The sequence below is a fragment of the Conger conger genome, chromosome 17 (genome assembly GCF_963514075.1).
Source record: "Conger conger chromosome 17, fConCon1.1, whole genome shotgun sequence".
NCBI lineage: Eukaryota > Metazoa > Chordata > Actinopteri > Anguilliformes > Congridae > Conger > Conger conger.
In genome coordinates, this window is record NC_083776.1 from 25,040,724 (window position 1) to 25,112,812 (window position 72,089).

Here is a 72,089-nt window from a genome sequence, read left to right on the forward strand (position 1 = left end):
CCTATTGCCGTTAAAATGAGCATAGTAGGCCAAACTTGCTTCTTGAATGATTTAGATTTTGGATAACTGTGATAGTGTGAACTTCGGTTTTCTACCTCTTCACACTTGCCACACATAGAATGGTGAAGATAGCACTGGTGGATGTCGCTGGTGGTTGCACTGCTGTTTTATAGATAGTTCTTTTAAGTTAATTTGCCAAATTCCATACATTACAGCTAGTTTTGCGATTATACTGATAATAGATATACTACAGCCCAATAGCTACAGAACATTTACAGTGTATCTTTCTGGCATCTGAAATTAGCTTATATCCCGCACATTCCTCGTTTATTTTTTTATTCATTATTGTCATGACTTAAAAATCTTAGATGCTTGTCTTTAATGACCGTAGAATGATACAGTTCACTTAATGAGTCAAATTAATTAAAAAGAAGAGCAATAAAAACTCACCGGGTGTAGAGAGAGAAGAAGCAAGGTCGTGAAAAGGTTTTTCATCTTTCTTTCTTTTTCCTTTCTTTCTTTCTTTCTTTCTTAAATCACTAATTTAGTTGAATATAACTTATAGATAGATCCAGGTTTTCAGGTTTGTAGGATCGCGCAAGGAGGTGCACCATTGCTGTAATTAACTGTGCGGAGAAGAGAAGACAGGATCATTCAAAAGCTGAATCTCAAAAACACGTGAGAGAAAATAGCCCCACACAAAACACATGACTTGATGCAGTGTATGCCCACAAAACTCGATCTTGAACTTCCACTAAGATATATACTTCATTTACTATTCTATAAGAATAGACGTCCACAGACGATTAGACCCGAGACTACTTTTACAAATGAGGGGTTCACTTCTTGATATGCTCAGCTCTCGGATACCATAGGTTACATCAGATATGATAGTAAGCCTACTGATATCTGATATTCGTGTCTATATGATTTCACCTCACCCTTTCATCCAAGCGACGATATCTAGCCTCTTCAAATCGGTGGAAGAATATTTTCTTATATATTTAAACAATGGGCACTTGAAAGACTTGAATGATTCCGACAGATATGTTCCTTTGTAAATGTCTAAGCACGCGCAGAGACCCCGAAGAGTTGTGATCTTAATGTGACTTTTAAAATGTACGTGATCCAAACGCAAGCATCACTGAACGCATCTCTCCAGCCTAAAAACAACGATCATATTTAATCTCCTTCGTAGCTCGCAGGTTCAAGTCCATCTTCAAATCCTCTCAGCCATTTGCATCGGCTTACTTGCTCTTTTACTTTTCCTCCGCGATATGACAATCTGATCACAACTATGTAGCCTACCGTAGTTGTCAAAATGAAATATTGTATAGTGCAATACAATATTTACTATTGTATATACTATTTTTTATTATTTTTTTGATGAATAGAAATGGCAAAAGTGTTACTGAGAACATATGCGCATTTTCTTTGCTGTGCCTACAGTGTCTCCGCGTGTTGATATACGTAATAGAATTGCGTTATTTAGTTGTGGCTTCCCTGGAACGAGTGCGCCTATGAAATGCTGGACACCGTGTCTTCAAGTTTTGTTTAACAACACGTCAACTGAATTTTAACCCATGGCGAGCCGATTTATTTTATATATATATTTGTGAGAACCATAACCAATTCCTTTGCCTGTATAGGCTATTTGGTGTCAGGGTATTTAGGTCTACTGCGTTGCAGTATTTAACGCAGTTAAATATTAACATTGGACGTGTTGACGTGCTTCGTGTGCAGTGTGGCCTGCCCCGTTAGTTGAGCTCACACATTGTCGCTTTGGTCACGATAGTTGAAATTGCGTTAATGTGTTTTAGACGATATGTTTTTGGACTTACCGAGTCCTGAAAAAAAATGCATGAAAAAAAATTTGCTATGTCCCATAATTGCACCACGTATTATATAAAACTATATTTTAAGACTTAAAGTGAGTATCAATGTAGCTTACGTACAATACATTACAGGTAAAAAGTCACAAATGAGGTTTGTGGTCATCAGCTCCACCATGTGGTAAAACTGTAGCATCGATTTATTTCGTGTTATTCTATCCACTGATTGCAAATATTGTGACATGCATTCAAAAATCCAATAGTGATACAAACATTTTGCTTTGTGATATTAGCCTTTGCAGTCTTCATTTAAATGTATGCAAATGCACCTCACTTGGCTATAACCATTTCACTCATGAATTGCTTGGATTTTTGTTGTTGATTTGATTTGTTTTTTTTGTGATTTATGTGGCCTGCAATTGAACTTTCACGTTATTATCATCTAAAGCTAGGGTGGGAAGATACACTTGTAAAACACACTTTTATTTATCTATCTTTATTTCTGTCTATTTTCTGTGATTGCAACTTCAAGGATGAGTGTTGAAATGTACCTGCACAAAAATATTTTTTTTTTGGGGGGACAGTCTATGGCCCACTTTTTGTTGACAAACAGTGTGCATCAAATGTATTTTTGTCTGTCGTTATCTATCTGTTTCATGTAAGTGTAATACAACTGATTATTTGTTATTTGCCTTTAAAAAATCTTACAAGTGATCATTTTTAATGTAAAATACATATTTAATCATTATATATAATGTCAAGGGTTTACTCTATGTGATACACTATGGCTTGTCCATTCAATGAAAGAGTTTTTTTTTTTTTTTAATGCTGTAGGTTATCATTGACAAACATGACTCCAGTCATCTTAGTCCTGAAAGCTTTGTTTTTGAATCCTAGAAAGGAGGCATCTGCTTTTCCTGTGAGCGCATTTCGACTTTCACCTTTATTGCCAAATGGAAAAACTGTTTGTACAAAATATATTTCCCTCCATTGGAATTACATGGTACTGCATGTGGTGAAATTTATGTAGGAATAGATCCCATGCATTTTGAAATATAGCAGGTGGTCTTTTTTATTTTTATATAACAAATTCTACAGGTCCGGGAGCACCTGTTAAGATAGATAGACGTGATCATGAACACCAGTACATACCAAAATATTTAAATAGCATTGTTTTGTTAACAATGTTATCTAAATATCTTGGTACGCACTGGTGTGCATGATCACGTCTATCCCTCCAATGGGCTTACAAAATATTGGCATCCATTATTTCTGAATAATTTCTGTAAAGTATTAAGTCTTTGCAGAATTATGTGATCTTAATATTTCTTCAATTTGTTTATAGGCATTTATGAAATTGCATTAATGCTATCATGTGTGAATATTTTCATGAAAGACTTGGGAATTCCTGAACGCCAGCAGCTTCTTTTACTTCAGTGAATGTTCCAGATTTGGGCAGGGGCCGGGTTTAACTCGTAGTTAGCGTAGTTATCTGGCTAACAGGCCCAATGAGCTCTCCTTGACAAATAAATAGAACATGGATGCTTTTAATTACATTTATTTTCCATGGACAAAACCACAGAGACTATTCCGTGGTCTTCCAGTAGGTGGTGCTAGTGGTGAGGGGAGCTACAGTTCAGGTAAGTTGAGAGGTATCTTCACTTTCTTCATGTTGTCCAGCACTGCAGAAGCAGAAAGCAAAGACACACACAAGTTCAGGCACATGTACACCAACCTTGTGTTCAAATCCTGTTAGAGAACTGTACAGAAAAACAGCAGAGAATGTCAGACAGGTGTGAGACACAACCAATAGTGTGGGACAATTGTGCATTCCATCCAACTGGTCTGTCCACTCCACCTCACCTCACCACACACTGGCGGGTGTGCCACACCTGACACATCCCTCCAGAGCCTGAGCAAAGTTTTTCTTTAATAATCAACTTTATTTATCAAAGGATTATTATTTTCAAAATGCCATGGGCAAGATCAAACCATTGTTGGAGTGAAAATGGATAGGAAAACTATAGGCGGTAGAGTGTGATCAATTCCTCTGTTTTATTACGGAGGTTAAGAGTGTGAGAGTTATTTGTCCTGACATTTTAAAGGTAGTTTCTGGAACAACATGATTCTATTCAAACTCATAGCTGGCATCCTTAGTCTTGACCTTCATTTCTGAAATGGAATTACTGATGTACTGCATTGTTTACTCATTATCGCCAGCGCTGAATCATTTCAGCCTGTGGAAAATTCACAAGTGCTGAAATGAAAAACACAACAGGCACGTATAACACAGGTTCTGGCTTCTGTCAAGTCGTGCCGGTCTTTTAAGACATCAGTGTTTTACAGAGAGCCTGGGATTACCTTCCCCACATCACCAGCCTGCATTTGAAATGCAGAGCCCTGCCCTGTTAAACAGTACTCACATTGCTGCATGTCATTGTCTGTGTAGCTGTACATGTATTTCTTGCCGGGTCTAGTGATATCACTTCTGACCACCATGGCTGGGTCTAGACAAGAGAAATATCAAACATCTACAGTGTCCCAGGAGCCTCACAATAACATCCTGGCAAAGCATTTCACAAATTAATGCATAAAACTGTAGCCTCTTTTACATATTGCAATGACTTATATGTGAAACATGTTTATGAATTAATTTTACATTTTCTGAAGTTAACATATTTACTTGTTGTCCTCTTCATTTTTGAAAGGGACTCCTGGAGGCTCCACAGTGCGAGAAACATTGACTATTACGACCATTAGTGACTATCATGACTATGCCATTTAGACCATGATTTATTCTGAGCTCAGGATTGATGGCCAAAGCATCTCACCAACGAAAATGATCCTGGGAACATAGTAGCCGTCGGGGGCCAGATTGCTGTCCTTGGTCTCGTGCTGTTGGCGAGATGTGGAGAAAGGGAGGGAGTAACGGGGGCACATGAGCAGGAGGAGATCTGCCCACTGACACTGACCAGACAGGGCTGTCACACATGCACACAGGCAGACTCACCATCAGGTTAAACATGACAAACTCCTCCTTTGCCATCCTCTGGATCTCCTCGTGGCCAGAGAATGCTGCTTTCAAGTCTGTTAGGATATGACAGGAATCATTATCCACAAAGGAATAACTGAATGTGTTTAGCAACATATTTTCCAAGAAAATATAGTGTACTGAAAAAGTATTTGTCCCCTGTCTGATTTCCTCTATTAATGCATATTTATCACATAGAATGGTGTAACACAGGATGTAATATTAGACAAAGGAAACCTAAATAAACAAGGATGATATGGGTGTTTGATCATTCTTTTCATAAAATAAATTACATTTAAAAAAGTGTTAACTCAGTTGCTATTACATTTTGCCTAAAAATTTGAAACCATTCAGTCTGACAAATATGCAATAATAGAGCATAATAGAGCTAATGAGGAAGTGGCAAATACTTTTTCATGGTTCTGTATATTATATAAAAACAATATAAATATATTATGATATGAACATTGCATATGAACTTATTTTTCCAATGTTATTACTAATTTAAGGTGAAATGTATATAGGCATAACCAATGTTAAACACTTGTGAATACGGGTAAATATAACAGTCTCAACCTATACCTTACTAATGACAGCACATCCAGAATTACTGAAAAGTAACTTTCAGTGGTGTAGTGAAATGAATGGCACAGGAAGGACTGCTTGCCTTTGCATATAGGACAACTTTCCCGGTGGTGAATGACCATGAGAGGTTTCTTGCTAAGGAGTGGAGAGAGTTAGTGAGCAACCAGAGCCAAATATACAGTATTCATCTAAATCTCTTCTTTCTATTGAAATCAATGAAGTGAGTGCACTGAAAGGTCCAGACAAAGTTCTGCCCCGCTAGCATGCTTAGCACCTGGTTTTGGACATTCGCAGGGCTTCTTCATACGTCTCCACCCAGTCAATGTCTTCACCCCATCCTGCCAGAAGATCAGAAGTCATCATCCACATTATGCAAGACTAAAATACCTACACATTTTTGAAAAACATCAGATTAATTGATATATTTTGGATTTGACAAGAGAGCTGGTAATGAATATTGTGTGGTATATAAGCAAGCTATAATTTGGTACTCCAGAGAGGTAGGGGGTATCATGTACAGAAAAAAAATGAAATTCCTTCACCAAGCCTTAGGCTTACTATGATTAGTACTGTATAACTTCTGATTCATATTTTAGCTGTTGTATATAGATTGGTTCATGAACTAATTTGGTGCATTGGCTGTAATCTCTCATATTTTTTGAGGGCCCCTGTCAGTCAGGGCCTCAAACTTCCCCCTCATACGGGGTCCCTGGGTGTACAACAAATATCTGAAGTTGGGCTGTTATTAGAGGCACAGTTTCAGTGAGATGTTTGAGCACAGTCAGGTGATGAACTGCACTGCTGTCATCATAGGCGCGTGCTTTTAGGGATCAGAAAAACCTCGGGCCAGTGGGTGTGGCTGCTGTGTCTCCTCTTCTTGAGCTTCGGGGACTTCTGCTGGCGCTGCACCAAGAGCGTTTGTCCCATCCTGGTCCGGAACGTTTGTCCCATCCTGGTCCGGAACGTTTGCTGCATCCTGGCCCGGAGCATTTGCAACATCTTGGTCTGGAACGTTTGCTGAATCCTGGTCCGGAACGTTTTCCACATCCTGCAGGGACTCCACTGGCTCTTCTGGCTCTTCCACCGGGGCAGGGCTGGGGCTGTGGTCCTCCTGGCTGCTGTGGGAACCCTCACTGTGCTTCTCCACCGACAGCTCCTCTTTCATCTGGGAAACTATGGCGATGTAATAGGCCACCAGACAGACCAGGACGAAACTGAGAGCATGGAGTGTGGCCTTCATCGTTCACACTGCGGGGCTGGAGGAGAACAGAGATGATGAGACTAAAGCCATGAGCATTGTCCTCACAGATTCTCTCACTGGGAGTGGAAATTGTGTTTGTTTTTTCTTTTTTAGAACATTTTTTCTTTTTGGGGAGTACTAAAGTAGAGTAGTTTATACAGTATCAACCCTTTTCACACAAACATGTCCCAGCAAAAACAGCAAAAAGTTACATGAAGGGGGTGGTCACACTATATTCTTCACTCCTGTGAATCCAGCCAGAAATAACCAGGTTGAAATAATCAGCGACCAGCTGTTTCAAAACCTAACTTGAGCTGGTCAAACTATGGTGAGTGTGGAGCTGGTCTGAACTGATCAACCAGCTACTAGCTGCTTCAAAAGCACAGTTTTTTTTCAACAGGGTTGCACTGTATTTGTAAATTGATATTTATGGTATTTCCCATGCTGGGCTCTATTTTCCCATGTGGCTCCTGAATCTATAATCAATGGCATATGGTATGGAGTGTGGCTACTGAATCTATAATCAATGGCATATGTTATGGAGTGTGGCTACTGAATCTATAATCAATGGCATATGATATGGTGTGTGGCTCCTGAATCTATAATCAATGGCTTATGGTATGGAGTGAGGCTACTGAATCTATAATCAATGGCATATGTTATGGAGTGTGGCTACTGAATCTATAATCAATGGCATATGATATGGAGTGTGGCTACTGAATCTATATTCAATGGCATATGATATGGAGTGTGGCTACTGAATCTAAAATCAATGGTTTATGGTATGGAATGTGGCTACTGAATCTATAATCAACGGCATATGATATGGAGTGTGGCTACTGAATCTATAATCAATGGCATATGGTATGGAGTGTGGCTACTGAATCAATAATCAATGGCTTATTGTATGGAGTGTGGCTACTGAATCTATAATCAATAGCATATGGTATGGAGTGTGGCTACTGAATCTATAATCAATAGCATATGGTATGGAGTGTGGCTAGTGAATGTTTAATTTAGCAGAGCAGAGCAGAGGCGAGGAGAGCTTTGTGAACTGGGAGCAGGTGGAAACCAGGGCTGGATTCGGCTGAATATACAGTTTTATCAGTAGGTGTGTAGTGGCTAGATTCCATCATTGCCATTCAAGTGACCTGTTTTCATTTCCTTTATGAACCATGCGTTTGCACCCAGGTCTACCCCTGCTATGGAAGATGAGGATGTACTCATCAGAAGCTTCTCCCGACATCCTGTGTGCGGGAGGTGCAGAGTGACCATGGAAGAATCTAGCTGTGGCACCTCAAGCTAATTGCCTACAGCAGTTGATGTTAAACTAGCACAGGGACAGATAACCAATACAGTTAATGCATGTAACTGCATGCAGCCATCATTTTTAAGGGGCAGTTCACCCAAAAATTATATTAAAGAATGTTTCCACTTACCCAGATATCCATCCAGATAAGATCACTGAGTTTTGTACATGCAGTTCACATATGCAGACCTTTATTGATCCATATTTTTGTGGCACTCAATGAACCAAAATTCTACATTTACAAAAACTTGAGAATTACTTCCACCGAAGTGCACCATATCAGAGAAATGTCTCAGATGAAACTTGAGCTGTGGTGCTGTGATGTTGCCAGAATGCTACAGCTTGTTGCAGCTTCAGTAAAGCACATAACAGCTTCAAATTGAATGGTTGAGATATCAACAGGTCTTTTTTGATACCCGTTAATACCTGAACTGTGAATTTCAAAGCTATTATGCGTTTGTCAAAATCACTGTGAAACTATCTGGATGGATAGTAGGCCGACTCTGGGTAAGTGGAAATATACTTTCATTTCATTTTTGGGGTGAACTTCCCCTTTATCTACAGTCATATAATTAAATGATTGTTCAAGTTCAAGTTGTGTTTACTGTCATTCTTCACATTACAGATAGGTGTAAGAAAAAGAACAGAATACAGTACCCCTGGGACCACACTGCAGTAGGCTACAGTATTTATGAGAACAGCCATAAAAAATTGAGAACAGAAACAAGAACTAACATTGAAAAAAAGACACTGAACAATTAATGCAAAGAAGGCTATGCTTGGGGGATGTCTATCAAAGTGAAATTGGACAGCATATGATCCACAAAAATGGTTGAGTGGCTTTTGAATAGGTTATGATCAAGTGTACTTTGTTTGGGAAGGCCCCTGAAACTAGCAACTTGCCATACACCAGGCTGCAACCTGCACCAGAGACCTGATCTGAGCAGCACAGTGCAGACACAAATCGCAGACAATGCTGACACTAAAACTGCAGTGAGCTGCTTGATCTTCATTGATACACCCTCAACCACGCCTCTCCCCACTTTAATGCACGGTGAGTAACCAAATTATCAAATGGGCTGAGGCAGGTCTAAATCCGTGAGAAAAATGCCTCTTTGGCAGGGAGAGGTCTTGTACATATCAGCTGGACAATAGAGCCCCTAATGCCTTCTCTATAACCTAAAACACATCGTAGCATACAAGCATACATAGCACACCCACAATTTAATGGTGTGGGAGTGAACAGGTTCCATCAACACTCCCTTTTTCCCAACTATTTGAATGCTATCATGCTACTATTCAGACTGACATTTTACATTTTACATTTTAGTCATATGGCAGACGCTTTTAATCCAAAGCGATTTACAAGTGCAGAGACTGAGAGAGATTATATTTGGAGGTTTACTGTTGAAAGGAAAAAAAAAACTTACTGGCACAGAAATACACTGCCAAACAGTGATACATGGCTGCCACGCCCCAAACAAGTCTGTACATTACCGAGTGAAACAGCTGGATCGTTTCAGGAATATATAGTATATTACTGATAGTGTGCACACAGCTATATGTTATTCTTTCTAACATACTTTGCAACTTCAGCAATGGTATGTACAGAGACAAATCATATTTTGAACCAGCCACAGGCAGACTGCAGACATAAAGTAGAAAGAGCAGAAAGGGACGGTCAAACAGCCAGACAGGGAGACAGGTGTTCGACTAGACACAGAACCAGTAACACTGAGGGATGGACAGACAGACTCAGAGCTCTCGAGGTGGATATAGAGATAAATAAGAGATTAGTAAAGTGTCTCTCACCTGTTCCTGGTCTGAGCAGCAAACTGACACTCAGTGAGCATGATCAGTGAATGGAATACAGGGGAACCAGCTCTTCCACCCCACCCTGCCAAACAGACCCAGCAACATGTCTGCTAGTGCATTACTGTGTGTGTGTGCCTGTACGTGTGTGTGTGTGTGTGTGTGTGTGTGTGTGCGTGTATTTGTGTGTATGTGTGTGAGTGTGTATATTTTGCATATTGTTTATGTCCTTTTATGTTACTTTGGTATGTGGACATGAATAAAAGTATTAAAATGTGTGTGTGTGTGTGTGTGTGTGTGTGTGTGTGTGTGTATGCCTGCATATGTAAGCAGGTGTGTCTGTTTTGGTGTGTCTGTCTGTGTGTATGTGCAAGATCTCGAAACACTTGAATTATGGTAGTAGGCAACAGCATGTGCTTAGTTTAAGAACATGATCACTTTCTGCAGAACATGTCACAATGTCAGTTATATGCAAAAATGTGCAAAGTGACTGGATTGTTGTAGTAGCTGGGTAAGTTTCATTCCTTTGTATGAAGAAATGGTGTATTTGCAGAGGCGCAGCACTAGAGGGGGATATTAGCAGCAGAATTAGCGCTGGAATTGCACCAGAAGCAGAGTGTACTGATAGTGAAAGCGAATGACTGCCTGTACAGCTTTTACCAAGGCAACCAAAAAAGGTTTCCATGCTGTTGGAGCTGATATTGCATGATGTCCTCGATTTAATTCAGATAGCAGGACACTCTAACACTCTAAAAAACAGGGTGAGCAGCTGTTCTGCAGACAGAAACGCCCTGTTAATGAGAGATGTCAGAGGAGAAGGGCCAGACTGGTCAAAGCTGACAGGAAGGTGACAGTAACGGAAATAACCACACATTACATGTGGTATGCAGAAGAGCATCGCTGAACACACAACGCACCATAACTCTAAGTGGATAGGTTACAGCAGTAGAAGCCTAAAAAATAATAAATGCCTAATAAAATGCTCACTGAGTGTATGTCTGATAATGTGGCTTACAAGGGTAAATAATCCCTCATGAAAAGCACATGATTCAGCAAAATTAACATTTTGTTAAAGTTCTGGGTGTAATTAGCGTACAGAAGGATCGAGTTTGGGAAGCACTTGAGTAAGGGCTTTGTGATGTTTGGCAATGGCAATGAGCATAGGTGATTTAAGAAAGTAACTGGAGGTCTGAAAAAACGAACCTATTGAACATAAATGCTACATTGTGATTTGAACTTGCTCTCCTTGTAAAATTCACTTAATTAGGAACTGGAACAGGAACTGGTAATAATCCGTTACTGAATAATAGTGCTGAAAAGCGTTTCACCTACGTTTGCGTCTGGCAAAAAAACATACCTCGGGGGAACAGAGCTTCCCACACATGCAATACATGCCATGCTGGAGAGGAGAAATGGAACAAGGGGTTTAACACATTTCTCCTTACAGCCTCTTACAAACTCCTTGCAATTCAATCAATTTGGGATAAAGATCTATCCACTAGTAATGATGAGATACCATTTGATGAAATCTTTCAGGTGCACTGTATCTGAAAATCCTGACCATCACCTCATAAGCAATAATTTTCTTCACAGAACGTACATTACATGTAAAAAAAAAAGTCACATCATGACGTTCCTCTTCTGTTCTGTGAGGTTTGTGCTCAGGGGTCCGTCGGCACCAAATATTTTATCAGAGTTTTGATTTTGAGCTCAATAAGATGAGTTTAGTTTTCCTGAAGGAGTATCATCCTTATTGATGGAGATGTGTCTTTATAAATTACACCACTAGGTGGAGCCCTATTGTTTAATATAGGATTCACAGCTGCGCAGATAGAGTAGGTCATGCGCAGATGGATCAAACATGACACTGCATTCTCTTCTTCATTCTCTGATCTTGAGTTATGCGCTCAGGGAACCAAGCATATATTTTGGGATTTGCCCCACTGCAAATCAGTTTTGGAACCAAGTGGCTGTAACCTAATCCAATATTGTTACATGAGAACAGCACGTGGCTACATGTCAATAGTAAAGACCTGGGAAAGCGGGTAATAAGTGCCTGTCGATGTGATCAGCCCAAACGAGGAATTCAGGCCCAATTCATGGTTATATTCAGGTTTGGAAAATAATATGATTTAAAACAGCAGCCTATATGTCTATTGTGTACTTTGTTTCACCAAGTGTTGCAAATGACCTGAGAAAATGCTTGAAATTAAATTTAAAAATTATTATTCTTTTTTTTAAATAAATAATGAAATTTGAGTAAAATGGTAATAGTCTTGCATTCAGGAACATCTTGCTACATTTCCCCCAACCATGTCAGAGCTTATCAATTTTTTTAATTTTTTAATTTTTAAAAAATTAATATCTGTGGTGTTACCATTGCTTATGATCCGACCAATATCAGCATTTTTGGAAACAACTAGTTTGATTTGTTCTTGCCCCCGTGGACCGCATTAATGGCTTAAAAACCATTTGTTGTGAGTATGATTAGTAATTTTGTTGATCTTTTGTTCTTCAAGGGCGTCAAGTAGCACAAATATTAAAAGTTGAAACTCTATCCAAATACTACTACATGCACAAACAAATATCGCAAAAATGTATGCTACTAATAACATATTGCTGTAACACGAGAGACAGCGCTGCCTTTAAAACCGCTGCTTTTCGGCTGGTGCTTTAATTGTCATTACACTGCACAAGTCTGGCATTGGACATGCCGTTTTTCATCATCAGCTGATACTAAAAGTTGTGTAAAAATGCACTTAAATTCTAAATTATGATTTGTTCTCATTGGATAGTATTAAAAGATGCAATTAAACACACATCCATAGATTTTCTTACAATTAGTACATGTTTACGTTTTTATTGCTCGGGCACTGCTTGCGACACTTTTGAGTTTCATTTCGTCTGTAATTTAGCGATTATCATTTTATTTGGTTAATCGAAACTCATGGCTTATTGTGTTGACTAAACTTGGTAAATCGAAACTTAAGGTTTGGCGGTGCCAGGGGATGTGCCTTCATAAAAGGAATGTAACACCGCATGCTACGCTCACTTTTATGGGAGGTTCAGTACTGATAAGATGACATGAACAAATGGAGCATGCAAAGATTTTGAAGGTAATGTGATTAATCTACTATGCTCCGGCTAATGGGTTACATTACTAATCTCCCGCTTGTTCATTTCGCTTATTTTAGCGTAACATCACTTGAGTGTTACTTGTATGTTAAGCTATAGGCTACGTTCAATTCATATATGCACATATAATGTATAAGTTGTAAATGTTCTATTTTAACCACCGATTACCACCTCATTATAACAGTACTTTCTTTCATAAGGATCACATTTAGAAGAATGGATTTGTCGGCAAGACAAAAGAGGAGACGGAAGTAAGTTGACGAAATGGAACTATTTTTGAAGGCTGATAACAAATTGCGTTTAGATGCCTTGTGTTTTAGGTGCATAAAGTCAAATATAAATTCTGTCGTGATTGCTCCAGGTCTGACTCTCGGTTCTCATTTGACTATCCGCAAATAAAAGTATATTAGGTCTAGAATTGTTTCCTGTTATCATTTTTGGTAGCCTAATTCTAGAAAACAAACTGCTCGGGCTATACATTCTGTGCTGTCAGTGTGCCATTTCGATGCATGATGAATCCAGGTGGACATCGGATGTAGATCTTGCTCCTCTCGCGGGGAAGAGACGAGTGGGGGGAAGGGTGGACAAAGCGCACACACTGCATGACACACCGCAATACCTTTTCTGGGCACTGTACAGAGGAGTTCTAACTTTGTATGTTCTATAATTATTTTTCCCTAGAAATGCCTTTGGTGCCACATCTCCACCTTTTATCGACTATTTAAAAGATATTCTGCGCAGATATCCTGATGGAGGTCAAATACTGAAGGTGCGGTTTTATTCATATACACCCCCGCCCACCCCAGGTGTTCATTACTCATATTCACACAATGAGTTCTCCTTACTGTGCATCAGACCTTGTTCATGTATTATGCTCATTTTGATGATGACAAGGAAGATTACTGTTGTGTCATGAACAGGAGCTGATACAGAATGCTGATGATGCTGGTGCTACAGAGGTAGTGTTCATCCATGATGACAGAGCCTATGGAACCCAGACCCTTTGGACTGAAGACCTGGAGAAATACCAGGGTATTGTATTTGCAAAAGTGGTGTTGTTGCATTTTTGGAATTCCCCCCTTAAAGCAAGGGAAGGGAACCGTCAGGGATAAAGTGTACAATTAAACCCAGCTCAGCTGTTCAAACTTTGCTCGCAGATTTGTGGTTTGAGATTACCTTGTTGAATTTCTGGGTTTGACCGTATTTGCCCTGTCTTACATTTTGCCCCTCTGCTTGCTGTATAGTGGCTCTGGTTAGTGTTCTCAGCTGGGTTATAGAATGCTCCCGTCGGGCCAATCCTTCACATTTCACTGTAATGCCCACCAGGGGGCACTTTTACATATCAAACGTAGTTAAGCACATAATTGGCATGTAATTGTGCTTTATCATGTCAAATTGAAATAAAATGTACAGTCTAACCACAGTCTGAGGTTTGCACTTTTAAAACATTTTTCTGATGTAAGTCATGGGAATATTGTAATGGAGATTGGTTGCTCATGTCATCTAACATAACACCATAAAAACTGGTTCATGATCTAACAAAAAGACAAACTATTAGTAACACCCAGATACAGGCACTGTTTTAGATCATGTTATCCTATTCAGTGAGGAGCAGTCTGTATCTCTGTAAGCTGTGTTAGAGCTGCATACAATTACTGAGAGCTAATTGGCATTCATTCTGATTGTTATGGTTGTTTTTGAGCAGGTCCTGCCCTCTATGCCTACAACGATGCAGAGTTCATGGAGGAAGACTGGGAAGGCATACAGACCACAGGGAGGAGCGTGAAACGCAACGATCCAAACAAAGTGGGCCGGTTTGGAATCGGATTCAACTCCATCTATCATGTTACAGGTGATTTGCACAAATGGCTAATTATTCCATCTACTGTTTGAACAACTGTGACTGTTGTTATGTGTATGTTAAACATCAGATGCTGCTCTGGCCTTTCTGCCACACCAGGTGAGATTGGAGGGATGGGGGCTGTGGCGATGTCTGTCATTCCTCTTACTACTAACACATGAATTTTCATTTTCCCTCTCATTATTTTTCATTTTCAGCATACATTTTTCATATCAAATCACTGTATACCTTGTAGAAACAAACATTGAAAACTATGGATAAAAAGACAAGAGCCTATCATTATTGTAACATTATAAAAAATATATAATTGATTACTTTTGACCAATTTTGTTCTTTATATAGTCGGGTCCATTAATATTTGGACATTGAGAAAGTTATTATTTTAGCTGCCTACCACAGGATATTTGAGTTGGGAGTAAATAATGAATCAATATGAGCTCAAAGTGCAGACTTTAATCTTTAATCTAAATCCATCAGGTTCAGTAGGACAATTATTCAGGAGAAACAACCCTTGAAGTGATCCATCCATATCTGCTGCATATCTGACAACAGCATGATGGTTTGAGCCTCATTTGATACTTTGGACCCTTGATGACTTAAAGCCATTTAGCCAAGAAATGTGTTCTAAACTTTATCGGCGTAATTTACAGCTGAATCTAGTCCCACCCCCCAATTCCCATTGAGATCCATTAAAATGCAAAGAGTTTTAGTATCGCTGAAAATATGATATCCAGACTCTGATGATATTGATAGGTCACGGACATCAGGAAGTCCATGGCATGCTAAGGATATGCAACCAAGTATGAAAAAATGACAATTTAATCTATCCATCCATCCATCCATTATCTGAACCCGCTTATCCTGATCAGGGTCGCAGGGGGGCTGGAGCCTATCCCAGCATACATTGGGCGAAAGGCAGGAATACACCCCGGACAGGTCGCCAGTCCATCGCAGGGCACACGCACCATTCACTCACACACTCATGCCTACGGGCAATTTAGACTCTCCAATTGGCCTAACCTGCATGTCTTTGGACTGTGGGAGGAAACCGGAGTACCCGGAGGAAACCCACGCAGACACGGGGAGAACATGCAAACTCCGCACAGAGAGGCCCCGGCCGACGGGGATTCGAACCCAGGACCTCCTTGCTGTGAGGCGGCAGTGCTACCCACTGCACCATCCGTGCCGCCCAATTTAATCTATGATTATGTTAATTATTTTCAATAATCTTTGAGCCCCTAAAATTGGGGAGACGATGTATAGAAACGGCTGTAATTCCTACACCGTTCACCGATTTAGATGTAAATATCCTCAAATTAAAGCTAAAATCTGCACTTTGAGCTCATATTCATTATACGTCCAACTCCCATATCCTGTGGTAGACAGCTAAAATAACATTGTCAGTGTCCAAATATTTATGGCCTGGCTGATTGTATGTGTAGAATTATTCATGATATCGCACCACCCCCTTTTAAAGAATGTTTGCTCACCCCCATAGTCAGACTAGAGCCTCAGTGAGAGGAGACTGTCACCGCATTGAAAAAGACAACCGTTCGCCTTTTCCATTAAAGCAATCAGAAAATGGAACTTACTACCCACTAATATCAGAGAATCTGCCAATTTCAAAGTTTTGACACAATAATGTCCTCCCTAGTAGTTACCTTTGTTATGATGATCTCGCTTTAATTCTTAATTTTACTGATTGTAATTGTTATTTACAGCATTTTATAGGGCGGCCTGTAGCGTAATGGTTAAGGTACATGACTGGGTCGGTGGTTCAATCCCCTTAACCCTGCATTGCTCCAGGGGAGGACTGTCTCCTGCTTAGTCTAACCAACTGTAAGTCGCTCTGGATAAGAGCGACTGCCAAATGCAATGAATGCAATATTGTGTTATTTTTGTATTGTACTTGCCCAAGGACTGCTGATGTAAATTAGCTTGAAGCTAACTCTGGTGCAATGGTTTTTTAATTGTGAATGGTTCCTGCTAAATAAATAATAAATACTCTTCATTTCTAGATTTACCATGCATATTCAGTGGCAAATACCTTGGCATGCTGGACCCACAGGAGACGATATTTGGAGAGCGAGAGGGAGGCATGCGCTGGTCTCTTGACGATGAGGAAGACAGGGAAGCACTGCTGAGGCTGAGCGATCAGGTCCAGCCGTTTCGAGACGTGCTCGGATATGTCAGTGACCAATGTTGGGAAGATGCCGTTGGCGAAGGCAAAAAGTTCAGCGGAACCCTCTTTCGCTTTCCTTTACGTAATGAGCCATCTGAGATTTCAGACAACATGTATGATTCTGACAGAGTGGTTCAGCTCTTTAACAGCTTCATTGCTGATGCAGACATGAGCCTGCTTTTCCTGAGAAAGGTTTCATCAGTCTCCTTAATTCATATCAGTACAAATGGCTCAGTCAATGTCAGGCATAAAGCATCCGCATCAAGCCTTACGGTTAATGAATCTTTTCATTCAAGAGAAATGCTGACTGTGGAGGGCTTCACACATTTAAAAAACATATCCTCCGACTGTCCAAGCAAAGGCAAAACAGACGTCCAGTGGCTTATAACAACATGCTGTATGAAAGAAGGGCAGGTGCCAGAACTGGACGCGCTAGCCAAGAAACAAAGCTTTCGACCCCAAGTTGACCTGGCATTCCCATTAGACCAGGAGAGGTCTCTGACTGATGGAAGATTGAGCTGCTTTCTGCCCCTTCCAAATAATGAAACCAACAGCACTGGGCTCCCCGTCCGTGTTAATGCCTGCTTCGGCCTCACAGACAACAGGAGGCACATCAAATGGCGGGAGGAGGACCAGAGATTTGATGAAGCTGCTGTCTGGAATGAGTTGCTCATTAAGGAGGTTTTCCCTTGTGCATACCACATGATCATCCTGGACGCCATTCGCTTTTCTCAAGTCTACGACTTTCCTTCCTCCTCCGTGTACTGTCTTTGGCCTGACCTTGACCAAATGAAACACAAGGAGAGATGGCATGGTGTTGCTATGGAAATGCTGCAGCAATTTCTCCTGCTGAATGAATCTGTCTTTTCTCTGGCTGTGGATGCAGATGAATGGGTGACGCTGTCAGAAGCTGTGTTCTTGCCTGATGACAGCATGGAGCCGCAGATGAAGAATGCGGTGTCGAGTGTTTTGATAGCACTGGGGGAAAAACTGGTGTCCATTCCCAGTCATGTATCAAGAGACATCCAGACTACTGTTGAAAGTCCCGAAACCTTAAGAAGAACAACCCCTGATTTTGTTCGAAATGTCTTCCGCAAAAATGGAAATTTAAATCTCTCCAGGGAGGACAAGCTCTTGATTTTGGAGTACATGCTCAGTGATGGAAAATACCGTGAGCTCTGGGAGCTGCAGCTTCTACCTCTTAGCAATGGGACCTTCAAGACATTCACAAATGAAGATCACAATCTGGCCTTCATCGACAATGAGCAGTTCCCACAGTAAGTTCTGCAGAGACGTCAACCCAACAATCTGGTGTATTTTATCTTGTTTAAATTCTTGGCCTTTATTGCCAATATAAAAGCAAGGTTCCTGAATGAAATAACTTACATTTGCTCTCGGAGAGGAAATTAATAATTAAAAATGTAAAATAATTTGTACCAACCAAAATATGATCTGACTAACATAATTAAGTTTGTATTTTTTTTAAAGATTGTGGTGCATTTAAACTAAATTGAAGTAAAATTGTGCATGATATATTTAAAAATATTCTGCCCTTCGTATATAAACATACAATAAAAAACTAATAAATATTTTACAATTCATTTTTGTTGTAATGCTTTCCTGCAGTGAGTTGCTTCCAGGCATGAAAGAAGTATTCTTACCCAGAGATCTCCGAAGTAACACTCTGATCCACCTGAGGAAACTGGCAGCAACAAGTAAGAAAGCACCATCTTCATCACAATTACATTTCATACGGAACAGATACCATTCTATCAATTTGGACACAAATGAATTGGCCTACATTATTGGAGTAGACAAACAAATTTGGGCAATGTTGGTGCCATGTTTTGAAGTGATATAAAAAGAATGACACTAGTTCAAGATTTGGGTCACGGTCTTGATTTGACCCAAATCAGGGTCATGGTTTTATTTTGTTCTCAGTAAGTGAAATTACTGTAAAAAGAAAAATGAGACATTGTCCTCCATACCTTTATTTTCAAAGAAGGCAATTTGAATATTATTTGCATTGGTAGTTAACATCTTGCCGATGGTAATCACATACGCTTTGATTATTTTCCATAGTACACTTGCATATGGTAATGTGCATTGAAAATATAAGGGGAAACACTTTATACAGAAAACCATGTTTGGTAATGGTACAGTGGGCTCCAGAATTACTGCCACCCTAAATACAAATGAAGAAAAAAAGCTGCCTTTAATAAACAACAGATTTTAATCCATATATTATTTTCAAACACATGGGGAAACTACACTCAGTGATCACTTTATTAGGTAGACCTGCACACCTGCTTGTTAATGCAAATATTTAATCAGCCAATCATGTCGCAGCAACTGAGTGCATAAAGTCACGCAGACACGGTCAAGAGGTTCAGTTGTTTTTCAGACCAAATTTCAGAATGGGGAAGAAATGTGATCCAAGTGGCTTTGACAGTGGAATGATTGTTGGTGCCACCCTGGGTGGTTTGAGAATCTCTGGAAATGCTGATCCCTTGGAGCTGTCTATAGAGTTTGCAGTGAATGGTGCAAAAAACAAAAAAACATCCAGTGAGCGGCAGTTCTTTGGGCAGAAATGCGCTATTAATGAGAGAGGTCAGAGAGAAGGGCCAGACTGATCAAAGCTGACAGGAAGGTGACAGTAATGCAAATAACCTCGCATTACAACAGTGGCATGCAGAAGAGCATATCTGAACGCACAATGTGTCAAGCCTCTAAGTGGAGAGGCTACAACAGCAGAATAAAGCAGCAGAAAAAGAAGTCTAAAAAATACCTAATAAAGTGCTCACTGAGTGTATATACTTTTATTTCAATACACTTACTCTCATCAATCTTCAATGTTTTTAAGCCATAAATTCTTTTCTGAAAACCATAGGTGTAAAAATGATAACAATTTTAAAATGGTATCTCCATACCAACAAACTATTTGGAAGGGTGGCACAAAGACAGCCCTTACTGACCATAATAAACAAAACCAAGCAAAACATAATTTTTGACTGGATGAGAGTCCTATGGTCAGATGAGAAAGGTTTGGCCATACTCAACATGTTTGGCAGCAAAAGGAGAAATCCAAAGAAGGAGAAGCACCTTATACCTGCTGACAAATATGAAGGTGGGCCATTGAGGTTTTGTAGATGCTTTGCTGGCAGTTGTCCGTGGCACTATTTAAGATCAAGAACATGGACATTTTTGGCATGGTTGTAGGTAGATTGGCCAGCAGGACAATGACTCCAAACATATAATCAAAATCCCCACAGAAATGGTTAAGTGAAAACAACCATGTTCTGCAATGGTCTCCTGACTGAGATCCCATCAAAAATGTATGGTCTGAACTGAAGATGAGGGCCCATCTTTACCAAAGGTATTAAAGTTGTTTGAAACCTTGTCTAACCCAAAAAAATAAAAATAAAAAATAAAAAATAAACATTGCGCTTATGATGACAACTATATGTTTAGACCAGCATTCCATGTGTATTTTCCTAGTAATGGATGTGATGCTTTGACTTTTGGAAGAACCTATGCACTTATAAGTCGCTTTAGATTAAAAGCGTCTGCCAAATGACAAAAATGTGAAAAATGAAAAATGTAAGAATTTGGTTGATTCCATTGAAACAGTATTTTCATGAATATTTATCAAGAGTGCCAGTAATTCTGGATCCCACTGTATGTTATCATAATTATATCTTTAAAGGATAAGTTTAATGTTTCCCAAAAATCTTCTTTTTAAAACACACACACAGAACCACCTCTAGGTATAGCATTCCATAGCTATTTTTACATTCAAATTTTACAGTGACACTTTTACAGTGACTCACCTGGATGTGAGACTGAATGATAATATCTTTTTTGGTTTAGTATTGGTTAAATGTTATCAGTTTGCTGAAAATGGAGGACAGAAAATCCCATAAAAAGAAGGTATATTATATTAGAGACAAGTGCAACTGTCATTGGAGTACAATTTAAATTTAAATAATTTAAAAATAAATATATACATTTAAATACATTTAAATTGTTTGCATTACCTTGCAGGTACATACAATAAAATTATCGAGATGGATTCAGAAATGGTGGCTAAATATGCCATAAAAAGTCTTCCTGAAGACTGGAAGAAGACACAAGGTCATGTGACTTGGCAGGTGGGAAATGGTCAACACCCTCCTATGCAGTGGCTAAAAGATTTCTGGAAATATCTCAACACAAATTGGAGAGAGCTAAGCAGCTTTGTTGGCATGCCATTAATCCCTCTTCAACCTCTGTTGGATTCCACCAGTTCTGTAATTCTTGTAAAGCTGCAACGGAACACGACTCTAGTGTTTCATAAAAGCGATCAGGACAGCTTATCGGAACAAATTGCAAAGGTGGTGAGAAAAGTGGGTGGTACCATCATACAGAGAGACACCTTTCCTGATCATAGGGATCTTAAGACCTATGTATTAACTCCCTCCCCAAGGAACATACTACAACTGTTCCTGAACTTGGAGAAGCATCAAGTCATCCATGGAATTGAGTCTGCTTCACCCATGGAAAAGGAAGAATTGAAATTGTGTCTCTCTTCACTGGATTCTCTCACACCAGCAGAGAAAGGCCTTCTCTCGGAGTTGCCCCTATTCCGTTCAATGGCTTCTCTAAAATCCAAAACTGGACAATACATTTCTGTTAAGTCAAAGCAGGCAGTTGTTCTGAATTCAGTTCTATTGTTCCCAGAAACTCTTCTTATGACTGATGTAGTTGTGCAGTGTGCAAACGAAGCAGACCGTAGGCTCCTTACATTGCTCAAGACTGACCTCCTTAATGCAGCTCAGGCAGCCACACTTTTGGTCAATGGAATTGAGAAGAGACTATACAAAAGGAAAGAGTCAGACCAAATAATGACCTGGATATTACAACATGGTAGCGTCCTTTTTGCACAGGACCAGGCATTGTATGAAAAATGTATACATTTGAGCTTCATTGACTTGAAAACAGGAGATCTCAAAAAAGCATCAGATTTATTTGATCCTAACAACAAAACATTCAAAGCCCTGTTTGAGCCGGAATTCTTTCCTCCCACGGCCTTAAGAAGTAATCCCCAGATGTTGGACACTTTGAGACATCTTGGGATGAAGACAGATGAAAATACCATCACTGCTAATGATGCCCTTCATGTGGCCAAGCACATTGCAAGGTTGCAGGTGCAGTCTCTGCAAAAGGCTTCAGAAAAAGCAGAGGCCCTGATGAAACTTTTGAATGACACCCACGTGCTTTCAAAGTTCTCGGTTCAACAGCTTAGTGAGCTACTGGGAACCCAGTGGATTCCTTGCAACATTCCAGATGCTGTGAATGGACACCAAAGTATAAACAAAAAGCCAAGAATGTTCAAGCCAAAGGAGGTACGGCACTCAAAGTACTTCAATATTGTGAGTCATGTCATGCCTCTTACTGAGAAACTGAATGAGAAGGTTAGTGAAAAGCTTGGTCTGCTAAGCTCACCTCCGCCTGAGAAAGTGTTTGATAATCTTTCTGCTCTGAAAGCAAGCGTATCTGGAATGCACAATCCAGATATCGATTTAAACTTCAAAGTGAAGTTGCACAGCATTTACAAATTCATGCAAGATAACATTGCTCAATTCAGAGGCACAGTGAATAAGAAAAATGTACCTTGGCTCTGGATTCACAATCAATTTGTGCCTCCTTGTGATGTAGTATTGAACTCTCCACCAGGATTAGATCTTAGCTCCTATATCAAAAAGGTACCAGAAGAATTTCTGGCGTACAGAGACTTGCTAACTGAGTTTGGAGTGAGAGCATCAGTGTCAGATGAAGAAATTGAGGGGATGCTGCATAGCATGAAACAACACATTGACAGAAAATTGCCATCTTATGGAACTCAGTCTGAACTGAAAGTAGCCATTGCCATTCTGAACTGGATGAGGAAAGGGCAGAAAAGCATTAAGGACAATCTCCCCATACCAGTCATGGTAGAAAATGGACTATTTAACCTGCAGAAATTATCTTCCACTGTGTTTTGTGACATCTCCAGGGATGGTTTGGAAGACCTCAGGAAAGACGAGGAGGAGTTCTATGTAATACATGGAGAGATACCAGGAGCTACAGTTGACTGGTTGAAAATTCCCTCCCTCAGCACTCGAATCCTAAACCCAGAATTCATTGGCATAGAGCAATGTGGCCAGACAGAACCAATAACCCTAAGGATCAAAAACATACTGAAAGAGTATGATGAGGAAAAGGACCTCTTCAAAGAGCTTATACAGAATGCAGAAGATGCTCGCGCAACCACATGTAAATTCATGCTCGATTTCAGAAAGCACAAAAATCCCCCTAACAGCCTTATAGACCAAGATATGTCTCTCTGCCAGGGTCCTTGTCTCTGGGCATACAATGATAAACTTTTCACAGAAGAAGATTGGGTAAACATTACCAAAGTTGGATCTGCTTCCAAAGAAACAAAAGTAGAAAAAATTGGGAAGTTTGGGCTTGGTTTCAATTCTGTTTATCACATGACGGATATTCCCTCTGTCCTCAGTGGTAAGAATCTCCTGATACTCGATCCAAATGTGACTCATCTGAAGAAGCATATAGAAAGTAAAGCATGTCCTGGGATCAAACTCGACTTATTCCAGGAACGTCTTTTTCACAGCTTTCCTGGACAGTTCAAGCCCTATCAAGGGATCTTTGACTGTGATTTATCAAGAGACAGTGCTCACAAATTCTTCGAGGGAACACTCATTAAATTGCCTTTCCGGACACAGAAAGAGGCTCTGTCATCAGAGGTCAGCGACAAGGTTTTTGAAGGAGATGATATTGGTGCTTTTGAACAACATTTGACTCATAATTCAGGGGAAATTATGCTGTTTTTGAGAAACATAAGCAAAGTGTCTCTTGAGATTCTACCTGAAAATTCTAGTACTCCCCCATGTGCTGAACAAGTAAACACTCTCTTCACAGTCACCAGAAAAGTTGTGTGCACGATGCGTGTCCCAGATGACACTCCTCTGAAAACAAGGCAGAGTGATTCTTTAAAAGTTTTGTTGAAAATTGATGCAAAATTTGAACATGTCACTGACGGCCTCTCTGCAAACATCATTGAAGTGACAACAAACTACCAGAATGTATCTGATGTCAGCTACTGGCTTGTGAATTCCTGCTTTGGAATGCAAACATCATTAGACATGTTCCAGAAAGAAAGTAAACAGAGGTTTCCTTTGCCAGTCGGAAGCATTGCCGTGCCTCTTCAAAAAGATCCAAAAGGGGGAAACTGGTTAGCTGAAAAGCATGATTCAGTTGGCCAGGTGTTCTGTTTCCTCCCACTCTCGATTCAGTCTGGTCTTCCAGTTAATATCAATGGATTCTTTGCTGTGACGTCTAACAGGAAGGGCCTTTGGGATACTGGAGTGAAACATGAATGGAACAAGGCTTTGCTTCAAGATGCGGTCACAGGGTCGTACATTTTCACACTTTCTGTGTTGAAGGAAATGTCAAAAAAGGGAGAACTCCAGGGGTACCATTACTACATGTTCTGGCCTGACAAAAAGAAAGTGAGCACATCTTTTCAATCTCTCACTGTTGCTTTTTACTCTGCCATTGCTCACAATGTTTCTGGCAAGGCTCCTGAACTCTTCAGTGATGGGAAAAGCTGGTGCTCTATTGAGAAGGCCAGATTTTTACACCAAAATATAGAACAGAACAAGAAAGTGGGAAAGATTGCAATGAAAGAGTTCATGGCAAATCAAGGGAAACCTTACCTCGCTATTCCCCTTCCAGATTGGGTGAGATATAACTTCAGCCAGACAGGCTTTAGCAAAATTGTTGCGGCAAGGACATTGGACTGGGCTGAATTCTATAAAGACATAGTATTTAGCAACCTGAGTTCCATGGATCCTCGGAGCAGGGATGCTCTTGTACTGCATGCCATTGACATGAATGACAAAGCAATAGATGACCTCCTGAAAAGCCACCCTTGCATCCCAGCCATTGGTTGTGAAGAGCTTCAGTTCATTAGGAGGCTTGTGAACCCTTCAGGAAAAGTAGCCTGTCTGTATGATCCAGAAGAAGGACGCTTTCTTGAAGGAACAGCTGAGGATTTTTGCACTCCAAAACGAATCCAGCGGTTGTCAGAACTTGGAATGTTGAGTGATTTTCTTTCACTGGAGGACATCAAAGAGAGAGCAGAAACTATTAGCAGGATTTGGCAAACAAATGCAAAGGAAGCATACAAGCGTGTTAGGCGAATCTTGGATCTAACAAGAGAACACTTAAATGATGAGACTTCTCCTCATTGGAATTCACTGAGAAACACTGCCTTCATTCCAGCCTGTCCACCAAAAACCCCTGAGCATGACAAAAGTACTGGTAGTCCACTTGCAAAGCCCACTGAAGTGTACAGTTCCAGTTGTCGATATCTGGTAAACATGACACAAACTACAGTAGACCAAGCAGTTCTGGAATCACACCATGTCCCAGTCCTCTGTAAATTGGGGGTTCTTGAAAATCCACCCCTCCTGACAGTGCTTCAGCAGCTAGAGAATGCACAGCTACATTTCAATGCATTGGATGGAGATATGCATTCCAACATTGCTTATGAATGCTATGGCTACTTGGATGAATTGACAAAGGAACAGACTCAGTCAGGGGTCATTTTTGAGATGGCTCAATCATTTCCATTTGTCCTAATTGAGGGCAAATTTGTGAATGTGAAATCTGTGGCTAGGACAGAAAGCTTTGAAGCTAAACCATACCTCTACTACCTTCCAGATGTCTTCTCTAAATTCAGAAACCTTTGGCAATGTGTTGGGCTTCAGGAGTATTTCACTTCAGATCAGTTATTGGGGGTTCTTCAGGAATTGAGTACTAAATATCACTGCAGACCACTTTCCAAGTGTGATCTTAACCTCAGTCTCAGAATTGCAGAGAGATTGTATGAAGCAGAAGATAATAAACCACAAGACTGTCTCTTGCCTGATCAAAATGGTGTGTTATGTCCCTCACACAAGCTCTGCTACAATGACAGCCCTTGGATGCCAGTCTCAAAAGATGTCACTTTGTGTCATGAATTACTTCCTCGGAGTATTGTACTTCACTTTGGGGTTAAAACAACAAGACACAACACTCTGCAAAATCACCGTGTTGCAGGCTTTTCACCCATGGTCAAAGAGTTTGGACAACATGAGAAACTGACAGTCCGGATTAAGAACATCATACAAGCTTACCCATCGAAGAAGGATATTCTGAAAGAGCTCATACAAAATGCTGATGATGCTCAGGCCACAGAGATTCACTTTGTTTGGGACAAAAGGAAGCACAACACCAAAAAAACCTTTGGTGATACATGGAATCCACTGCAAGGTCCAGCGTTGTGTGTGTACAACAACAAGGTGTTTTCAGATGCAGATCTGGAGGGAATTCAACGACTAGGTGAAGGTGGAAAACATGGGGTGCAAGGAAAAACTGGAAAGTATGGACTGGGGTTTAACTCAGTTTACCATCTGACTGACTGTCCTTCAATTCTGACAGGAGGCAAATGGCTCTGCATATCTGACCCAAATCTGCAATATATACAACATGGAACCGAGCTATTACCAGGTTGTATGTATTCACTAGAAAAGGAATTCAAAGACTCTTTCAGTGATGTGTATGACACATTCCTTCCCTCAAATTTCAAACTTGAGGAAGGGACTATGCTTAGGTTACCACTAAGGACAGAAAAAATGGCTGAAATGTCACAGATATCAAAAAACACAATAGACGATTTGGATATAGAAGAACTTTCAAGTGCATTTAAGGAAGATCCTGAAGGACTGATCCTCTTTTTGAGGCACATTAGGAAAATACAGTTTCATGAAATGACACTTGATGGCCAGATCAAAACCACAATCTCAGCAGAGATAAAGCTCTCCAGAGAATGTGATGTGAAGAAAGTTCATTTTCAAAATCATATTCAAAAGTCACTAGATTCAGGTGGGCCAATTGAATCACTGCAAACCATCTACAAAATGGATATTTCGTCATCCATCAAAAAGCACAGTGAGTGGATTGTGGCAGAGCAGTTTGGCTTCATGAATGAAAACACTGATGAGCAGTCTAGCCGAAGAGTTCCTCAGGCTGCTGTGGCAGCTTGTTTGAAATCAGAAACTTTACAGCCGTTTACTGGTAGGGTCTTCTGTTCCCTCCCTTTACCAAGTAGCACTGGACTTCCAGTGCACATCAATGGAAACTTTGAGGTGGACTCTTCCAGAAGGGACCTGTGGAAAGAAGATGGTAAGAGCAGTAAGTCCGATTGGAATGAATCCCTGAAGTTAGACATCATTGCCCCCTTGTATGCTGACCTTTTAAACAACATGTGTGCCTCCGGTAAGAAAATCAGGTCTTCTCTAAATTGCCTGCAGCAACGCTTGGATTACTTTTTTCTAAGCTTTTTTCCTGAAGTTACAGACCGCGTCGGACATGAGTGGCACGGAATGGTCGATGCAGTGTTCAAGTCAATCAATGAAAGGGATCTCTGTGTAATTCCCATTCTAAGCAGTTCAAATCAGAAGTCCAAAAAAATGTACACTGTCACCTGGACTAGTGTCAACAAAGGAGAACCAACCGATGCACCTCATTTCATTCTGAACCACAGTGACAGTTCAAATTCCATTTTGCTGCATCTCGGTATGGACACATTCTCAGAGAGCTTTGTTAATACCTTAGAAGACATTGGTATGAATCTAGTCCCATTCTCATATCGAATGATTAAAATATATGCCAGTTTCAACAGAGCACATGTCAAAGTAAGGTCAGTCAGTCCAATGACAGTAATAAACTTCCTGAAGAGGAAACCGTTGAATGATCCAGCAATGACAGAAAATGATTTACCCCTGCCTATTAGCCGTACTTTGATCAAAGACAAACGCAGATGTAAAAAGCTTCTGAATTACTGCTTGAAGGACATTGATAAGAACAACTGCAACACCATGTGTGGTCTGCCTCTTCTCCTTACTCAAGATCAGATGCTGAGGTATTTTCATACTGACTCCCCAAGGCTCTTTACAGAATTCTGTGAACTGTTTCAAGGACACAAGGCAGACTTTGCTGATTATGAAGTCAATGGAATGCACATTGGTGCTCTTCAGCAAGGTAACTTTCTCAAGGCAATGACCATCCCTACCTCAGCAATGTATCTGAAACCCATTCTTGAGGGCCTCCTTCAGAACTGTAAAGTTGATCCGGAATGCAAGCTGTATGTTCCAGGAAAGATAGTGAGCACATGGCTCCAGCAGCTTTGGGATTTCTTTAAGGATCAAATTAAATCAGCTGAGGTGAAAGACAGTAAGGACAACCAGGCCTTTCTTGACATCAAGGAACTGTTTAGTGATTCTCCAGTTGTTCCAGTAATATGCTCAAGTCAAAATGGCAAACGTTTTCTGAAAACAATGGGGACACTTTGCAATGTTGTCTCCAATCCAATATTTTCATCAATGGTGCATGAAATACTGTGCAAACTTGGATTCATGACTTTAGACTCATGTGTTTTCTCAAATATTGAGCTTTCACAGCATGTTACTCCAGAACTGTTAGATCCAAATGACAGCAGTGCTGTTCTAGAGCAACTCTGTCTGTCGCAGCAGACTCTGTTTAAACGGATTGCTGATACAGACTTGGATGATCTTCTACACTTCTTTCAGGCAGGACTATGCTCTAGACAAAATACTCAAGACTACAAAAGAAAGCTCAGGTCACTTCCACTGTTTGAAACTATACAAGGGAGGCGGCAATGTATTGATGGGCATAGGAATGTGTTCATCTTGAATACACACTTAAAACAAAGCTTTCCAGATTTGTACGCCATTGACAAGAACACACTTTTTCTCAAAAACAGTACTGTGAATTTATTGCTGTCAAAAAAATTGGACATCACAGTCCTGGATGATCTAGGGTACTATGTAAAGTTCATCCTACCCTCTGTGTGCACATTCAATGATACCCTGATTCTCAATGCATTCCTGATGCTTCTGGAAATAAGACGATATCCAGACTTTGATGATTACAAAGATACAATTATCTCCACAATGAAATGTGTCCGATTCATCCGGGATGTCTTTGGGAATCTTCAGATGGCCTCATACTTCTATGATGATAAGCAAAAGCTTTATCAGGTCATGCTCCCAAAAGAGCGGTTTGTTCCAGAAGAGTTTTGGAAAATCATTGGATGTGAACAGACAATTTTCAGGACTGTTGAACTGTTGAAGGAACTAGGACTAAAACATGTTGTGTCAGATGATGAAATGATTGAGTTTGCACACAAAATTGAATCTGACACCAAAGGGAATATGTCCCTGGAGAGGCTGAAACAAAAATCTGAATGTTTATTTGAAAGCCTTTTAAATAGGGACAACACAAACTCAGATATTTTGAAAAGAATATCGACCATAAAATTTGTTGTTCCACTTGAAATTCAGCAAGACCTCTGTGAGTATCACCAGCCTTTTGCTGGAAAGAGGGAATTTGTGGCAATTAAAGGTTCTCTCATTGAGAAAGACCCACTCAACCAATTTCTGATTTGGACCTCAGTGCCAATATTGCCTTCAGGAAAATGTGTTTCGAAGCAAATAAATATTTTAAAGGAGGCAGGAGCACTTGATGAGCCTTACCCGCAGCATGTAACTGGAAACCTGATGAACATCTGCCAAGCTGCATGCAGTACCACTGAAAACGTTAACACCAGAGCTAAAGTTTTTCGTCAGTCCTATGGATTTCTCCAGGCTGTGGATTTCAATGCCCAACCTCTGATTGATCTCCCTGTGGTACTGGTTGAAAAAGATGCTGAACTTGTAAAGCCCAAACAAACAGTTATGATACTTCATAATCACACCAAGTTCAGACCCTATTTATTCAAACTACCTCCAGATCTTGTTAAATATGAAGAATTCTTTAAGAAGATAGGTGTCAGAGATAGAGCATCTACCCAGCAGTACAGCACTATTCTCCAGGATATTTATCGGGACTGCATCGGCAAAAAAGAAATGAATCCAAACCAGAAAGAAACATGCAGATGGACTGTTCAACAGCTTTTCCACCTTATCGAGACTGGAAAAGAAAACTCACTGGAGATTGCTCAGCCACTTTATCTTCCAGCAAGAGATGGTAGATTGTATGAATCAAGTTGTCTTTATTTTAATGACACTTATTTCTCGGTTAGCAGGTTTGAGCATTCTGTAAAAAAGAAACTAAAACTGCTTGGAAGAGTTCAGAAATCCGAGGTTCAAAATCATTGGCATGATGCCTATGCATTTCAGAAACTGCTACAGCGGTTACCCAACAGTGTTCGTCCAAAAATGTTGTCTGAAGTTACTACCCAGGCTTTAGTGGAATCCAGCATGCATCCTTGTGAATATGGGGAATGCTGTGAATTCAGTGGTTGGTTCAAGAACCGATTGACTTCTGGCTCCTTTAAACATGGCCTTGTCTGCCTCCTAAGGGAACAGAGCTGTGGTTCCTTATCTCAAAGTGATGTTGATGCCATGTGCCAGAACTTCCAAAGAATGAAGTTAATCTGCTGTGAGTACCTTGAAACAATCATTCTTCTGCATCAAGAGCCATTGGACAACACAACAGATGAAACACAGATTTATGTGAAGTGGGAACAAGAGAGTTGCACATTTTATCTAAAACACAGTGATAGCATGAGCCCAAAAGTAATGATGAATGTTGCGAAAGGTCTAGCCAATGAAATCAATGCCCTTTTAAAAAATTCTCTGAATGTAAAGTCACTCTCAGTTCTTGAGGAACTGCTGATGTGTGAAAACATGGAAGATGTACAGAGATTATTAGAGAAAAATAAAATCCGTAACATTGCAAATACAGACTATGGACAAAGTAGATTGCCAGACCCCGGGACTCTCATTCCTGAGGAGTGGATCGATGTCCTTGACATGAATTTTCTCAATAACTTTGAAATGGAAGAATACGTTGGGTTCAGGAATCCATCATCTGAGTATGTCTATGCAGTTGTTATGGAGCGGGTGAACATGCCATCAAACCAAGGAGGGCCGTGTTCCCAGAAATACAAAATTAAAATTGGGGAACAAGAGATAATTGAAGTAAGCGCTCTTGATCTGTATCAGTTCAAAAGGGGAAAAAGGTCTTCCTCAACTGGTGGGAGCTGCATGTCTCTTGTTCCGTCACAGGGTTCAGGGCAGTCTGACCCACCACCTGTCCTACCACAGTCCATGGAGGAGGTGCAAAGTGAAATTGACAAATTCCTTCAGGAGATCTGGACACTGCCAGAGGAGGAGAGGCGTAAAGGTATCCGACGTCTGTATCTCAGGTGGCATCCAGACAAAAACCCAGATTGCCTTGACCTTGCCACTGAAGCCTGCAAATATTTGCAAAAGAAGATTGAGGAACTAGAAAGGGGGGGAAGGGGGGGACACAACCATTCCAGACCTGGTCAAGGAGACTCTCAATGGAGTTCAGCCTTCAGAGACTTCTTCCGGGAGTGGGACCAGGAAGCCTCTCGGCATCGGAGGGGACGGGAGGGATTTAGCCAACGCTATTCTTCCAGAGAACACAACTTCTGGACATTCCATGAGGGTAGAAGACCAAACCCAGAGGAAGCTCGGCGTTGGCAGAGGCAGGCAAAGTGTGACCTAACTGCAGCCTACAATGATGCTGGGGGAACATCCACAGAGTGGTGTTTATTCAAAGTACACCAAGCTGTGGAGAAATCCCTTTTTGGAGCAGAGTACAAGAACACTGGGCATCATCCCACCGACCAAACCATTACCAGCCTTGCCCGGAAACTGTCGCGAGTCAGTCCCAAACTGAACACTTTGCCTAACATGGTGCACACGTTGAAGCAGCTGGGCGTGGATGCCAAGAAAACCCAGTATCCAAACTACCATACTTCACCGGGTATTCCCAATGACCAATTCAACTCTTGGAATTTAACAGAGGTGCTGGACTTGTCATCTGAGATCTTAACTAAAATAGATTCCTACATTCATGAATGAATTCAGGTTATGTAAATATGAGACAAAACAGTTGTGACAGAAGAAACACAGCTTTATGTGAAGTGGGAACAAGAGGGTTGCACATTCTATTTAAAACACAATGAAGACATGACCAAAAGACTGATCTTTAATACTGGGAAAGGTTCAACCAAAGAAATCAGTGCCCTTCTAGAAAATGCTCTGAAAGCAAAGTCACTCCCAGTTCTTCAGGAACTAGTGATGGAAGATGCAGACAAAACGTGAGAGGCAAATAGAATCCGTAACATTGCAAATACAGACTATCAACAATATAGATTGCCAGACCCAGGGCACCCCAGGAGTGCATCGGTTTCCTTTCATGAATTTTCTCAATAACTTTGAAATGGAAGAATAAATTGGCTTCAGGAATCCATTGTCTGAATATGTCTATGCAGTTGTTATGGAGTGAGGGAACATGCCATCAAACCAAGGAGTGCTGTGTTCCCAGAAATACAAAATTAAAATTGGGAGAGATCAAGTGATCATTGAAATAAGAGACAAAACAGTTTGTTTGCTATTATGTTTCAAGAAATATTTTTGTCATTTTCTTTTTTATACACTTTACACTTTATATACTGTACCCTACATATTTGACTGCATTCAGCACCAGTTATTTTTGAAATTGACAATTATCTTGGGTTATTGACTGTATTGATGTTTGTGAATGAAAATGAAAATTGAGAACAATGGTTTGTTTGCTAGTAGTTCACTAAAATTGAGAAACATTCATGTATTTATTTAAAGATAATCTTATGCCTTTAATTAATCAATAAAATAGAAAAAACCTGAAAGTGCTTCATTTTTATTGCATATTGCATCATGAAACATTACTTATTCTTTGCGTACTGTTGGTCCATGTGCGCATATTATTGGGTGTAAAATTTGGGAAAATTCAGGAAGGTTTTCAGAGAAATAAAAAATAGAGGATTTTGGTGACAAATATTTTCTAAGCAAACCTCTCATCTACTGATTGTGAACCAGTTTTTTTAAGGTACAGAGACATTTAACTGTCATAATGACATGAAGCAATGTAATGCTTCAAAATTACAATCATAATGTGTGCAGAATATCAAATCGTAACATGTCAAGAGGGTAATCTTTTCAATATTATCTATATAGGAATATAAATGTAGTATAGATATGGAATAGTATAATGGAGTGACACATTTCTGATTGTTTAATTCACACCCTGACATGGTTCTGGTGGAAAATAGTCCTGCTTTGCATGGAAAAACGTCACTTGGAAAATGATGTTGGGGGGGGAGATGTGATTAAGAAACTGAAAAGAATAACAACGGCTCCAGTTAATTTTTAAAATATTTTAATCAACCCATCTCAACACCCTCCCCCCTCCCACCAATACAAAATAGTACAAGGCATATTATTTATCATGTATGCTTTCTTGTCTGGTTATAAAACAAAACTATAACACTTGTATGGTTAGTCTGGTCCATTCTGTGCAAATTCAGTCTCTTCTGCTCCATGGGATTGCTGCTACAACCAGTTGTGGAATTCCCAAAAGTTGTGGAATTCCAAAAATAACTTACACAAGATCTGTACATAAATACAGTAGGCTTGATGCCCATTTCCAAGCTCACAAGCTTGGGTACAGCACAGGCTTTAGAGGAAACAATCTTCAGAGAGGGTCTTCACATCAGGTTCACTCACTTCATAGGTTGAATATAGTATGCAAAGCTTTGTCCCTCTGGTTCACAACTCAACACTTGTAGCTAGAGATTCAGACAGAGAGTGGAGATTCAGAGAGATTAAGGTGCCGATCAGACAGTCAGTTCCTCCAGTCAACTGAATCATTGTTATTTATGCAGAATTCCCAAGCCATGTTATAATGTTGGCTGAAAGATACATTTCTGTGAAGACAATGATTTTGAAAGTAATAACAAAACCATAATATTTTAGAGGAACTAGTGTAAAGCTGGTTTGGATTTTCTCAAAACAAAATCACACGCCTCTCACAATTTAAATTTTGCATGAATTCAATAATGATCTTTACTCATTTAATTTAATTCTCTGCTCTCTCAAATTAGTAGAGTTGTGATGCAATTGTCAGATGGATAATTTGAAGATGTAATTAATCACAAGTAAAAATCATTTTAAGATGAAGAAACTATGCCCTGAAATGGGCAAGAAAACTTGTACTGACCAGCAGTCACAGCACTAAGACCCAGTCATGGCTGACTGGTGTGTACTACACCAAGGATCAACTGTCAAGCCTCCTCTTGAAAAACACCTGAGGAACCTGCTGAACAAACTTTGCAGAAACAAGGTTTGTGAAAACAACCAATGCTTAATGAATTTAATTAGATACTGCAGAAAAAATGCAGTAAGGTGCTGTCAATCGAAGCAATTCAAAGAGATGAAACAATGCAAAAAATGTTTTTGCATTTTGTTCTTTTAAAACCACAGTAAGGTCAGTCAATTTAAAATAAATTAATTTCACACATCTAACAATTAATTTGAATACATCTTGTGTCTTATTTTTGTGAATAAACGGTTTTGTACAAAAATGCAGACAGGAAAGTTATGTTTTTTAAATAAAGTAAAAATATACTTAACAAGCACACCATTTGTTAAATCAGACATTCCGATTTTTGTCTAAACCATAGGACATACATGAGAATGAGAGGAGAACAACACCCAACCAAGTCAAATGAGGCACAATGATGGTTCACACGCCCCTTTGCCCCTTAATTATTTAATTAGCCAAATTATTATTTTTTAATTTTTTTAATTTTCCTTTTCTCTCCCAATTTGGTAGCCAATTGTACCTGTCTGATTCAATTGAAGCTAGTATTAGATACACCGCCCATACCCCGTCCCTCGGCAGCCCGAAGGAGAATGAGAGAAGGAGAATGTTAAACACTTGCTTGTGAATCCGGGTAAATATAACAGTTTCAACCTATACCTTACTAATTACGGCACATCCAGAGTTACTCAAAAGTAACTTTCAGTGGTGTAGTGAAATGAATGGCACAGGAAGGACTGCTTGCCTTTGCATATAGGACAACTTTCCCGGTGGTGAATGACCATGAGAGGTTTCTTGCTAAGGAGTGGAGAGAGTTAGTGAGCAACCTGAGCCAAATATACAGTATTCATCTAAATCTCTTCTTTCTATTGAAATCAATGAAGTGAGTGCACTGAAAGGTCCAGACAAAGTTCTGCCCCGCTAGCATGCTTAGCACCTGGTTTTGGACATTCGCAGGGCTTCTTCATACGTCTCCACCCAGTCAATGTCTTCACCCCATCCTGCCAGAAGATCAGAAGTCATCATCCACATTATGCAAGACTAAAATACCTACACATTTTGAATAACATCAGATTAATTGATATATTTTGGATTTGACAAGAGAGCTGGTAATGAATATTGTGTGGTATATAAGCAAGCTATAATTTGGTACTCCAGAGAGGTAGGGGGTATCATGTACAGAAAAAAAATGAAATTCCTTCACCAAGCCTTAGGCTTACTATGATTAGTACTGTATAACTTCTGATTCATATTTTAGCTGTTGTATATAGATTGGTTCATGAACTAATTTGGTGCATTGGCTGTAATCTCTCATATTTTTTGAGGGCCCCTGTCAGTCAGGGCCTCAAACTTCCCCCTCATACGGGGTCCCTGGGTGTACAACTATGGCGATGTAATAGGCCACCAGACAGACCAGGACGAAACTGAGAGCATGGAGTGTGGCCTTCATCATTCACACTGCGGGGCTGGAGGAGAACAGAGATGATGAGACTAAAGCCATGAGCATTGTCCTCACAGATTCTCTCACTGGGAGTGGAAATTGTGTTTGTTTTTTCTTTTTTAGAACATTTTTTCTTTTTGGGGAGTACTAAAGTAGAGTAGTTTATACAGTATCAACCCTTTTCACACAAACATGTCCCAGCAAAAACAGCAAAAAGTTACATGAAGGGGGTGGTCACACTATATTCTTCACTCCTGTGAATCCAGCCAGAAATAACCAGGTTGAAATAATCAGCGACCAGCTGTTTCAAAACCTAACTTGAGCTGGTCAAACTATGGTGAGTGTGGAGCTGGTCTGAACTGATCAACCAGCTACTAGCTGCTTCAAAAGCACAGTTTTTTTTCAACAGGGTTGCACTGTATTTGTAAATTGATATTTATGGTATTTCCCATGCTGGGCTCTATTTTCCCATGTGGCTCCTGAATCTATAATCAATGGCATATGGTATGGAGTGTGGCTACTGAATTTATAATCAATGGCATATGTTATGGAGTGTGGCTACTGAATCTATAATCAATGGCATATGATATGGTGTGTGGCTCCTGAATCTATAATCAATGGCTTATGGTATGGAGTGAGGCTACTGAATCTATAATCAATGGCATATGTTATGGAGTGTGGCTACTGAATCTATAATCAATGGCATATGTTATGGAGTGTGGCTACTGAATCTATAATCAATGGCATATGATATGGAGTGTGGCTACTGAATCTATATTCAATGGCATATGATATGGAGTGTGGCTACTGAATCAATAATCAATGGCTTATTGTATGGAGTGTGGCTACTGAATCTATAATCAATAGCATATGGTATGGAGTGTGGCTACTGAATCTATAATCAATAGCATATGGTATGGAGTGTGGCTAGTGAATGTTTAATTTAGCAGAGCAGAGGCGAGGAGAGCTTTGTGAACTGGGAGCAGGTGGAAACCAGGGCTGGATTCGGCTGAATATACAGTATTATCAGTAGGTGTGTAGTGGCTAGATTCCATCATTGCCATTCAAGTGACCTGTTTTCATTTCCTTTATGAACCATGCGTTTGCACCCAGGTCTACCCCTGCTATGGAAGATGAGGATGTACTCATCAGAAGCTTCTCCTGACATCCTGTGTGCGGGAGGTGCAGAGTGACCATGGAAGAATCTAGCTGTGGCACCTCAAGCTAATTGCCTACAGCAGTTGATGTTAAACTAGCACAGGGACAGATAACCAATACAGTTAATGCATGTAACTGCATGCAGCCATCATTTTTAAGGGGCAGTTCACCCAAAAATTATATTAAAGAATGTTTCCACTTACCCAGATATCCATCCAGATAAGATCACTGAGTTTTGTACATGCAGTTCACATATGCAGACCTTTATTGATCCATATTTTTGTGGCACTCAATGAACCAAAATTCTACATTTACAAAAACTTGAGAATTACTTCCACCGAAGTGCACCATATCAGAGAAATGTCTCAGATGAAACTTGAGCTGTGGTGCTGTGATGTTGCCAGAATGCTACAGCTTGTTGCAGCTTCAGTAAAGCACATAACAGCTTCAAATTGAATGGTTGAGATATCAACAGGTCTTTTTTGATACCCGTTAATACCTGAACTGTGAATTTCAAAGCTATTATGCGTTTGTCAAAATCACTGTGAAACTATCTGGATGGATAGTAGGCCGACTCTGGGTAAGTGGAAATATACTTTCATTTCATTTTTGGGGTGAACTTCCCCTTTATCTACAGTCATATAATTAAATGATTGTTCAAGTTCAAGTTGTGTTTACTGTCATTCTTCACATTACAGATAGGTGTAAGAAAAAGAACAGAATACAGTACCCCTGGGACCACACTGCAGTAGGCTACAGTATTTATGAGAACAGCCATAAAAAATTGAGAACAGAAACAAGAACTAACATTGAAAAAAAGACACTGAACAATTAATGCAAAGAAGGCTATGCTTGGGGGATGTCTATCAAAGTGAAATTGGACAGCATATGATCCACAAAAATGGTTGAGTGGCTTTTGAATAGGTTATGATCAAGTGTACGTTGTTTGGGAAAGCCCCTGAAACTAGCAACTTGCCATACGCCGGGCTGCAACCTGCACCAGAGACCTGATCTGAGCAGCACAGTGCAGACACAAATCGCAGACAATGCTGACACTAAAACTGCAGTGAGCTGCTTGATCTTCATTGATACACCCTCAACCACGCCTCTCCCCACTTTAATGCACGGTGAGTAACCAAATTATCAAATGGGCTGAGGCAGGTCTAAATCCGTGAGAAAAATGCCTCTTTGGCAGGGAGAGGTCTTGTACATATCAGCTGGACAATAGAGCCCCTAATGCCTTCTCTATAACCTAAAACACATCGTAGCATACAAGCATACATAGCACACCCACAATTTAATGGTGTGGGAGTGAACAGGTTCCATCAACACTCCCTTTTTCCCAACTATTTGAATGCTATCATGCTACTATTCAGACTGACATTTTACATTTTACATTTTAGTCATATGGCAGACGCTTTTAATCCAAAGCGATTTACAAGTGCAGAGACTGAGAGAGATTATATTTGGAGGTTTACTGTTGAAAGGAAAAAAAAAACTTACTGGCACAGAAATACACTGCCAAACAGTGATACATGGCTGCCACGCCCCAAACAAGTCTGTACATTACCGAGTGAAACAGCTGGATCGTTTCAGGAATATATAGTATATTACTGATAGTGTGCACACAGCTATATGTTATTCTTTCTAACATACTTTGCAACTTCAGCAATGGTATGTACAGAGACAAATCATATTTTGAACCAGCCACAGGCAGACTGCAGACATAAAGTAGAAAGAGCAGAAAGGGACGGTCAAACAGCCAGACAGGGAGACAGGTGTTCGGCTAGACACAGAACCAGTAACACTGAGGGATGGACAGACAGACTCAGAGCTCTCGAGGTGGATATAGAGATAAATAAGAGATTAGTAAAGTGTCTCTCACCTGTTCCTGGTCTGAGCAGCAAACTGACACTCAGTGAGCATGATCAGTGAATGGAATACAGGGGAACCAGCTCTTCCACCCCACCCTGCCAAACAGACCCAGCAACATGTCTGCTAGTGCATTACTGTGTGTGTGTGCCTGTACGTGTGTGTGTGTGTGTGTGTGTGTGTGTGTGTGTGTGTGTGTGTGTGCGTGTATTTGTGTGTATGTGTGTGAGTGTGTATATTTTGCATATTGTTTATGTCCTTTTATGTTACTTTGGTATGTGGACATGAATAAAAGTATTAAAATGTGTGTGTGTGTGTGTGTGTGTGTGTGTGTGTGTGCCTGCATATGTAAGCAGGTGTGTCTGTTTTGGTGTGTCTGTCTGTGTGTATGTGCAAGATCTCGAAACACTTGAATTATGGTAGTAGGCAACAGCATGTGCTTAGTTTAAGAACATGATCACTTTCTGCAGAACATGTCACAATGTCAGTTATATGCAAAAATGTGCAAAGTGACTGGATTGTTGTAGTAGCTGGGTAAGTTTCATTCCTTTGTATGAAGAAATGGTGTATTTGCAGAGGCGCAGCACTAGAGGGGGATATTAGAAGCAGAATTAGCGCTGGAATTGCACCAGAAGCAGAGTGTACTGATAGTGAAAGCGAATGACTGCCTGTACAGCTTTTACCAAGGCAACCAAAAAAGGTTTCCATGCTGTTGGAGCTGATATTGCATGATGTCCTCGATTTAATTCAGATAGCAGGATACTCTAACACTCTAAAAAACAGGGTGAGCAGCAGTTCTGCAGACAGAAACGCCCTGTTAATGAGAGATGTCAGAGGAGAAGGGCCAGACTGGTCAAAGCTGACAGGAAGGTGACAGTAACGGAAATAACCACACATTACATGTGGTATGCAGAAGAGCATCGCTGAACACACAACGCACCATAACTCTAAGTGGATAGGTTACAGCAGTAGAAGCCTAAAAAATAATAACTGCCTAATAAAATGCTCACTGAGTGTATGTCTGATAATGTGGCTTACAAGGGTAAATAATCCCTCATGAAAAGCACATGATTCAGCAAAATTAACATTTTGTTAAAGTTCTGGGTGTAATTAGCGTACAGAAGGATCGAGTTTGGGAAGCACTTGAGTAAGGGCTTTGTGATGTTTGGCAATGGCAATGAGCATAGGTGATTTAAGAAAGTAACTGGAGGTCTGAAAAAACGAACCTATTGAACATAAATGCTACATTGTGATTTGAACTTGCTCTCCTTGTAAAATTCACTTAATTAGGAACTGGAACAGGAACTGGTAATAATCCGTTACTGAATAATAGTGCTGAAAAGCGTTTCACCTACGTTTGCGTCTGGCAAAAAAACATACCTCGGGGGAACAGAGCTTCCCACACATGCAATACATGCCATGCTGGAGAGGAGAAATGGAACAAGGGGTTTAACACATTTCTCCTTACAGCCTCTTACAAACTCCTTGCAATTCAATCAATTTGGGATAAAGATCTATCCACTAGTAATGATGAGATACCATTTGATGAAATCTTTCAGGTGCACTGTATCTGAAAATCCTGACCATCACCTCATAAGCAATAATTTTCTTCACAGAACGTACATTACATGTAAAAAAAAAAGTCACATCATGACGTTCCTCTTCTGTTCTGTGAGGTTTGTGCTCAGGGGTCCGTCGGCACCAAATATTTTATCAGAGTTTTGATTTTGAGCTCAATAAGATGAGTTTAGTTTTTCTGAAGGAGTATCATCCTTATTGATGGAGATGTGTCTTTATAAATTACACCACTAGGTGGAGCCCTATTGTTTAATATAGGATTCACAGCTGCGCAGATAGAGAAGGTCATGCGCAGATGGATCAAACATGACACTGCATTCTCTTCTTCATTCTCTGATCTTGAGTTATGCGCTCAGGGAACCAAGCATATATTTTGGGATTTGCCCCACTGCAAATCAGTTTTGGAACCAAGTGGCCGTAACCTAATCCAATATTGTTACATGAGAACAGCACGTGGCTACATGTCAATAGTAAAGACCTGGGAAAGCGGGTAATCAGTGCCTGTCGATGTGATCAGCCCAAACGAGGAATTCAGGCCCAATTCATGGTTATATTTAGGTTTGGAAAATAATATGATTTAAAACAGCAGCCTATATGTCTATTGCGTACTTTGTTTCACCAAGTGTTGCAAATGACCTGAGAAAATGCTTGAAATTAATTAATGATTTTTTTTAAATAAATAATGAAATTTGAGTAAAATGGTAATAGTCTTGCATTCAGGAACATCTTGCTACATTTCCCCCAACCATGTCAGAGCTTATCCATTTATTTATTTTTTTAATTAAAAAAATTAATATCTGTGGTGTTACCATTGCTTATGATCCGACCAATATCAGCATTTTTGGAAACAACTAGTTTGATTTGTTCTTGCCCCCGTGGACCGCATTAATGGCTTAAAAACCATATGTTGTGAGTATGATTAGTAATTTTGTTGATCTTTTGTTCTTCAAGGGCGTCCATTTCAAGTAGCACAAATATTAAAAGTTGAAACTCTATCCAAATACTACTACATGCACAAACAAATATCGCAAAAATGTATGCTACTAATAACATATTGTTGTAACACCACAGACAGCGCTGCCTTTAAAACCGCTGCTTTTCGGCTGGTGCTTTAATTGTCATTACACTGCACAAGTCTGGCATTGGCCATGCCGTTTTTCATCATCAGCTGATACTAAAAGTTGTGTAAAAATGCACTTAAATTCTAAATTATGATTTGTTTTCATTGGATAGTATTAAAAGATGCAATTAAACACACATCCATAAATTTTCTAACAATAACTACATGTATACGTTTTTATTGCTCGGGCACGGCTTGCGACACTTTTGAGTTTCGTTTCCTTCGTTTGGTTAATCGAAACTCATGGCTTATTGTGTTGACTAAACTTGGTAAATGGAAACTTAAGGTTTGGCGGTGGCAGGGGATGTGCCTTCATAAAAGGAATGTAACACCGCATGCTACGCTCACTTTTATGGGAGGTTCAGTACTGATAAGATGACATGAACAAATGGAGCATGCAAAGATTTTGAAGGTAATGTGATTAATCTACTATGCTCCGGCTAATGGGTTACATTACTAATCTCCCGCCTGTTCATTTCGCTTATTTTAGCGTAACATCACTTGAGTGTTACTTGTATGTTAAGCTATAGGCTACGTTCAATTCATATATGCACATATAATGTATAAGTTGTAAATGTTCTATTTTAACCACCGATTACCACCTCATTATAACAGTACTTTCTCTCATAAGGATCACATTTAGAAGAATGGATTTGTCGGCAAGACAAAAGAGACGGAAGTAAGTTGACGAAATGGAACTATTTTTGAAGGCTGATGACAAATTGCGTTTAGATGCCTTGTGTTTTAGGTGCATAAAGTCGAATATAAAGTCTGTCGTGATTGCTCCAGGTCTGACTCTCGGTTCTCATTTGACTAACCGAAAATAAAAGTATATTAGGTCTAGAATTGTTTCCTGTTATCATTTTTGGTAGCCTAATTCTAGAAAACAAACTTCTCGGGCAATACATTCTGTGCTGTCAGTGTGCCATTTCGATGCATGATGAATCCAGGTGGACATCGGATGTAGATCTTGCTCCTCTCGCGGGGAGAAGACGAGTGGGGGGAAGGGTGGACAAAGCGCACACACTGCATGACTTTGGCCTTTCCATTGACTCGGCTGGGCTCTATAGGCAGTTTTATAACTTAATAATGGGATGAAATATAAATTGTTGTTTATCAACTTTAAATTAGATAATTTTGTAATGGCAATAAATAAAACGAGCAGTTCATTCTCCAAAACGTACGCATTTGTCTGAATTAGCTCAGTTCTGCAAAGAAGAGTGGGATAAAATTCATATACAGTGATGTGAAAGACTGATATGAAATTATAGGAAGCATTTCTACTCCTTCCTATAAAGCTTCTGAAGGCGGGGCAAGTAATTTCAGTGGGAAATTACTTTTTCATTAAATAAATGAAATGGTAATTTAAAAAATGTGTTTGCTCAGGGTCCCTTTTTGGTAGTATTACAATTTGTCTAAAGGTCTGAAACCATTCAGTGTGATATTCATATTCATACATATTCAACAATAAATAGAGGAAATCAGGATGGGGGGGGCCAAATACTTTTTCTGGGCACTGTACAGAGGAGTTCTAACTTTGTATGTTCTATAATTATTTTTCCCTAGAAATGCCTTTGGTGCCACATCTCCACCTTTTATCGACTATTTAAAAGATATTCTGCGCAGATATCCCGATGGAGGTCAAATACTGAAGGTGCGGTTTTATTCATATACACCCCCACACCCCCGCCCACCCCAGGTGTTCATTACTCATATTCATACAATGAGTGTTCCCTACTGTGCATCAGACCTTCATGTATTATGCTCATTTTGATGACGAGGAAGATTACTGTTGTGTCATAAACAGGAGCTGATACAGAATGCTGATGATGCTGGTGCTACAGAGGTAGTTTTCATCCATGATGACAGAGCCTATGGAACCCAGACCCTTTGGACTGAAGACCTGGAGAAATACCAGGGTATTGTATTTGCAAAAGTGGTGTTGTTGCGTTTTTGGAATTCCCCCGTTAAAGCAAGGGAAGGGAACCGTCAGGGATAAAGTGTACAATTAAACCCAGCTCAGCTGTTCAAACTTTACTTGCAGATTTGTGGTTTGAGATTACCTTGTTGAATTTCTGGGCTTGACCGTATTTTGTTGGACTTTCGATTCCCTTCTAGCCCCTTATGATTTGTTTTCTCATTGGATTTTGTGTTTGACCATTGCTTTGTTTTATTTGGCTCTGATTCCTACCTTAGCCCTTTGGTCTGATTGCTTCAGTGCATTTTGCCTGTTTGGCCCTGATATTTGCCCTGACTTACATTTTGCCCCTCTGCTTGCTGTATAGTGACTCTGGTTAGTGTTCTCAGCTGGGTTTTAGAATGCTCCTGTCGGACCAATCCTTCACATTTCACTGTAATGCCCACCAGGGGGCACTTTTACATATCAAACGTAGTTAAGCACATAATTGGCATGTAATTGTGCTTTATCATGTCAAATTGAAATAAAATGTACAGTCTAACCACAGTCTGAGGTTTGCACTTTTAAAACATTTTCCTGATGTAAGTCATGGGAATATTGTAATGGCGATTGGTTGCTCATGTCATCTAACATAACACCATAAAAACTGGTTAATGATCAAACAAAAAGACAAACTATTAGTAACACCCAGATACAGGGACTGTTTTAGATCATGTTATCCTAATCAGTGAGGAGCAGTCTGTATCTCTGTAAGCTATGTTTGAGCTGCATACAATTACTGAGAGCTAATTGGCATTCATTCTGATTGTTATGGTTGTTTTTGAGCAGGTCCTGCCCTCTATGCCTACAACAATGCAGAGTTCACGGAGGAAGACTGGGAAGGCATACAGACCACAGGGAGGAGCGTGAAACGCAACGATCCAAACAAAGTGGGCCGGTTTGGAATCGGATTCAACTCCATCTATCATGTTACAGGTGATTTGCACAAATGGCTAATTATTCCATCTACTGTTTGAACAACTGTGACTGTTGTTATGTGTATGTTAAACATCAGATGCTGCTCTGGCCTTTCTGCCACACCAGGTGAGATTGGAGGGATGGGGGCTGTGGAGATGTCTGTCATTCCTCTTATTGGAGTTGGGAGTAAATAATGAATCAATATGAGCTCAAAGTGCAGACTTTAATCTTTAATTTGAGGGTATTTACATCTAAATCCTTCGGGTTCAGTAGGACAATTATTCAGGAGAAACAACCCTTGAAGTGATCCATCCATATCTGCTGCATATCTGACAACAGCATGATGGTTTGAGGCTCATTTGATACCTTGGACCCTTGATGACTGAAAGCCATTCAGCCAAGAAATGTGTTCTAAACTTTATCGGCGTAATTTACAGCTGAATCTAGTCCCACCCCCAAATTCCCATTGAGATCCATTAAAATGCAAAGAGTTTTAGTATCGCTTGTAGGATAACCTGAAAATATGATATCCAGACTCTGATGATATTGATAGGTCACGGACATCAGGAAGTCCATGGCATGCTAAGGATATGCAACCAAGTATCAAAAAATGACAATTTAATCTATGATTATGTTAATTATTTTCAATAATCTTTGAGCCCCTAAAATTGGGGGAAAACGGCTGTAATTCCTACACCGTTCACCGATTTAGATGTAAATATCCTCAAATTAAAGCTGAAATCTGCACTTTGAGCTCATATTCATTATACATCCAACTCCCATATCCTGTGGTAGACAGCTAAAATAACATTGTCAATGTCCAAATATGTATGGCCTGGCTGACTGTATGTGTAGAATTATTCATGATATCGCACCACCCCCTTTTAAAGAATGTTTGCTCACCCCCATAGTCAGACTAGAGCCTCAGTGAGAGGAGCCTGTCACAACATTGAAAAAGACAACCGTTCGCCTTTTCCATTAAAGCAATCAGAAAATGGAACTTACTACCCACTAATATCGGAGAATCTGCCAATTTAAACGTTTTGACACAATAATGTCCTCTCTAGTAGTTACCTTTGTTATGATGATCTCTCTTTCATTCTTAATTTTTCCGATTGTAATTGTTATTTACAGCATTTTATAGGGAGGCCTGTAGCGTAGTGGTTAAGGTACATGACTGGGTCAGTGGTTCGATCCCCTTCACCCTGCATTGCTCCAGGGGAGGACTCCTGCTTAGTCTAATCAACTGTATGTCACTCTGGATAAGAGCGACTGCAAAATGCCATTAATGCAATATTGTGTTATTTTTGTATTGTACTTGCCCAAGGACTGCAGATGTAAATTAGCTTGAAGCTAACTCTGGTGCAATGGTTTTTTAATTGTGAATGGTTCCTGCTAAATAAATAATAAATACTCTTCATTTCTAGATTTACCATGCATATTCAGTGGCAAATACCTTGGCATGCTGGACCCACAGGAGACGATATTTGGAGAGCGAGAGGGAGGCATGCGCTGGTCTCTTGACGATGAGGAAGACAGGGAAGCACTGCTGAGGCTGAGCGATCAGGTCCAGCCGTTTCGAGACGTGCTCGGACATGTCAGTGACCAATGTTGGGAAGATGCCGTTGGCGAAGGCAAAAAGTTCAGCGGAACCCTCTTTCGCTTTCCTTTACGTAATGAGCCATCTGAGATTTCAGACAACATGTATGATTCTGACAGAGTGGTTCAGCTCTTTAACAGCTTCATTGCTGATGCAGACATGAGCCTGCTTTTCCTGAGAAAGGTTTCATCAGTCTCCCTAATTCATATCAGTACAAATGGCTCAGTCAATGTCAGGCATAAAGCATCCGCATCAAGCCTTACGGTTAATGAATCTTTTCATTCAAGAGAAATGCTGACTGTGGAGGGCTTCACACATTTAAAAAACATATCCTCCGACTGTCCAAGCAAAGGCAAAACAGACGTCCAGTGGCTTATAACAACATGCTGTATGAAAGAAGGGCAGGTGCCAGAACTGGACGCGCTAGCCAAGAAACAAAGCTTTCGACCCCAAGTTGACCTGGCATTCCCATTAGACCAGGAGAGGTCTCTGACTGATGGAAGATTGAGCTGCTTTCTGCCCCTTCCAAACAATGAAACCAACAGCACTGGGCTCCCCGTCCATGTTAATGCCTGCTTCGGCCTCACAGACAACAGGAGGCACATCAAATGGCGGGAGGAGGACCAGAGATTTGATGAAGCTGCTGTCTGGAATGAGTTGCTCATTAAGGAGGTTTTCCCTTGTGCATACCACATGATCATCCTGGACGCCATTCGCTTTTCCCAAGTCAACGACTTTCCTTCCTCCTCCGTGTACTGTCTTTGGCCTGACCTTGACCAAATGAAACACAAGGAGAGATGGCATGGTGTTGCTATGGAAATGCTGCAGCAATTTCTCCTGCTGAATGAATCTGTCTTTTCTCTGGCTGTGGATGCAGATGAATGGGTGACGCTGTCAGAAGCTGTGTTCTTGCCTGATGACAGCATGGAGCCGCAGATGAAGAATGCGGTGTCGAGTGTTTTGATAGCACTGGGGGAAAAACTGGTGTCCATTCCCAGTCATGTATCAAGAGACATCCAGACTACTGTTGAAAGTCCCGAAACCTTAAGAAGAACAACCCCTGATTTTGTTCGAAATGTCTTCCGCAAAAATGGAAATTTAAATCTCTCCAGGGAGGACAAGCTCTTGATTTTGGAGTACATGCTCAGTGATGGAAAATACCGTGAGCTCTGGGAGCTGCAGCTTCTACCTCTTAGCAATGGGACCTTCAAGACATTCACAAATGAAGATCACAATCTGGCCTTCATCGACAATGAGCAGTTCCCACAGTAAGTTCTGCAGAGACGTCAACCCAACAATCTGGTGTATTTTATCTTGTTTAAATTCTTGGCCTTTATTGCCAATATAAAAGCAATAACTTACTATAAAATAACTTACATTTGCTCTCGGAGAGGAAATTAATAATTAAAAATGTAAAATAATTTGTACCAACCAAAATATGATCTGACTAACATAATTAAGTTTGTATTTTTTTTAAAAGATTGTGGTGCATTTAAACTAAATTGAAGTAAAATTGTGCATATATTTAAAAATATTCTGCCCTTCGTATATAAACATACAATAAAAAACTAATAAATATTTTACAATTCATTTTTGTTGTAATGCTTTCCTGCAGTGAGTTGCTTCCAGGCATGAAAGAAGTATTCTTACCCAGAGATCTCCGAAGTAACACTCTGATCCACCTGAGGAAACTGGCAGCAACAAGTAAGAAAGCACCATCTTCATCACAATTACATTTCATACAGAACAGATACCATTCTATCAATTTGGACACAAATGAATTGGCCTACATTATTGGAGTAGACAAACAAATTTGGGCAATGTTGGTGCCATGTTTTGAAGTGATATAAAAAGAATGACAGTAGTTCAAGATTTGGGTCAAGGTCTTGATTTGACCCAAATCAGGGTCATGGTTTTATTTTGTTCTCAGTAAGTGAAATTACTGTAAAAAGAAAAATGAGACATTGTCCTCCATACCTTTATTTTCAAAGAAGGCAATTTGAATATTATTTGCATTGGTAGTTAACATCTTGCCGATGGTAATCACATACGCTTTGATTATTTTCCATAGTACACTTGCATATGGTAATGTGCATTGAAAATATAAGGGGAAACACTTTATACAGAAAACCATGTTTGGTAATGGTACAGTGGGCTCCAGAATTACTGCCACCCTAAATACAAATGAAGAAAAAAAGCTGCCTTTAATAAACAACAGATTTTAATCCATATATTATTTTCAAACACATGGGGAAACTACACTCAGTGATCACTTTATTAGGTAGACCTGCACACCTGCTTGTTAATGCAAATATTTAATCAGCCAATCATGTCGCAGCAACTGAGTGCATAAAGTCACGCAGACACGGTCAAGAGGTTCAGTTGTTTTTCAGACCAAATTTCAGAATGGGGAAGAAATGTGATCCAAGTGGCTTTGACAGTGGAATGATTGTTGGTGCCACACTGGGTGGTTTGAGAATCTCTGGAAATGCTGATCCCTTGGAGCTGTCTATAGAGTTTGCAGTGAATGGTGAAAAAAACAAAAAAACATCCAGTGAGCGGCAGTTCTTTGGGCAGAAATGCGCTATTAATGAGAGAGGTCAGAGAGAAGGGCCAGACTGATCAAAGCTGACAGGAAGGTGACAGTAATGCAAATAACCTCGCATTACAACAGTGGCATGCAGAAGAGCATATCTGAACGCACAATGTGTCAAGCCTCTAAGTGGAGAGGCTACAACAGCAGAATAAAGCAGCAGAAAAATAAGTCTTAAAAATACCTAATAAAGTGCTCACTGAGTGTATATACTTTTATTTCAATACACTTACTCTCATCAATCTTCAATGTTTTTAAGCCATAAATTCTTTTCTGAAAACCATAGGTGTAAAAATGATAACAATTTTAAAATGGTATCTCCATACCAACAAACTATTTGGAAGGGTGGCACAAAGACTGCCCTTACTGACCATAATAAACAAAACCAAGCAAAACATAATTTTTGACTGGATGAGAGTCCTATGGTCAGATGAGAAAGGTTTGGCCATACTCAACATGTTTGGCGGCAAAAGGAGAAATCCAAAGAAGGAGAAGCACCTTATACCTGCTGACAAATATGAAGGTGGGCCATTGAGGTTTTGTAGATGCTTTGCTGGCAGTTGTCCGTGGCACTATTTAAGATCAAGAACATGGACATTTTTGGCATGGTTGTAGGTAGATTGGCCAGCAGGACAATGACTCCAAACATATAATCAAAATCCCCACAGAAATGGTTAAGTGAAAACAACCATGTTCTGCAATGGCCATCTCAGTCTCCTGACTGAGATCCCATCAAAAATGTATGGTCTGAACTGAAGATGGGGGCCCATCTTTACCAAAGGTATTAAAGTTGTTTGAAACCTTGTCTAACCCAAAAAAATAAAAATAAAAAATAAAAAATAAACATTGCACTTATGATGACGACTATATGTTTAGACCAGCATTCCATGTGTATTTTCCTAGTAATGGATGTGATGCTTTGACTTTTGGAAGAACCTATGCACTTGTAAGTCGCTTTAGATTAAAAGCGTCTGCCAAATGACAAAAATGTGAAAAATGAAAAATGTAAGAATTTGGTTGATTCCATTGAAACAGTATTTTCATGAATATTTATCAAGAGTGCCAGTAATTCTGGATCCCACTGTATGTTATCATAATTATATCTTTAAAGGATAAGTTTAATGTTTCCCAAAAATCTTCTTTTTAAAACACACACACAGAACCACCTCTAGGTATAGCATTCCATAGCTATTTTTACATTCAAATTTTACAGTGACACTTTTACAGTGACTCACCTGGATGTGAGACTGAATGAAAATATCTTTTTTGGTTTAGTATTGGTTAAATGTTATCAGTTTGCTGAAAATGGAGGACAGAAAATCCCATAAAAAGAAGGTAAATTATATTAGAGACAAATGCAACTCTCATTGGAGTACAATTTAAATTTAAATAATTAAAAAATTAATATCAATACATTTAAATTGTTTGCATTACCTTGCAGGTACATACAATAAAATTATCGAGATGGATTCAGAAATGGTGGCTAAATATGCCATAAAAAGTCTTCCTGAAGACTGGAAGAAGACACAAGGTCATGTGACTTGGCAGGTGGGAAAAGGTCAACACCCTCCTATGCAGTGGCTAAAAGATTTCTGGAAATATCTCAACACAAATTGGAGAGAGCTAAGCAGCTTTGTTGGCATGCCATTAATCCCTCTTCAACCTCTGTTGGATTCCACCAGTTCTGTAATTCTTGCAAAGCTGCAACGGAACACGACTCTAGTGTTTCATAAAAGCGATCAGGACAGCTTATCGGAACAAATTGCAAAGGTGGTGAGAAAAGTGGGTGGTACCATCATACAGAGAGACACCTTTCCTGATCATAGGGATCTTAAGGCCTATGTATTAACTCCCTCCCCAAGGAACATACTACAACTGTTCCTGAACTTGGAGAAGCATCAAGTCATCCATGGAATTGAGTCTGCTTCACCCATGGAAAAGGAAGAATTGAAATTGTGTCTCTCTTCACTGGATTCTCTCACACCAGCAGAGAAAGGCCTTCTCTCGGAGTTGCCCCTATTCCGTTCAAGGCTTCTCTAAAATCCAAAGCTGGACAATACATTTCTGTTAAGTCAAAGCAGGCAGTTGTTCTGAATTCAGTTCTATTGTTCCCAGAAACTCTTCTCATGACTGATGTAGTTGTGCAGTGTGCAAACGAAGCAGACCGTAGGCTCCTTACACTGCTCAAGACTGACCTCCTTAATGCAGCTCAGGCAGCCACACTTTTGGTCAATGGAATTGAGAAGAGACTATACAAAAGGAAAGAGGCAGACCAAATAATGACCTGGATATTACAACATGGTAGTATCCTTTTTGCACAGGACCAGGCATTGTATGAAAAATGTAAACATTTGAGCTTCATTGACTTGAAAACAGGAGATCTCAAAAAAGCATCAGATTTATTTGATCCTAACGACAAAACATTCAAAGCCCTGTTTGAGCCAGAATTCTTTCCTCCCATGGCCTTAAGAAGTAATCCCCAGATGTTGGACACTTTGAGACGTCTTGGGATGAAGACAGATGAAAATAACATCACTGCTAATGATGCCCTTCATGTGGCCAAGCACATTGCAATGTTGCAGGTGCAGTCTCTGCAAAAGGCTTCAGAAAAAGCAGAGGCCCTGACGAAACTTTTGAATGACACCCACGTGCTTTCAAAGTTCTCGGTTCAACAGCTTAGTGAGCTACTGGGAACCCAGTGGATTCCTTGCAACATTCCAGATGCTGTGAATGAACACCAAAATATAAACAAAAAGCCAAGCATGTTCAAGCCAAAGGAGGTACGGCACTCAAAGTACTTCAATATTGTGGGTCATGTCATGCCTCTTACTGAGAAACTGAATGAGAAGGTTAGTGAAAAGCTTGGTCTGCTAAGCTCACCTCCGTCTGAGAAAGTGTTTGATAATCTTTCTGCTCTGAAAGCAAGCGTATCTGGAATGCACAATCCAGATATCGATTTAAACTTCAAAGTGAAGTTGCACAGCATTTACAAATTCATGCAAGATAACATTGCTCAATTCAGAGGCACAGTGAATAAGAAAAATGTACCTTGGCTCTGGATTCACAATCAATTTGTGCCTCCTTGTGATGTAGTATTGAACTCTCCACCAGGATTAGATCTTAGCTCCTATATCAAAAAGGTACCAGAAGAATTTCTGGTGTACAGAGACTTGCTAACTGAGTTTGGAGTGAGAGCATCAGTGTCAGATGAAGAAATTGAGGGGATGCTGCATAGCATGAAACATCACATTGACAGAAAATTGCCATCTTATGGAACTCAGTCTGAACTGAAAGTAGCCATTGCCATTCTGAACTGGATGAGGAAAGGGCAGAAAAGCATTAAGGACAATCTCCCCATACCAGTCATGGTAGAAAATGGACTATTTAACCTGCAGAAATTATCTTCCACTGTGTTTTGTGACATCTCCAGGGATGGTTTGGAAGACCTCAGGAAAGACGAGGAGGAGTTCTATGTAATACATGGAGAGATACCAGGAGCTACAGTTGACTGGTTGAAAATTCCCTCCCTCAGCACTCGAATCCTAAACCCAGAATTCATTGGCATAGAGCAATGTGGCCAGACAGAACCCATAACCCTAAGGATCAAAAACATACTGAAAGAGTATGATGAGGAAAAGGACCTCTTCAAAGAGCTTATACAGAATGCAGAAGATGCTCGCGCAACCACATGTAAATTCATGCTCGATTTCAGAAAGCACAAAAATCCCCCTAACAGCCTTATAGACCAAGATATGTCTCTCTGCCAGGGTCCTTGTCTCTGGGCATACAATGATAAACTTTTCACAGAAGAAGATTGGGTAAACATTACCAAAGTTGGATCTGCTTCCAAAGAAACAAAAGTAGAAAAAATTGGGAAGTTTGGGCTTGGTTTCAATTCTGTTTATCACGTGACGGATATTCCCTCTGTCCTCAGTGGTAAGAATCTCCTGATACTCGATCCAAATGTGACTCATCTGAAGAAGCATATAGAAAGTAAAGCATGTCCTGGGATCAAACTCGACTTATTCCAGGAACGTCTTTTTCACAGCTTTCCTGGACAGTTCAAGCCCTATCAAGGGATCTTTGACTGTGATTTATCAAGAGACAGTGCTCACAAATTCTTCAAGGGAACACTCATTAAATTGCCTTTCCGGACACAGAAAGAGGCTCTGTCATCAGAGGTCAGCGACAAGGTTTTTGAAGGAGATGATATTGGTGCTTTTGAACAACATTTGACTCATAATTCAGGGGAAATTATGCTGTTTTTGAGAAACATAAGCAAAGTGTCTCTTGAGATTCTACCTGAAAATTCTAGTACTCCCCCATGTGCTGAACAAGTAAACACTCTCTTCACAGTCACCAGAAAAGTTGTGTGCACGATGCGTGTCCCAGATGACACTCCTCTGAAAACAAGGCAGAGTGATTCTTTAAAAGTTTTGTTGAAAATTGATGCAAAATTTTAACATGTCACTGACGGCCTCTCTGCAAACATCATTGAAGTGACAACAAACTACCAGAATGTATCTGATGTCAGCTACTGGCTTGTGAATTCCTGCTTTGGAATGCAAACATCATTAGACATGTTCCAGAAAGAAAGTAAACAGAGGTTTCCTTTGCCAGTCGGAAGCATTGCCGTGCCTCTTCAAAAAGATCCAAAAGGGGGAAACTGGTTAGCTGAAAAGCATGATTCAGTTGGCCAGGTGTTCTGTTTCCTCCCACTCTCGATTCAGTCTGGTCTTCCAGTTCATATCAATGGATTCTTTGCTGTGACGTCTAACAGGAAGGGCCTTTGGGATACTGGAGTGAAACATGAATGGAACAAGGCTTTGCTTCAAGATGCGGTCACAGGGTCATACATTTTCACACTTTCTGTGTTGAAGGAAATGTCAAAAAAGGGAGAACTCCAGGGGTACCACTACTACATGTTCTGGCCTGACAAAAAGAAAGTGAGCACATCTTTTCAATCTCTCACTGTTGCTTTTTACTCTGCCATTGCTCACAATGTTTCTGGCAAGGCTCCTGAACTCTTCAGTGATGGGAAAAGCTGGTGCTCTATTGAGAAGGCCAGATTTTTACACCAAAATATAGAACAGAACAAGAAAGTGGGAAAGATTGCAATGAAAGAGTTCATGGCAAATCAAGGGAAACCTTACCTCGCTATTCCCCTTCCAGATTGGGTGAGATATAACTTCAGCCAGACAGGCTTTAGCAAAATTGTTGCGGCAAGGACATTGGACTGGGCTGAATTCTATAAAGACATAGTATTTAGCAACCTGAGTTCCATGGATCCTCAGAGCAGGGATGCTCTTGTACTGCATGCCATTGACATGAATGACAAAGCAATAGATGACCTCCTGAAAAGCCACCCTTGCATCCCAGCCATTGGTTGTGAAGAGCTTCAGTTCATTAGGAGGCTTGTGAACCCTTCAGGAAAAGTAGCCTGTCTGTATGATCCAGAAGAAGGACGCTTTCTTGAAGGAACAGCTGAGGATTTTTGCACTCCAAAACGAATCCAGCGGTTGTCAGAACTTGGAATGTTGAGTGATTTTCTTTCACTGGAGGACATCAAAGAGAGAGCAGAAACTATTAGCAGGATTTGGCAAACAAATGCAAAGGAAGCATACAAGCGTGTTAGGCGAATCTTGGATCTAACAAGAGAACACTTAAATGATGGGACTTCTCCTCATTGGAATTCACTGAGAAACACTGCCTTCATTCCAGCCTGTCCACCAAAAACCCCTGAGCATGACAAAAGTACTGGTAGTCCACTTGCAAAGCCCACTGAAGTGTACAGTTCCAGTTGTCGATATCTGGTAAACATGACACAAACTACAGTAGACCAAGCAGTTCTGGAATCACACCATGTCCCAGTCCTCTGTAAATTGGGGGTTCTTGAAAATCCACCCCTCCTGACAGTGCTTCAGCAGCTAGAGAATGCACAGCTACATTTCAATGCATTGGATGGAGATATGCATTCCAACATTGCTTATGAATGCTATGGCTACTTGGATGAATTGACAAAGGAACAGACTCAGTCAGGGGTCATTTTTGAGACGGCTCAATCATTTCCATTTGTCCTAATTGAGGGCAAATTTGTGAATGTGAAATCTGTGGCTAGGACAGAAAGCTTTGAAGCTAAACCATACCTCTACTGCCTTCCAGATGTCTTCTCTAAATTCAGAAACCTTTGGCAATGTGTTGGGCTTCAGGAGTATTTCACTTCAGATCTGTTATTGGGGGTTCTTCAGGAATTGAGTACTAAATATCACTGCAGACCACTTTCCAAGTGTGATCTTAACCTCAGTCTCAGAATTGCAAACAGATTGTATGAAGCAGAAGATAATAAACCACAAGACTGTCCCTTGCCTGATCAAAATGGTGTGTTATGTCCCTCACACAAGCTCTGCTACAATGACAGCCCTTGGATGCCAGTCTCAAAAGATGTCACTTTGTGTCATGAATTACTTCCTCGGAGTATTGTACTTCACTTTGGGGTTAAAACAACAAGACACAACACTCTGCAAAATCACCGTGTTGCAGGCTTTTCACCCATGGTCAAAGAGTTTGGACAACATGAGAAACTGACAGTCCGGATTAAGAACATCATACAAGCTTACCCATCGAAGAAGGATATTCTGAAAGAGCTCATACAAAATGCTGATGATGCTCAGGCCACAGAGATTCACTTTGTTTGGGACAAAAGGAAGCACAACACCAAAAAAACCTTTGGTGATACATGGAATCTACTGCAAGGTCCAGCGTTGTGTGTGTACAACAACAAGGTGTTTTCAGATGCAGATCTGGAGGGAATTCAACGACTAGGAGAAGGTGGAAAACATGGGGTGCAAGGAAAAACTGGAAAGTATGGCCTGGGGTTTAACTCAGTTTACCATCTGACTGACTGTCCTTCAATTCTGACAGGAGACAAATGGCTCTGCATTTCTGACCCAAATCTGCAATATATACAAGATGGAACCAAGCTATTACCAGGTTGTATGTATTCACTAGAAAAGGAATTCAAAGACTCTTTCAGTGATGTGTATGACACATTCCTTCCCTCAAATTTCAAACTTGAGGAAGGGACTATGTTTAGGTTACCACTAAGGACAGAAAAAATGTCTGAAATGTCGCAGATATCAAAGAGCACAATAGACGATTTGGATATAGAAGAACTTTCAAGTGCATTTAAGGAAGATCCTGAAGGACTGATCCTCTTTTTGAGGCACATTAGGAAAATACAGTTTCATGAAATATGCACACTTGATGGCCAGATGAAAACCACAATCTCAGCAGAGATAAAGCTCTCCAGAGAATGTGATGAGAAGAAAGTTCATTTTCAAAATCATATTCAAAAGTCACTAGATTCAGGTGGGCCAATTGAATCACTGCAAACCATCTACAAAATGGATATTTCGTCATCCATCAAAAAGCACAGTGAGTGGATTGTGGCAGAGCAGTTTGGCTTCATGAATGAAAACACTGATGAGCAGTCTAGCCGAAGAGTTCCTCAGGCTGCTGTGGCAGCTTGTTTGAAATCAGAAACTAATTTACAGCCGTTTACTGGTAGGGTCTTCTGTTCCCTCCCTTTACCAAGCAGCACTGGACTTCCAGTGCACATCAATGGAAACTTTGAGGTGGACTCTTCCAGAAGGGACCTGTGGAAAGAAGATGGTAAGAGCAGTAAGTCCGATTGGAATGAATCCCTGAAGTTAGACATCATTGCCCCCTTGTATGCTGACCTTTTAAACAACATGTGTGCCTCCGGTAAGAAAATCAGGTCTTCTCTAAATTACCTGCGGCTAGGCTTGGATGACTTTTTTCTAAGCTTTTTTCCTGAAGTTACAGACCGTGTCGGACATGAGTGGCAGGGAATGGTCGATGCAGTGTTCAAGTCAATCAATGAAAGGGATCTCTGTGTAATTCCCATTCTAAGCAGTTCAAATCAGAAGTCCAAAAAAATGTACACTGTCACCTGGACTAGTGTCAACAAAGGAGAACCAACCGATGCACCTCATTTCATTCTGAACCACAGTGACAGTTCAAATTCCATTTTGCTGCATCTCGGTATGGACACATTCTCAGAGAGCTTTGTTAATACCTTAGAAGACATTGGTATGAATCTAGTCCCATTCTCATATCGAATGATTAAAATATATGCCAGTTTCAACAGAGCACATGTCAAAGTAAGGTCAGTCAGTCCAATGACAGTAATAAACTTCCTGAAGAGGAAACCGTTGAATGATCCAGCAATGACAGAAAATGATTTACCCCTGCCTATTAGCCGTACTTTGATCAAAGACAAACGCAGATGTAAAAAGCTTCTGAATTACTGCTTGAAGGACATTGATAAGAACAACTGCAACACCATGTGTGGTCTGCCTCTTCTCCTTACTCAAGATCAGATGCTGAGGTATTTTCATACTGACTCCCCAAGGCTCTTTACAGAATTCTGTGAACTGTTTCAAGGACACAAGGCAGACTTTGCTGATTATGAAGTCAATGGAATGCACATTGGTGCTCTTCAGCAAGGTAACTTTCTCAAGGCAATGACCATCCCTACCTCAGCAATGTATCTGAAACCCATTCTTGAGGGCCTCCTTCAGAACTGTAAAGTTGATCCGGAATGCAAGCTGTATGTTCCAGGAAAGATAGTGAGCAAATGGCTCCAGCAGCTTTGGGATTTCTTTAAGGATCAAATTAAATCAGCTGAGGTGAAAGACAGTAAGGACAACCAGGCCTTTCTTGACATCAAGGAACTGTTTAGTGATTCTCCAGTTGTTCCAGTAATATGCTCAAGTCAAAATGGCAAACGTTTTCTGAAAACAATGGGGACACTTTGCAATGTTGTCTCCAATCCAATATTTTCATCAATGGTGCATGAAATACTGTGCAAACTTGGATTCATGACTTTAGACTCATGTGTTTTCTCAAATATTGAGCTTTCACAGCATGTTACTCCAGAACTGTTAGATCCAAATGACAGCAGTGCTGTTCTAGAGCAACTCTGTCTGTCGCAGCAGACTCTGTTTAAACGGATTGCTGATACAGACTTGGATGATCTTCTACACTTCTTTCAGGCAGGACTATGCTCTAGACAAAATACTCAAGACTACAAAAGAAAGCTCAGGTCACTTCCACTGTTTGAAACTATACAAGGGAGGCGGCAATGTATTGATGGGCATAGGAATGTGTTCATCTTGAATACACACTTAAAACAAAGCTTTCCAGATTTGTACGCCATTGACAAGAACACACTTTTTCTCAAAAACAGTACTGTGAATTTATTGCTGTCAAAAAAATTGGACATCACAGTCCTGGATGATCTAGGGTACTATGTAAAGTTCATCCTACCCTCTGTGTGCACATTCAATGATACCCTGATTCTCAATGCATTCCTGATGCTTCTGGAAATAAGACGATATCCAGACTTTGATGATTACAAAGATACAATTATCTCCACAATGAAATGTGTCCGATTCATCTGGGATGTCTTTGGGAATCTTCAGATGGCCTCATACTTCTATGATGATAAGCAAAAGCTTTATCAGGTCATGCTCCCAAAAGAGCGGTTTGTTCCAGAAGAGTTTTGGAAAATCATTGGATGTGAACAGACAATTTTCAGGACTGTTGAACTGTTGAAGGAACTAGGACTAAAACATGTTGTGTCAGATGATGAAATGATTGAGTTTGCACACAAAATTGAATCTGACACCAAAGGGAATATGTCCCTGGAGAGGCTGAAACAAAAATCTGAATGTTTATTTGAAAGCCTTTTAAATAGGGACAACACAAACTCAGATATTTTGAAAAGAATATCGACCATAAAATTTGTTGTTCCACTTGAAATTCAGCAAGACCTCTGTGAGTATCACCAGCCTTTTGCTGGAAAGAGGGAATTTGTGGCAATTAAAGGTTCTCTCATTGAGAAAGACCCACTCAACCAATTTCTGATTTGGACCTCAGTGCCAATATTGCCTTCAGGAAAATGTGTTTCGAAGCAAATAAATATTTTAAAGGAGGCAGGAGCACTTGATGAGCCTTACCCGCAGCATGTAACTGGAAACCTGATGAACATCTGCCAAGCTGCATGCAGTACCACTGAAAACGTTAACACCAGAGCTAAAGTTTTTCGTCAGTCCTATGGATTTCTCCAGGCTGTGGATTTCAATGCCCAACCTCTGATTGATCTCCCTGTGGTACTGGTTGAAAAAGATGCTGAACTTGTAAAGCCCAAACAAACAGTTATGATACTTCATAATCACACCAAGTTCAGACCCTATTTATTCAAACTACCTCCAGATCTTGTTAAATATGAAGAATTCTTTAAGAAGATAGGTGTCAGAGATAGAGCATCTACCCAGCAGTACAGCACTATTCTCCAGGATATTTATCGGGACTGCATCGGCAAAAAAGAAATGAATCCAAACCAGAAAGAAACATGCAGATGGACTGTTCAACAGCTTTTCCACCTTATCGAGACTGGAAAAGAAAACTCACTGGAGATTGCTCAGCCACTTTATCTTCCAGCAAGAGATGGTAGATTGTATGAATCAAGTTGTCTTTATTTTAATGACACTTATTTCTCGGTTAGCAGGTTTGAGCATTCTGTAAAAAAGAAACTAAAACTGCTTGGAAGAGTTCAGAAATCCGAGGTTCAAAATCATTGGCATGATGCCTATGCATTTCAGAAACTGCTACAGCGGTTACCCAACAGTGTTCGTCCAAAAATGTTGTCTGAAGTTACTACCCAGGCTTTAGTGGAATCCAGCATGCATCCTTGTGAATATGGGGAATGCTGTGAATTCAGTGGTTGGTTCAAGAACCGATTGACTTCTGGCTCCTTTAAACATGGCCTTGTCTGCCTCCTAAGGGAACAGAGCTGTGGTTCCTTATCTCAAAGTGATGTTGATGCCATGTGCCAGAACTTCCAAAGAATGAAGTTAATCTGCTGTGAGTACCTTGAAACAATCATTCTTCTGCATCAAGAGCCATTGGACAACACAACAGATGAAACACAGATTTATGTGAAGTGGGAACAAGAGAGTTGCACATTTTATCTAAAACACAGTGATAGCATGAGCCCAAAAGTAATGATGAATGTTGCGAAAGGTCTAGCCAATGAAATCAATGCCCTTTTAAAAAATTCTCTGAATGTAAAGTCACTCTCAGTTCTTGAGGAACTGCTGATGTGTGAAAACATGGAAGATGTACAGAGATTATTAGAGAAAAATAAAATCCGTAACATTGCAAATACAGACTATGGACAAAGTAGATTGCCAGACCCCGGGACTCTCATTCCTGAGGAGTGGATCGATGTCCTTGACATGAATTTTCTCAATAACTTTGAAATGGAAGAATACGTTGGGTTCAGGAATCCATCATCTGAGTATGTCTATGCAGTTGTTATGGAGCGGGTGAACATGCCATCAAACCAAGGAGGGCCGTGTTCCCAGAAATACAAAATTAAAATTGGGGAACAAGAGATAATTGAAGTAAGCGCTCTTGATCTGTATCAGTTCAAAAGGGGAAAAAGGTCTCCCTCAACTGGTGGGAGCTGCATGTCTCTTGTTCCGTCACAGGGTTCAGGGCAGTCTGACCCACCACCTGTCCTACCACAGTCCATGGAGGAGGTGCAAAGTGAAATTGACAAATTCCTTCAGGAGATCTGGACACTGCCAGAGGAGGAGAGGCGTAAAGGTATCCGACGTCTGTATCTCAGGTGGCATCCAGACAAAAACCCAGATTGCCTTGACCTTGCCACTGAAGCCTGCAAATATTTGCAAAAGAAGATTGAGGAACTAGAAAGGGGGGGAAGGGGGGGACACAACCATTCCAGACCTGGTCAAGGAGACTCTCAATGGAGTTCAGCCTTCAGAGACTTCTTCCGGGAGTGGGACCAGGAAGCCTCTCGGCATCGGAGGGGACGGGAGGGATTTAGCCAACGCTATTCTTCCAGAGAACACAACTTCTGGACATTCCATGAGGGTAGAAGACCAAACCCAGAGGAAGCTCGGCGCTGGCAGAGGCAGGCAAAGTGTGACCTCACTGCAGCCTACAATGACGCTGGGGGAACATCCACAGAGTGGTGTTTATTCAAAGTGCACCAAGCTGTGGAGAAATCCCTTTTTGGAGCAGAGTACAAGAACACTGGGCATCATCCCACCGACCAAACCATTACCAGCCTTGCCCGGAAACTGTCGCGAGTCAGTCCCAAACTGAACACTTTGCCTAACATGGTGTACACGTTGAAGCAGCTGGGCGTGGATGCCAAGAAAACCCAGTATCCAAACTACCATACTTCACCGGGTATTCCCAATGACCAATTCAACTCTTGGAATTTAACAGAGGTGCTGGACTTGTCATCTGAGATCTTAACTAAAATAGATTCCTACATTCATGAATGAATTCAGGTTATGTAAATATGAGACAAAACAGTTGTGACAGAAGAAACACAGCTTTATGTGAAGTGGGAACAAGAGGGTTGCACATTCTATTTAAAACACAATGAAGACATGACCAAAAGACTGATCTTTAATACTGGGAAAGGTTCAACCAAAGAAATCAGTGCCCTTCTAGAAAATGCTCTGAAAGCAAAGTCACTCCCAGTTCTTCAGGAACTAGTGATGGAAGATGCAGACAAAACGTGAGAGGCAAATAGAATCCGTAACATTGCAAATACAGACTATCAACAATATAGATTGCCAGACCCAGGGCACCCCAGGAGTGCATCGGTTTCCTTTCATGAATTTTCTCAATAACGTTGAAATGGAAGAATAAGTTGGCTTCAGGAATCCATTATCTGAGTATGTCTGTGCAGTTGTTATGGAGTGAGGGAACATGCCATCAAACCAAGGAGTGCTGTGTTCCCAGAAATACAAAATTAAAATTGGGAGAGATCAAGAGATCATTGAAATAAGAGACAAAACAGTTTGTTTGCTATTATGTTTCAAGAAATATTTTTATGTCATTTTCTTTTTTTATACACTTTACACTTTATATACTGTACCCTACATATTTGACTGCATTCAGCACCAGTTATTTTTGAAATTGACAATTATCTTGGGTTATTGACTGTATTGATGTTTGTGAATGAAAATGAAAATTGAGAACAATGGTTTGTTTGCTAGTAGTTCACTAAAATTGAGAAACATTCATGTATTTGTTTAAAGATTATCTTATGCCTTTAATTAATCAATAAAATAGAAAAAACCTGAAAGTGCTTCATTTTTATTGCATATTGCATCATGAAACATTACTTATTCTTTGCGTACTGTTGGTCCATGTGCGCATATTATTGGGTGTAAAATTTGGGAAAATTCAGGAAGGTTTTCAGAGAAATAAAAAAGAGGATTTTGGTGACAAATATTTTCTAAGCAAACCTCTCATCTACTGATTGTGAACCAGTTTTTTTAAGGTACAGAGACATTTAACTGTCATAATGACATGAAGCAATGTAATGCTTCAAAATTACAATCATAATGTGTGCAGAATATCAAATCGTAACATGTCAAGAGGGTAATCTTTTCAATATTATCGATATAGGAATATAAATGTAGTATAGATATGGAATAGTATAATGGAGTGACACATTTCTGATTGTTTAATTCACACCCTGACATGGTTCTGGTGGAAAATAGTCCTGCTTTGCATGGAAAAACGTCACTTGGAAAATGATGTTGGGGGGGAGATGTGATTAAGAAACTGAAAAGAACGGCTCCAGTTAATTTAAAAAATATTTTTATGTGTTTTATTTTCTCTAAAATCAACCCATCTCAACATCCTCCCCCCTCCCACCAATACAAAATAGTACAAGGCATATTATTTATCATGTATGCTTTCTTGTCTGGTTATAAAACAAAACTATAACACTTGTATGGTTAGTCTGGTCCATTCTGTGCAAATTCAGTCTCTTCTGCTCCATGGGATTGCTGCTACAACCAGTTGTGGAATTCCCAAAAATTGTGGAATTCCAAAAATAACTTACACAAGATCTGTACATAAATACAGTAGGCTCGATGCCCATTTCCAAGCTCACAAGCTTGGGTACAGCACAGGCTTTAGAGGAAACAATCTTCAGAGAGGGTCTTCACATCAGGTTCACTCACTTCATAGGTTGAATACAGTATGCAAAGCTTTGTCCCTCTGGTTCACAACTCAACACTTGTAGCTAGAGATTCAGACAGAGAGTGGAGATTCAGAGAGATTAAGGTGCCGATCAGACAGTCAGTTCCTCCAGTCAACTGAATCATTGTTATTTATGCAGAATTCCCAAGCCATGTTATAATGTTGGCTGAAAGATACATTTCTGTGAAGACAATGATTTTGAAAGTAATAACAAAACCATAATATTTTAGAGGAACTAGTGTAAAGCTGGTTTGGATTTTCTCAAAACAAAATCACACGCCTCTCACAATTTCAATTTTGCATGAATTCAATAATGATCTTTACTCATTTAATTTAATTCTCTGCTCTCTCAAATTAGTAGAGTTGTGATGCAATTGTCAGAGGGATAATTTGAAGATGTAATTAATCACAAGTAAAAATCATTTTAAGATGAAGAAACTATGCCCTGAAATTGGCAAGAAAACTTGTACTGACCAGCAAAAAGTCAGTCACAGCACTAAGACCCAGTCATGGCTGACTGGTGTGTACTACACCAAGGATCAACTGTCAAGCCTCCTCTTGAAAAACACCTGAGGAACCTGAGGAACCTGCTGAACAAACTTTGCAGAAACAAGGTTTGTGAAAACAACCAATGCTTAATGGATTTAATTAGATACTGCAGAAAAATGCAGTAAGGTGCTGTCAATCGAAGCAACTCAAAGAGATGAAACAATGTAAAAAGCGTTTTTGCATTTTGTTCTTTTAAAACCACAGTAAGGTCAATCAATATAAAATAAATTAATTTCACACATCTAACAATTAATTTGCATACATCTTGTGTCTTGTTTTGTGAATAAACGGTTTTGTACAAAAATGCAGACAGGAATGTTATGTTTTTTAAATAAAGTAAAAATATACTTAACAAGCACACATTTGTTAAATCAGACATTCCAATTTTTGTCTAAACCATAGGACATACATGAGAATGAGAGAAGAACAACACCCAACCAAGTGAAATGAGGCACAATGATGGTTCACACGCCCCTTTGCCCCAAACGCCCCGCCCTCCACCCACTCCTCCAAACACAGCACAGCGGGGAGGGGAGGGAGGGGGGGTTCTGTGTCAGGACACTGGGCTTTGGGGCAATACAGCCATATAGGTGTGAGAGAAATATACAGGAGGCCCCCTCCCATAAGTACAGGTACGACATGGGTTTCTATGTGGTTTGCAGATGAGCATTCTATGAGTGACTCGCAACAAAAGCAAACGTGTGGTATGACCCCCTCAAAGGCCCGGAGCATGGCAAAGCGGAGCGGCCGAAGAGATCTGGCTACCGTCCCCACCGGTCCGAGGTGCGAGAGTCCCTCTCCCCTCCCCGTCTCTGCGGCACGCCCCAGAGAGCTCACATGTTGTAGGCCACGTAGATGGGGTCCAGCTGGTCGGCCAGGAAGCCGTCGCGCAGGTGCATGCGCTGCTTCTCCCCGCGGGAGTTGATGGGGATGACCCCGGGGTCCACCACCACCACCACCACGCCCACGATCAGGTAATGCTCCTCCAGCACCACGCTGGTCACCAGGGCAACCAGGTCCAGGGCCTCCTGCTCCGAGCCACACAGCTCCACCGCCACCACCAGCAGGTTGGTCCGGGTGAACACCGCGCTGAGTGGGGGCAGGAAAGGGGAGAGACCCATGGGTTAAACGGCTAAAAATGTACGGGTTAAAAAGACGAAAACAAAGTATGCATACATTATAACGTTTCTGGATTTCAGACCAACTTCTGCTCTTAATTATTTCATTAGCTAAATTATTATTTTTTTGTTTTTGGATTTTTCCCTTTTTTCTCTCAATTTGGTAGCCAATTGTACCCATCTGATTCAATTGGAGCTAGTGTTAGATACACAGCCCATACCCCCGTCCCTCGGCGGCCCGAAGGAGAACGAGAGAAGGAGAATGTTAAACACTTGCTTGTGAATACGGGTAAATATCAACCTATACCTTACTAATGACGGCACTCAAAAGTAACTTTCAGTTGTGTAGTGAAATGAATGGCACAGGAAGGACTGCTTGCCTTTGCATATAGGACTACTTTCCAGGTGGTGAATGACCATGAGAGGTTTCCTGCTAAGGAGTGGAGAGCGTTAGTGAGCAACCAGAGCCAAATATACAGTATTCATCTAAATCTCTTCTTTCTATAGAAATCAGTGAAGTGAGTGCACTGAAAGGTCCAGACAAAGTTCTGCCCCGCTAGCATGCTTAGCACCTGGTTTTGGAAATTCGGGGGCTCCTTCATACGTCTCCACCCAGTCAATGTCTTCACCCCATCCTGCTAGAAGATCGGAAGTCATCATCCACATTATGCAAGACTAAAATACCTACTACCAAGAGAGCTGGTAATGAATATTGTGTGGTATATAAGCAAGCTATAATTTGGTAATTCCTTCACCAAGCCTTAGGCTTACTATGATTAGTATTGTATAACTTGTCTTCTGATTCATATTTTAACTGTTGTATATAGATTGGTTCATGAACTAATTTGGTGCATTGGCTGTAATAGAAAACTTGCTCTCATATTTTTTGAGGGCCCCTGTCAGTCAGGGCCTCAAACTTCCCCCTCATACGGGGTCCCTGGGTGTTATTAGATGCACAGTTTCAGCCAGATGTTTGAGCACTGGTGTCATCATAGGCGCATGCTTTTAGGGATAAGAAAAACCTCGGGCCAGTGGGTGTGGCTGCTGTGTCTCCTCTTCTTGAGCTTCGGGGACTTCTACAGGCGCTGCACCAAGTGCGTTTGTCCCATCCTGGTCCGGAACATTTGTCCCATCCTGGTCCAGAACGTTTGCTGAATCCTGGTCCGGAACGTTTTCCACATCCGTTGGCCTTTATCATTCACACTGCGGGGCTGGAGGAGAACAGAGATGATGAGACTAAAGCCATGAGCATTGTCCTCACAGATTCTCTCACTGGGAGTGGAAATTGTGTCTGTTTTTTCTTTTTTAGAACATTTTTTCTTTTTGGGGAATAGTAAGGTAGAGTAGTTTATACAGTATCAACCCTTTTCACACAAACATGTCCCAGCAAAAACAGCAAAGAGTTACATGAAGGGGGTGGTCACACTATATTCTTCACTGCTGTGAAATCCAGCCAGAAATAACCAGGTTGAAATAACCAGCGACCAGCTATTTCAAAACCTAGCTTGAGCTGGTCAAACTATGGTGAGCGTGAAGCTGGTCTGAACTGGTCAACCAGCTACTAGCTGTTTCAAAAGCACAGTTTTTTTCAACAGGGTTGCACTGTATTTGTAAATGTTCATGGTATTTCCCACACTGGGCTCTATTTTCCCATGTGGCTACTGAATCTATAATCAAAGGTTTATGGTATGGAATGTGGCTACTGAATCTATAATCAACGGCTTATGGTATGGAGTGTGGCTACTGAATCTATAATCAATGGCATATGGTATGGAGTGTGGCTACTGAATCTATAATCAATAGCATATGGTATGGAGTGTGGCTAGTGAATATTTAATTCAGCAGAGGCTAGGAGAGCTTTGTGAACTGGGAGCAGGTGGATTTGGGTTTGATTCGGCTGAATATACAGTATTATCAGTGGGTGTGTAGTGACTGGATTCGGCTGAATAAACAGTATTATCAGTAGGTGTGTAGTGGCTAGATTCCATCATTGTCATTCAAGTGACCTGTTTTCATTTCCTTTATGAACCATGCGTTTGCACCCAGGTCTACCCCTGCTATGGAAGACGAGGATGTACTCATCAGAAGCTTCTCCCGACATCCTGTGTGCGGGAGGTGCAGAGTCACCATAGAAGAATCTAGCTGTGGCACCTCAAGCTAATTGCCTACAGCAGTTGATGTTAAACTAGCACAGGGACAGCTAAACAATACAGTTAATGCATGCAACTGCATGCAGCCATCATTTTTAAGGGGCAGTTCACCCAAAAATTATATTAAAGAATGTTTCCACTTACCCAGACATCCATCCAGATAAGATTTGATGAGTTTTGTACATGCAGTTCACATATGCAGACCTTTATTGATCCATATTTTTGTGGCACCCAATGCACCAAAATTCTACATTTACAAAAACTTAAGAATTACTTCCACCGAAGTGCACCATATCAGAGAAATGTCTCATATGAAACTTGAGCTGTGGTGCTGTGATGTTGCCAGAATGCTACAGCTTGTTTTAGCTTCAGTAGAGTAACTTGTTCCAGCTTAGTTTATTAAAGCACATAACAGCTTCAAATGTAATGGTTGAGATATCAACAGGTCTTTTTTGATACCTGTTAATACCTGAACTGTGAATTTCAAAGCTATTATGCGTTTGTCAAAATCACTGTGAAACTATCTGGATGGATAGTAGGCCGACTCTGGGTAAGTGGAAATATACTTTCATTTCATTTTTGGAGTGAACTTCCCCTTTATCTACAGTCATATAATTAAATGATTGTTCAAGTTCAAGTTGTGTTTATTGTCATTCTTCACATTACAGATAGGTGTAAGAAAAAGAACAGAATACAGTACCCCTGGGACCACACTGCAGTAGGCTACAGTATATATAAACAATTAAAAACAGAAACAAGAACTAACATGAACAAAAGACAAGGAACAATTAATGCAAAGAAGGCTATGGTTGGGGGATGTCCATCAAAGTGAAATTGGACAGCATATGATCCACAAAAATGGTGGCTTTTGAATTTGAATAGATAAGTAACATTTGGTCTCATGCGCTGGTCAGCTTGCTGACTTCCCCCTCCTGGAGCATACATCATTAGCCCCCACCATTGGCACCCATGCCTGTGGGGGAGAGCTAGAGAAGGATTCTTAGAGGCGCCTCCTTGGGCCCTGGGGCCCCCCATTTTCTCACATTCCTGACAGGTTAGAGCACAGGAATAGTGGAGATGGCATAAAGATGTTTCATGATAATCCCAGGTCAGAATATAGTAATGTTTGGTGTTATTCTGATTGGTTCAGTGCGACTGGTGTAATGGTCTAGTTTTTGTTACAGTCTACCTTTGATATCATAACCATTCAGGAGCCGAGGGGAAACTGGGCAAAATCTGTCTCTGTAGAAGCCATGTGTTTTAGTCCCCTGCCTGGTGGGCCTGGCTGGAAATTATAGATGGGTGACTCACTTTTAGGGTCAAGAACTAAGGACTGGATTTTGGAGATACAGTCTGGGGTGTCTCCTTTCCTTTCATTCACCCAAATCAGGTTTATTCAAAAGGTATATTACCATGAGCGGCACAAATACATATTTACAGCATAATGCAGTTATCATGAAAACTCCCAACTACAGCATTCATAGATATGATGGGGCGGCCTGTAGCATAGTGGTTAAGGTCAGGAAGGGCTGCCATTTGTGAGGGGCCTGAGAGCTGGGGTTTCAATGTTGTTTAGACTACCTGTTGGGGAGTTAAGATGTATGAGTGGTCCATGGCCAGTTGGGTCATGGGAAAAGAATCCCCCCTGTGACCCCATACCTGGTCACTTCCAAGGGGGAAGACTCCGGACAATGCCACAGTGGCCTCATTTGGGCACTGCTGCCATTACACCGGTGACTGTTCTCCTAGATTAAATATTCAAAACTGCTATTAAGATAGTAAATAGACCCAGTAAAACCTTGAAAACATTGCCCATGTGATCCTTGTATTATTGCATTAAGTCTTTTGTAATGGTAACAGGGAGTGCGTGTAAAATGGATAATCAGGAGGGAAGTTTCATGGTAACTGCAACATAATAAAGCATAAGGGTAATCTGTTTGGTATGTATGTGATCTGGTAAAATCAAGGAAACTGATGAGATACATGTCATACCAAATGGAGTTTAATAAACCATAGTTTCAGTAACTCAAGGGAAAACCTACACGTCCTCTCTTGGTAATCATCTCATTTTGCCTACTCAACAACCGTTCCAAACGTATGATTCGGCATAAAAGCAAGGGAGACAGACCAATCTGGGAAGATCGTATTCGACTTCCCACACAGCATATTGTACGTATATGTAAGTATCGGGAAGATCGTATTCGACTTCCCACACAATATGTCTTGGGTATGTAGGTATGTATGTATGTATGTGTAGCAACGGAAGATTGTAATCGGCTTCCCATACATGGCATATTCTATACTCTTTGTTTGTGTGTAGTCCAAGCAGGCTAGGTATGATTATTTACTCTATCTCTATTCTTAATTTCTTCATTTTGTAATTGATTGTGATATTCTAAAGCTAATAACCTACCTGTCTGCGAATAAACTATTTTGTTTGTAACTTGCGTGATCTCCATGACTCTAATTCATCTTGTACCTTTTCAGCCTAAATTACAACTGAATACTCAGGGGGAAATGGTGGCTAAAGACCTACCGATCGGCGGCGTGGTGCACCTGTGATAGTTCTAAGCTGTGAGGCCAGCAATTTCTGTCCGTTAAAGGGTCGGGGGACACACGGCTCTTGTAATCTGGTGCGAAGGGAACCCATGGGCATTACGGCGCTGGTTCCTGCCAAATTAGCTCTAAGGAGCCCAGACAATGCTACGCCGACCTGGGCTCACAACTATCATGGCAGGTTTGCATGTATTGTGTTGACTGGACCCTCAGCCTCTGAGTTCTCCACCGAACTGAGATTTCAGCAGTAATGCTAATCCCGGGAGCATATATTGAGTAATGGTGGTGCAGGTACAAGTTGAATGTAATCACTCCCGAGGTCCACGTAAGTTGCAAACCGAAATTTCTAAATGATATTTTAAATGGAGTCAGATAAAAGAGTAAAACTATAGTAACCACTAAGCGTACAATACGGCCCCATTTGAGAACGGAGAATATTAAGAATTGTACTGATCCGTTTCTGGCCAGCTGTAAGCGGGATATGGGGCAGGTCAATCCATATCCGACCCATGGCAACGGACCCAGTATATTCTTAAACATAATTGTGCTCTGTTCTTGTACGGAGGATAATAATTAACCCTACTAATGTTCTCCCAGCAATGCCAGAAGGACAAGCACGCAAAAACCCCCTTCGGCCCCCGCTAAATTCCGTCATTGGGTTAGCGTGGGGTTTTACATGATCAAGTGTACATTGTTTGGGAAGGCCCCTGAAACTAGCAACTTGCCATACGCCGGGCTGCGACCTGCACCAGAGACCTGATCTGAGCAGCACAGTGCAGGCACAAATCGCAGACAATGCTGACACTAAAACTGCAGTGCGCTGCTTGATCTTCACTGATACACCCTCAACCACGCCTCTCCCCACTTTAATGCACGGTGAGTAACCAAATTATGAAACGGGCTGAGGCAGGTCTAGATCCATGACAAAAATGGCACTTTGGCAGTGAGCGATCGTGTACATACCAGCCGGAAAATATAGCCCCTAATGCCCTCTCTCTATAACCTAAAACACATAGTGGCATACAAGCATACATAGCACACCTACAATTTAATGGGGTGGGAGTGAACAGGCGCCATCAACACTCCCTTTTTCCCAACTATTTGAATGCTATCATGATACTATTCAGACTGAGAGAGATTATATTTGGAGGTTTACTGATGAAAGGAAAAAAGATGAATCACTTACTGGCACAAAAATACACTGCCAAACAGTGATACATGGATGCCACACCCCAAACAAGTCTGTACATTACCGAGTGAAACAGCTGGATTGTTTCAGGAATATATAGTACATTACTGCTAGTGTGCACACAGCGATATGTTATTCTTTCTAACATACTTTGCAACTTCAGCAATGGTATGTACACAGACAAATCATATTTTAAACCAGCCACAAAGGCCTATATACAGAAACCTACAGTGCATCCGGAAAGTATTCAGTATTCACAGCGCTTCACTTTTCCCACATTTTGTTATGTTACAGCCTTATTCCAAAATGGAATAAATTCATTTTTTTCCTCAAAATTCTACACACAACACCCCATAATGACATGAAAGAGTTTTTTTTTTTTTTTTTTTTGTTTTTTTTTTGCTAATTCATTAAAAATACATAACTAAGAAATCACATGTACATAAGTATTCACAGCCTTTGCTCAATACTTTATTGATGCACCTTTGGCAGCAATTACAGCCTCAAGTCTTTTTAAATATGATGCCACAAGCTTGGCACACCTATCTTTGGGCAGTTTCGCCCATTCATCTTTGCAGCACCTCTCAAGCTCCATCAGGTTGGATGGGGAGCATCGGTGCACAGCCATTTTCAGATCTCTCCACAGATGTCCAATCAGATTCAAGTCTGGGCTCTGGCTGGGCCACTCAAGGACATTCACAGAGTTGTCCTGAAGCCACTCCATTGATATCTTGGCTGTGTGCTTAGGGTCGTTGTCCTGCTGAAAGATGAACCATCACCCCAGTCTGAGGTCAAGAGCACTCTGGAGCAGGTTTTCATCCAGGATGTCTCTGTACATTGCTGCATTCATCTTTGCCTCAATCCTGACTAGTCTCCCAGTTCCTGCTGCTGAAAAATATCCCCACAGCATGATGCTGCCACCACCATGCTTCACTGTAGGGATGGTATTGGCCAGGTGATGAGCGGTGCCTGGTTTCCTCCAAACATGACGCCTGGCATTCACGCCAAAGAGTTCAATCTTTGTCTCATCAGACCAGAGAATTTTGTTTCTCATGGTCTGAGAGTCCTTCAGGTGCCTTTTGGCAAACTCCAGGTGGGCTGCCATGTGCCTTTTACTAAGGAGTGGCTTCCATCTGGCCACTCTACAATACAGGCCTGATTGGTGGATTGCTGCAGAGATGGTTGTCCTTCAGGAAGGTTCTCCTCTCTCCACAGAGGAAAGCTGGAGCTCTGACATCGGGTTCTTGGTCACTTCCCTGACTAAGGCCCTTCTCCCCTGATTGCTCAGTTTAGACGGGCGGCCAGCTCTAGGAAGAGTCCTGGTGGTTCCAAACTTCTTCCATTTACGGATGATGGAGGCCAATGTGCTCATTGGGACCTTCAAAGCAGCAGAAATTTTTCTGTACCCTTCCCCAGATTTGTGCCTCGAGACAATCCTGTCTCGGCGGTCTACAGACAATTCCTTTGACTTCATGCTTGCTTTGTGCTCCAACATGCACTGTCAACTGTGGGATCTTATATAGACAGGTGTGTGCCTTTCCAAATCATGTCCAATCAACTGAATTTACCACAGGTGGACTCCAATTAAGCTGTAGAAACATCTCAAGGTTGATCAGTGGAAACAGGATGCACCTGAGCTCAATTTTGAACTTCATGGCAAAGGCTGTGAATACTTATGTACAAAATTTCAAAAAAACTTCTTTCATGTTGTCATTATGGGGTGTTGTGTGTAGAATTTTGAGGAAAAAAATGAATTTATTCCATTTTGGAATAAGGCTGTAACATAACAAAATGTGGGAAAAGTGAAGCGCTGTGAATACTTTCCGGATGCACTGTACATGCACAGGCAGACTGCAGACATAAAGTAGAAAGAGCAGAAAGGGACAGTCAAACAGC

General features: G+C 40.6%; 4 protein-coding genes across 4 annotated transcripts in view; 2 read left to right on the plus strand and 2 right to left on the minus strand.

Annotated features, from left to right (window-relative positions):
- The window catches only part of LOC133117012 (neurexophilin-2-like), an 18,145-nt gene extending 17,089 nt beyond the window's left edge, over positions 1-1,056 (minus strand). Inside the window, exons 1-2 of the mRNA XM_061227070.1 lie at positions 942-1,056; positions 451-626 (exon numbers count right to left, since the gene is read on the minus strand). Coding sequence (XP_061083054.1) covers positions 451-495 — 45 coding nt within the window. The 5' untranslated portion in view covers positions 496-626; positions 942-1,056. The remainder of the gene's footprint in view (positions 1-450; positions 627-941) is intronic.
- A 1,700-nt stretch (positions 1,057-2,756) lies between these two features.
- LOC133117031 (anterior gradient protein 3-like) lies at positions 2,757-9,942 on the minus strand. Its single transcript, XM_061227101.1, has 8 exons — positions 9,810-9,942; positions 6,289-6,704; positions 5,723-5,786; positions 5,531-5,583; positions 4,843-4,919; positions 4,664-4,727; positions 4,256-4,339; positions 2,757-3,514 (listed from the first exon to the last, which is right to left on the minus strand). The coding sequence occupies exons 2-8, from the start codon at positions 6,686-6,688 to the stop codon at positions 3,462-3,464; spliced, it is 795 nt and encodes a 264-aa protein (XP_061083085.1). The 5' UTR covers positions 6,689-6,704; positions 9,810-9,942; the 3' UTR covers positions 2,757-3,461.
- Positions 9,943-13,160: 3,218 nt separating this feature from the next.
- On the plus strand, positions 13,161-32,368 carry LOC133116621 (sacsin-like). The gene is made up of 8 exons (XM_061226392.1): positions 13,161-13,195; positions 13,626-13,713; positions 13,865-13,976; positions 14,650-14,796; positions 16,824-18,264; positions 18,614-18,702; positions 21,032-27,622; positions 27,668-32,368. Exons 1-8 carry the CDS (start codon positions 13,161-13,163, stop codon positions 31,987-31,989), a joined length of 12,825 nt encoding a protein of 4,274 aa, XP_061082376.1. The 3' UTR covers positions 31,990-32,368.
- Positions 32,369-50,990: 18,622 nt separating this feature from the next.
- Positions 50,991-61,723, plus strand: LOC133116281 (sacsin-like). Its single transcript, XM_061225721.1, has 3 exons — positions 50,991-51,186; positions 51,619-52,197; positions 53,008-61,723. The coding sequence occupies exons 1-3, from the start codon at positions 50,991-50,993 to the stop codon at positions 60,909-60,911; spliced, it is 8,679 nt and encodes a 2,892-aa protein (XP_061081705.1). The 3' UTR covers positions 60,912-61,723.
- The last annotated feature ends 10,366 nt before the right edge of the window (positions 61,724-72,089 follow it).

What these genes read in the sequence shown, in the direction of transcription:
- LOC133117031 (XM_061227101.1), bottom strand. Translation starts at nt 6,688, where the DNA reads ATGAAGGCCACACTCCATGCTCTCAGTTTCGTCCTGGTCTGTCTGGTG. An exon ending in AAGTTGTCCTATATGCAAAG is followed by an intron (nt 4,920 to 5,530) that starts GCAAGCAGTCCT and finishes ATATCCTAACAG; the next exon opens with ACTTGAAAGCAGCATTCTCT. An exon ending in AGACAATGACATGCAGCAAT is followed by an intron (nt 3,515 to 4,255) that starts GTGAGTACTGTT and finishes CTGCTTCTGCAG; the next exon opens with TGCTGGACAACATGAAGAAA.
- LOC133116621 (XM_061226392.1), top strand. Translation starts at nt 13,161, where the DNA reads ATGGATTTGTCGGCAAGACAAAAGAGGAGACGGAA. An exon ending in AGACCTGGAGAAATACCAGG is followed by an intron (nt 13,977 to 14,649) that starts GTATTGTATTTG and finishes GTTTTTGAGCAG; the next exon opens with GTCCTGCCCTCTATGCCTAC. An exon ending in GACAATGAGCAGTTCCCACA is followed by an intron (nt 18,265 to 18,613) that starts GTAAGTTCTGCA and finishes GCTTTCCTGCAG; the next exon opens with TGAGTTGCTTCCAGGCATGA.
- LOC133116281 (XM_061225721.1), top strand. Translation starts at nt 50,991, where the DNA reads ATGTTGGACACTTTGAGACGTCTTGGGATGAAGACAGATGAAAATAAC. An exon ending in GTTCTCGGTTCAACAGCTTA is followed by an intron (nt 51,187 to 51,618) that starts GTGAGCTACTGG and finishes ACTCTCCACCAG; the next exon opens with GATTAGATCTTAGCTCCTAT. An exon ending in AGATGCTCGCGCAACCACAT is followed by an intron (nt 52,198 to 53,007) that starts GTAAATTCATGC and finishes ACATCATTGAAG; the next exon opens with TGACAACAAACTACCAGAAT.